We start from the raw sequence: 72,089 nt of genomic DNA on the forward strand, positions 1-72,089 counted from the left end.
TAAGGGCTGAGAGAATGGGTGTGAAAGAGAGAGAAGAAAGAGATAGAGAGAGAGCAGGTGAGAGAGTATGAGGACATGGGAAATAAGCGCTGAGAGAGAGAGAAAGAGAGAGGAAAAGAGGGAGAAGGAGAGAGACAAAAAAGAGATAGGGTGAAAAAGAGAGAGAGAGAGAAAGATTGTGCGGACGTGGCAAAGGAAATGAGGGATGAGAGAGAAAGACAGAGGTGCTGCCTGTTCCGAGCTGTGCCGTAGAGAGAGGTGGGGGGGGGGACAATGAGGAGGAGTGAATGATCCTCATTTGGAGCGAGCCTTGTAATCACCCGCTCGCCATTTGCACCGAATGACAATCCCTCCGTCGTCATTGGGAGCGCGCTAACAGACACACGCCGCGCAGACGCCCAGAGACGCCCAGAGACGCCCCAATCGCCAGCTTATCCGCCGCTGCGTCACACTAAATATATGTACGACCGTAAATAATCTTTAGCAAATGCTTTACCAAACACTCCAGCCCTCCCCGAGTCATAGCTCTGCTCCGTGGACCAATTTCCTCGTGCATCGATTGGTGGTCATTTCCAGCCAGAGAGAGAGGCAACTCTTCTTCTCTATGGATTTTTACGTCACGCCGATGACTGACTGCAAATAAGCGCTCGCCAATCATGTCACACTTTGGGAGTGACCTTTGCCGTACACTCACAGCGAAGAGGAGGAGGAAGAGGAGGAGGAATGTTATTTATGGCAGACGTAGGGTTTGGTCAATTAGGGGTTAATGTATAGACTAGTCAGCACGGGTAAAATAAAGAGGGCATCTACATCTGCACTGGCATAACTGTTTTCTGGACAAAGGTTAAAGGTTTGATTACGCAAAATTTACTCGAGAGATTTAAGCCATGTTATGATGTTGTTCACTCATCGTAATCAAACCTGACACATAAATTGGCAATTCCAGGGCTGAAATCATCCAAATGATTCTAGTGAAGGTGTATGGAGTTTAAAAACACAGTGTGGCACAGAGTATTTTCCGTCTGAAGAAAGAACTCCTAGCCTAAGCATAAATATGCAGTGTGTGAATGAAACAAAACACAACTCCAGGTCTGTTTGTGATGAGCAAACAACACATAACAGAAAATAGCTTAAAGAGACAGTCCGGAATTTTGGACTTAGGACTTCATTTCCTAGTGAGCCAGAGTGTTGGAGACATGTGGAGACACTTTTTAAAAATATTCCATTAAGTCCTTGTATTTGCAGAGGTCGCTGGAGCTAGGCTAGTGCATGTCAATGGCCATAGTTATCCTGCCACTAAAAACAGTCTTACCCACTCCGCAAAACACCCGAAGCAAATCTGTTATTACACCAGACTGTCAATGTAAATGTCTGTGTTGATAGAATAATGTTTGAAATAAAACCAACCTTGCATCACATGATTCGTCACATGTTGAGGGACTAATTTCTCATATATCAGTCCGCCGCTGTCAAGCTTTCTATCAGGAAGTACAACTCGCTGCTGCTCAGACATAAATCCTTCAGATGCAAGGTTGGTTTTACATCTAAAATTATTCTAGCAACACAGACATTTGCATTGACAGTCTGGTGTAATAATAGATTTGTTTCGGGTGTTTTGTGGAGTGGGTAAGACTGTTTTAAGTTGCAGGTTAACTATTATCATTGACATGCACTAGTCTAGCACCAGCGACCTCTGCAAATACAAGGACTGGATGGAATCTTTAAAAAACATGTCTCCACACGTCTCCAACACTCTGGCTCACTAGGAAATGAGGTCTTATGTGCAAAATTCTGGACTGTCCCTTTAATATGGGCCCTTTAAAAGAAAACATCAATATTTTTTTTCCATACATTTCTTGTGCATCAAAAGCCATTGTGTAGGAAAAAGACTGACCAAAAGTCGGTATCTAGAGTATACTTTTTTATGTTCATTTTGGCTTTTTTTTTTAAACCTAATGCCCTTCCTAAAGCACAATACTGATTTGCAATATGGTGGGATTGGACCAAATCTCTGCAGATGGCTATGACTGCATAATACATCGCAAAAATCAATATTGCAATATTGACTGATGCATTTATCAGTATCACAACTATCTAAATATATTGCAAAAACACCGATGTTCTCCGTTTGGCAAATGTTCTCTTTTTGTGAAAATTTATGTTTTTGAATGGAAAAAATATATATAATTAGTTCTGAAATAGCCTTGATTTAATCTTGATTTTATACACAGTAGTCCAGGGGTCTCCAACCTGTAGCCCGGGAGCAACCAATAACTCTCCACCTCCTTCCAAGTGGCTCGCCAAGGGATTTTTGAATTTTACATCTTGCACTGAATAAGTAAAATTTGATTGATTAAATGCCTATTTCCATTGTAAATGTAAAATATTGATGCTTAACTTTGTAAACTGATAACTGGATAATGGTTTATGTATTATAGGCCTCTAACTGTACCTTGTCTGAGGCTTACCATGGCTCTTATATTTCTTCTGTTCCTGGCATCCATTAAAAGTAGCTCTCTGGCATTTTCACTTTACAGAAAGTAGCTCACAGGAGGAAAATAGTTGGAGACCCATGTAGAAGCCTACATAAAAGTACATTTTTACTGCATCTGACGAGCAAATTAAGGCAGTTTAGTTTCAGTGTAATGTGGCAAGGTAGCTGATCATGTAGTCTCTGCCATTTGACACAGGTGTCACATGGCAGAGACTACAAAGGTCAGACGGGAACCAGGTGACTTCCTCTTCCTGAGCAGGCCTAACACACGGCTATTTCTGGTGAGCCAAACAAATGTAATGTTTGTACATTTTAATCTTGTTAGAAAACAAATTTGTAACTTTTGTAAACATTATTTTAAGGGTTTTAACAGTCCAGATCAGAGAGGTATGCTTTTAACTTCTATCTTATTGTTTAATTTTAATTGATGTATTTAATTGGCTGCACTGTGTTGCAGGCTCAGTGCTGGTTGCCGTTTTTGAGTTTTAGTTTTGATTGTTAATTCATTACAGCTTTGCAGTGGGTGTGGGCTGGAGGTAGCTGGGTGTGGAGGGGTCTCACATAGAGGGTGACCTTATTTATAGTTATTGGTGATGGTGGCACTTGTAACTGGGTGTTTTCAGTTGTGGTAACGGTTTTCTTTGTATTTATCTTGTTTGTTTTCTCACTTTATAGCATGTGCCTTCACCCCAGCTTTAGGGTGGAGCCGCACCCCTGCAGTAGTATCCTCACTTGTTAAAAGCACCTTTTTAATATTTTTTGTAAATAAAAGCTGCCGTAAGACCCATACACTGACTGGCTTGCTTTGTTATTAAAGCTACCTGTAAATTCCAAGTGTTACAGTAAGAAAGATGTATATAAGAAATTACTGTGTCAAAAAGCATATGATAAAAATAAAAAATAAAAAGATATTATTTGGAAGAGAGGGAGAGAACATGTGGATGTGGGAAAGAAAATAATGGATGAGAAAGAGAAAAACTGGAAAAAAGAGAGAGAGAAAATGCATCAAAAATAAAACTGATATCACAGCATTTAATAGCCGATACCATGCAGCCCTATATATATATATATATATATATATATATATATATATATATATATGACAGTGTGATATTTAACCCTGTGTTTGAAAATTCAATCATCACATTTCCGCTAACGGTAATGATCTCTGCATTTCAACCTATAAGATTACCTGCACACAGCAAGAATAAATCATAGCTTCTCTTCAGGTGGCAACATTCTACTGATTGCAATTTTTTATTTTTTTTCCCACTGAAATTGATTGTGCCCAAACCATCTCAATTCTCTCCATTTTCGCCCCCAACATGAACACGTGTAAATGACTCTCTGGCCTGTGCAAATGACACAGTAGTAATGTCTACAGTCAGATTCCATTAAATACACCACACCTATTCCCCTGTCTTATTAATGAATGAGAGGAGCAGGGCAGGTTAAAGATAGCACTGGGCTAATACGCTGTGTGCTCCATCATGATAGACACATGAGGAGAGGAGGAGGAGAGGAGGAGGGAGAGGAGGAGGGGGCCGGCTTTACCACATGTCACTGAGGTGAGTGAAGATGAGCTCCGTCTGTGACACCAGGGTCATGAGCGCATGGATGGTGAGCCACGCAACTGTGAACTTTAAAGTAACCAGAGGGGACTACAACAAATAGAGATGTTGTCCAGCCAAATAAAGAAAAGGTCAGCAGAAGAAAGCAGCGGGGTGGGGTTAAGATTGTTTTTTTCCATTTTGTTTTTGCTTGTAATATTGATAAGAAAAAGAGAGAAAAAAAAAGCTTTGTTCAAACTCGAGGGAACGTGCTTTATCAGCTCAGCCACAAACTGGATCGTGTCGAGTTTTGAGTTTTCAGACTCATGAGGATCCATCATGTATGGCTCCTGGTCATCCATTTGAGTCCACACAAAAATGTGTGTTTTTTCAGAGCAGAAAGCATTTGTTTCCCAACAAAAGAAGTTATAATACTTGCTAACAAGACAGCAAGCTTAAACAGTGGGAATGATGCTCTACAGTAATTTAGTCCAAAACTGTGGATATCAAAGTCAATTGGCTCCTGTTATTGGTGAAAACTCTTCATACTCTTCTTGAACTATATTTATGAAAGCCGTTCCAGACTGAATGCAATTTTGACTTGAAAATAAAATTGCCTTTTTTTTTTCTCAAACTATTTGGTTTTTGATTAAATTTTACATTTTTCCTCTTTACTAAAAATGTTCTGCAAACTACACAAAATGGTCAAAATGGAAAAGATTGTAGCAGTTTTCTTTCCAAACAAAGAGATTTGAACTTCAAATGAAATTTATCAATTTAAATTAATCTCTTTATCCAGGTCTAGAAGAACTCAGTTAACTGCTACACATATCAGCCTGGAGTTAGTCAGGTTATACACGTCTACTGACACTGAAAATAAATCATATGTATCACCAAAAAGAAGTTTCTTCTCACCTCCTGTGACACGCCACAGCCAGACCAGATCCCCCTCATCAAAAACACAAGGAGCTGATTTGATTTCACAGTACGTGGTGTGTCCCATACAGCGGCCATCAGTGCTTCATTTACAGAGCCCCCCAGTGTACGCACACACACATACACACACACGCACACACACCTCTGCCTAGTGAATATAAAACAGCCATACCCTATACCCTACACACTCACGCTGTATTGTGTCTGACTGCTCCCACACTGACTCCTGTGTTTGGCTGTTTGGCCTCTGAGCCTGTAGACAAAATCATAAAAGAAGACAGTCGCACATGATTAGACCGGCCGACAATGACAAATGACTGATATTATATGAAGCATACAACGGAAACTAAGCAAGGGCGTGTAATAAAACCGCTCGGAGTTCATTAAAATATACTTAGAAGAGATCCGAAGGCGTTTCAATCAAAGCTTAGAGGTATCACAAGTGACACAGAAGAGGAATTGGCTCTCTCATCCATTATTGTAGTGGGGTTTGATGGTAACGCCTCCCCCTGTTGGGCTGGGGTGAATTTGTCAAACAACCCGTGGAGTTAGCTGGTATAAAAGCGTCAGTCAGCCAAGGACTTAGAAGAAATATTGAAAGATTAATGAAAGAGGGAAGGTCTCATCACCGTGCGCCTGGGAAGAACTGGGGGCCTGACGTTGACGGTAACATCAAATGGTTTTATTAGCGCTGGCTCATTGTGAAACAACAGTTGGCGTGATATACCTGAAGAGAGACGCCATGTTTCCTTATTACTCAGCCAATTACTCCATGCTTTCTACTGAAGGATGCTGTTATGAAATTCAAACGCTCCTCCTTGCTTCCACTACCAGGGTTAATTCACAAGAAATTCAAGTGTAAAACTGTAAAAAGTAGAAAAACTGAAGTAGCAGTAGAAAAAAAAAAGTAGGAAAACAGGATTAGCATTAAAAGATGAGTAAAATGTTGGGATACATTAACTTTTTTAAGCTTTTTGAGATGTTGTTGTTTCTTTGACCAAACTGAGCACAGTGTAAAGCTTCATACATTACATTTGATTCATCATGCATGTTTAGTTCATCTCTCTTTCCTGACATGAAAACACTTAGCTCCAACCTTGTGATGTCATCAAGTGGTGAGCCAAGAAATGTTCCTTCATGATTTTATTTTTCACAGGTCTTCACCACACTCAATTTGATCATCTCTGCATTTAAAAGGGTGCTATATTATCCAAAACTGACTCTTGTGAGCTTGTAGCCATGTTATAATGTGGCATAATCAAAAACACATGGAGCTGCGTTTTGTTTCATTCACACATGTTTGAGTAATCATTTTATTCTCTGTTCCACCTTGTGATGTCAGGTAGTGGTAGTTTTCAAGTTAACCGCTACACTTTACCTTTAGTTATGTCAGTCCTTCTCAACTAGTGGGGCGATGCCAGTGAGGGGGTGCATGTAACTTCGGGGAACTTTTTTTTTTTTTTGCTGCAGTAGAATAAAGTGTAATTGCACATCCACTACAGTAGTTGGCAATGACACTCTCATTGTCAGACTGTGCACAGGGAGTATTAGCGCTATATTTAGCTTTATCTCCTCCTGGTTGGACTACTGTAACGCACTCCTCATCGGGATATCTGGCAGGAGTATCCAGAGACTGCAATACATCCAGATCTGCGCTGCCAGGATCCTGATGAGAGTGCGAAAATTTGACCACATCACCCCCATCCTGAAATCCCTTCACTGGCTCCCTATTACACTCAGGATTGAGTATAAGGTCTCCCTCCTCACTCACCAGTGCATCCACGGTCACTCCCCCCAGTACCTTAAGGAACTCCTCACTCCCCAGACCCCCTCACGCACCCTCCGCTCTGCAGCCACGAACACTCTCCAACCCCCCAGAACCAAACTTTGCACCATGGGTGATCGGGCCTTCTCCTCTGCTGCTCCAAGGCTTTGGAACACTCTCCCCGACCACTTGAGAGCCCCACAGTCTATTTCTGTTTTGAAACAAAATCTTAAAACGTACCTTTTTACTAAAGCCTTTTGTTAATTTAATTTTATTCTTGTTTTATCTTATTAATTCCTGCAATGGTTTTAGCTTGATCCACTGTTTACTGATGCACTTTTTTATTACTCATTGTTTTTACCTGTAGCACTTTGAGATTATTTTCTGTAAAGTGCAATATAAATTAAATGTATTATTATTATTATTATTATTATTATTATTATTATTAGTGTTGTTGTTTTTTTTGCACCAATATAGCAGAGGAGCTGATACTGCCGATCTATAACACGGACATCATCTTTAAGAACAAGGAGGACACAGAAGCAAACCGCCTCATGACACAGGTGAGCGGAGCGTGGAATACGGACGAACACATGCTGCGTGTGTCCCAGTAGTCGCTTTGGAGACGCGACTAAAACGTTTGCTCTCGTATGAGAGTAGAGATTGGCGATCCCAGGAAATCATCCAAATGAGTCTAGTGAAGGTGTATGGAGTTTAAAAACACAGTGGAGCACTTTCAGTATTGTCACATGACATCACAAGGTGGATCATAGTGTTCTGTTTTTGTTTGAGAGAACACCGCCTAAATCTGCAGAGTTGGTGTGCTAAACTTGTGTGAATGAAACAAAACACAACTCCAGGTTTGTTTTTGATGAGGAAATACCATCATAACAGATCAGAAAAAGGCGTAATATGGACTCTTTGCTTATGAATATTGCCCATGCTTTGAAACTAGGACCTCTTGTTTTTGTTCTTACTTAGACATCTTCACTCCTCAGTGTCCCAGCAGAGGGCGAGTCCTTGCGCCCCCTACTGTCACCATTTATATCTTTGCACTGTCTCTCCTTACACCCTCACCCTCTGTACAAAGCCTTTTTTTTTTATTCTTATTAAATCAAAAATAAAATTAACTTAAAATATTATTTATTTTTTACATCTATAAAACTTAAATTATTGTGAATTTTAGTATCTTTTTTTTTTTTTTTAGCTCACTGTTTGTGTATTGTAACATGGGAACTACTGTGTCTAGACTAATTCCCTTGAGGATCAATGTTTTTCTATAACAATTATAATTATTACTATTTTTTTTTTTTTTTTTTACTTATTCTAATTAGAAGTTAGTTAGACTTGTATTTTTACTTCACAAAACCAAATAAAAATTCTAGTTGAGCAGTAAACAGTCTATGAAAACATTCTAAACCACAAAGGTCCAATCTGAACATTTTCTTAGTCTTGTCTAATTATTGTTATTTCTCACACCAATCAATGCAAACACAAAGATCCTTGGCTCCGGTAACATCACAGAGCGCAGTGTGTGCTTAAACCTGCTCGCTTTTTCTTTTTTGTCCGATGAACTTTTTGTTTGAAACTGTAAATGCCAAGCTCAATGCTGCTCTGCTTTATGGTCCAGGTTAAAATACTGTTAGCTACTCTGGAATAGGTGCCATGGGTGGGCTCCTTCCATGACAGTTAAGGGCCTTGTGGAAATATAGCCGCACATGTTACAAGCTTTCGGGTGAAGTTATAATTTTTTATTCAGAGTGGAGTTCTGGGAAATTTGTGCAAGACAGCAAAATGAAAGATGCTAGCCGTGTTAATTAGCGTGCAGTGTTGTATAGCGACTCTTAAAAGCATGCAGAGAGGAGAGAAAAGCCCTTGATTCAATTACACGCGGTAGTTTTAATAAATCCAGCGCATTATTGCCTTTTTTGCTATAGCGTTTGTAGTGATTTAAACTTGTTAAGCTGCTATTTATCATTAAGACCCAAATGCAATATAGAAACAGACTTTTTACTCTACATCTCACAGACTGGGCCCACAGAGTTACATTAAAATTGCACTTTGTAGTTGTGCTTACTCAGTCATTGCGGGGTATAAAAATCTCCAAGTGCCAACATAAAAGATTAGAAGAAATTTTCCGTTGAGCGCAGCTGCATAGATACTGCCCCTGAAACTGATCATGCGTCCACAATTAAAGCATCAGGAAGTGCGCTATTACCATGCAAGGTGTTGTTAGCACTACTGTGACGACAAAGCTCCAACCTGACCTCATTGGAGTGAATAATTACGATGTTCGGAATGCATAAGGTAAGTGAGGAATAACTTAAGACCTCTGTAAACTATCTAAAATAAACAAGATCTATTTTTCACTTTTATAGGCATTAAAAATCTCCACTCCACCTCCACTCAATTGCATTTTTCTCCAGTGACTAAGTCAAGAATCAGAATACACTAGATGGTTCGCAAAAACCCTGGAAGTGCGAGATCGGGCACCAGCCAATCAGCGAAGAGCCATACATTCTGTGTTGTTAACCATTCCCGAGATCGAGGATTTAAAGCCGCAACAAAAAGAATGTTTGGTGAATTTTATCAAGGGGAAAGACGTTAATGCCCTTCTTCCTACAGGATTTGGGAAAAGCTTAATATACCAGTTAGCCCCGTTAGCGACGCATTTCATACGTCACGACCAAATAGCAGCGATTGTTTAAATGAAAAAGTATCTGCCTACCATCAAGCGAACGAATTCTAACACTGCGAGGTCAGACGGTTTCTACGAAGTAAAACTGGCTGATGAATAAGGCTATTAAAAATCAAAATGGGACAAAACACATAAACTCGTCCAAACACCACACTGCAAATAGACTCTATTCACGATTACCGGAAGACGTCTGGAAACATGCGGATGGCTGCTTCCCATGTAGTTATAGTTACAGACACTGGGCATGTGATAAAACAATGGATTCAGCAGCAGCGCTCCTTACAATCTGCCAAAGCTTTCCATGAGGGACTTATCTGTAATCTCATCGCAATTAGATCTTGATAATACACAATGATAATACACAAATTAATAGGCAATTTATAAGGAAAAAAGAAAGAATACATTGACATCTCGATGTAGAAAACTGGGCCATTGTCTCAGTTTTCCCAGATTTGGTGAGAGTTACTGCCATCAACAAAGCCCGCCGGAAGTCATCATGTTTCCAAACGTCTGCCAGTTTTGTGACGTGAGCGTGAATAGAGCCCATGGAGCTGCTGGGCAGGACCTGGAGGACTAAAGAAGAGAATGAATGGGAAGTGGGGCGGGGTCTGGGGGTATGGAGCACTGTGATTGGTTGAACGGGTATCTGCACTTCAAACTCCGCCCCTGCAGGTGTTTGTGGTCATAAGCAGCTGGCTGTGATCAAAGCCAAGGCACATGATGTCCACAGCACTTGAAATTGAAGTGGCCACTAAAAGCAGAACACACATTTTTACCAGAAAGCTGCAAATGCATCTAGTTTACTCTAAAATTGCTCTGCAAAAAAAATTGCTATGACAGTTGTGTTACGGCCCAGCTTGTGTAAGCATGATAAAGAAGGAGGAGGGCACGACTGTAACGCTTTATGTTCTTTGTTGGAGCTTTTTATACATTACAATAAATATGTGCAAATTTGTCATCTGAGAAATAGGAGGTGCACTGTTAGCATGCATGTTTTGTTGGCCTAACCGTGACGGCAAAACTCCAATCTGGCCTCTGAAAGTGTAAAACTTGTTTATTCTTAACTCATTGCAGTGAATAATTAGGATGCTCGGAATGCATAAAGTAAGTGAGGAATATCTTTGGACCTCTACAAACCATTTAAAATAAACTAGATCTAGTTTTTAATTCTAAGGTAATGTTAGAAAGACTGGGGGAACAAATGTTTTAGTTCCAAGTTTCCATTCGTGCCTAGATACTGTTGCTAAGTTTAATCCACTCCCTCCACTCCCTTTTTGGTGCGCGCTGTTGATTTAAAAAACACATTCATACATTCCTATTTTCTGCTGCCACAATTAAAGAACTGTCTCAGTTCATCCAGTCTCCTGATTCCCGGAATCAACTGCAAAACTGGCCACTCCCCTCAGCATTATTCTTATTAAGTTAATGTAGGCATCATTACAGGTACAATGTGTGTGGTGATCGCGATGGTGAGTCCAGGTGGAGCAGCCACAGGAGGTGGGGTCTTTTATTGTCGGCTGGATGTACTGAGTTCTAGTGCATCTGGGTCACCTCAAAATGGACAGAATTTTTATTACACAACAGGGGCTGTCAGAGTAGATAATGCTACTAAAGACTCATATACACAGTGGGCTCTGTTCACGCTTACGTCACAAAACCAGAAGACATTTGGAAACATACGGATGATGACTTCTGGCAGGTTCTATTGGCTACAGTAACTCTGACAAAATCTGAGAAAACTGAGAAGACTAGATGTCATTGTATTCTTTATTGTAGTTTCCTTTTATAACTTGCCTATTCATTTGTGTATAAAAATTTGCCTAACTTAATTAAAAAGAAATTTACAAAAGATGTCATAATAGTGTTCCATTATGTTTGGCAGATCAACAGCTGTCTCTAAGTGACATCAAAGACGTGATTAGAGTCACTTCCCCATGGAAATCTTTGGCAGATTGTGAAAACCATTGCTGCTGGAATTTACGAGCAGGAAGGGGTCTATAGCCCTGTCATGATAACAAATTTTGAAGTGTGATATATTTCTGAATAAAATAAATAGATGATAAATGATTATACTGAAATTATATTAAGCCACTGACCATAAAAGTGAGCAGGGGCGTGTTTCCAGCACCACAGTCTCGTGATCCAGTTCACTTTGTATTGAGAAAACGTCATCCCTCTCCCCATAACTGTTGTTGTCAGACTCATTTTGGTTTTAAAATGTTCACATTAACCTGCTCTACATGATCCTGGTGTTTTTATTTTGCAATTTGTCTGTAAATTAATTCCTAATATGGAACCTTGCTCCAAATTCACCCCATAACTGCCTCGGTGAGCTTCATTTGACCGAAGCTGAACGCTATGGGTGAGGTCACACTCACTTAGTCCACTTCTTTATACAGTCTCTGCCACTGATGCAGTAACTCTAAAGCAAGGTTTATGCCACATCATTAAAACCTGAACAGCAATAAAAAAAAATGCTAGAATCAAACAGTTCCTTTGTATCTATAATGACACATTGACATTATTTATTCAACTCTATACAGCTCAAATCTTATCGCAGAACAGAAAAATAACAACATGTCAACCATTAGAACAAAGAAATATTGACCCCAGCTGGCCTATATACAGGAAAAAAACAATACGAGCAAAATAATTGCACCTGTATAAAGGTGAAAGCATCAGTAATAATGTAACATGTTTTATAACACAGGTGTAGCAGGCCCTCGGCACACACGGAGATATTCTCCACCTCACCAAGGCATTCTTGTGGTAATTGTACCTGGAGCGATGCAGTGCTGGCCTCGTTATGGCATAATCAGGTGTTTCATTAGTAATTTGAGCCCTGCAGGACAAATGTGCCTATTATTTACATGTGCTGTGCTAAAGGTTAGGCCCTCCAGAGCTCATCCTTCTCATTATGTGTTGGCACAATGGGATGCTTTATCGGTCAGATAGTGGTGCACATGGCCAAACCTTCCCCACAACTGGCTAAGTATAAAACAGGAATGATGGTGGTGAGAATAACACTGACAAATGGACTACGAAGATTTTTTTTTAAATTGATTCTCAGAGAAAATGTTTTGCTCTTATTTGATCTAAAGCTGCACAATATATTACAATCACAATAACAATCTAAGTTCAACTTTCAAAAGGCAAAAATTGCAATTATTTAGATAATAGAAAGTAATTTTATAGAAACATGTGGTTGTAGACCTCTAGAAATATCTTCTGAAATACATCAGATTCTTGTATTAGTTTATCAGTTCATTTCACTGTCTTCTCGGGCGGCACAGCGGCAAGAAGGTTCCGGGTTGGATCCTCTGGTCTTTTTTCGCATCGGGGCGGCATTGGTGGGGAGGAGAGCTTGAGGGGACACTAGCCCCCCCAACAATGGCCAATGTTCCCCCATAGCCTACTTACACTTACACAGGGGTGCATTTACATCAATAAAAGGCTCTAAATTAACATTAAGTGAGCACCCTCATTGAAGAAATTAACCCCCAAAGGTCTTCCAACTAAAAATGTCTGGTGCTGCCCCTGCTCTGTCGAGTTTACATGTTCTCCCTGTGTCTGGGTGGGTTTCCTTCCAGGCACTCCGCTTTCCCCCATCAACCCAAACATGCATCACAGGTACAATCGTCTAGGGATATGGGTTGTAGTTCGATCTCTGAACAGAATCCAACTTCATGAGCATATACAGTAAATCTAATCACAATTATAATAAAATATTTGTCATTTGTGCAAAAATGGTGCAGCCCTAAGTTTGACCCCTTGTGTAATTCTACAGATTCACGAGGAGCTAGTGAGGCACAGCCCTCAGGAAGCCCTGTGATCCTGTGAGCAGTATCAACAACAGATCGTATTAATAATGGACTTCTGCAATAACAGCTACTGGGCTACTGGAGTAGTTTTGGTCACGTGCCAATAAAATATCATTTATTTTATTTTATTAATTTCATAAAAGGATGCTGCTCATTGATCAGCGTCTTGATACAATCGCTGGAGTGAAGTGAAGAAGGCAGGCTATGTAAATGAAAACAGGCAAAACTGCACATCGGAATTACAACACATAGAATAAAAGAATAAATAAAGCCCCAACATAATCTGTGGTATTCTCTGTTTGTCACTATTCACTGTGGATAGTTTTGATAAAGTTGTGTTATATTTTGGGGTCTGTCAGTTACATAACTACTTGTTTTTATTCGTGTGGCTGGCAGCTGTGGAGCTGGGGATTAGACTTCAGAACGTGTGAACAAATGAACAATGTGTGATTTCTGTGACTCAAGTCGAAAGAGAAAATGCCATTTGGTGTGAGGAAGAAATGCAAATGCAGATGTGTAAACCGCAGAGAAACGGATGTGCTGTTTCTGCCCTAAAATGCTTCTCTGTGTCAAGAAGTTTTTCCAACAATACAACATTAAAATTGTATTTTAATGTTGGTTTTGCTTGTTTGTTGTGTATAGAAGCCCATTCCCTCCATATTAAAGGGCAAATATTACACTATTTTGAGTCTATGTTATAATGTTTTTTCCTCAACAAAATCATAAATCATCTGTTCCACCTTGTGATGTCATGTTGTAATACAGGAAGCGCTTTACTGTGCTTTTTGACTTCATTCACCTTCAATAGAATCATTTGGATGATTTCAACCTTGGAATTCCCAAACTCTCCAAATAAAAAAAAAAAAGTACCTAGAAAATAGACAACTACAACTTCATCACAAAGTGGAATGGAGTATTTTGAGCTTGGGAGATGTAGTCAGACTGAGAGCCTGTTTCTACGAGAATGCTTGCAGGTAAAAACTACAAAATATTTGATCAGAAGTGCTTTTCGTTTAGACCAGCGGTGGGCAAACTACGGCCCGGAGGCCATATGCGGGCGGCCCTTTAATCTTTTTAATCTGGCCCACCAAATTTGAAGAATAACAATAATAATAATAATTTTCAGAGTTTTAAAAGTAATTTTTATAAATAATAAATACAGTGGGACTTGAAAGACAGATATTTTGTTGTAATGCTTTGTAATGATTTTCAGTTAAGGGATATTTCAATAACATGGGATATGTTTTCTGCATATCCCATTTAATTTTTTTCTCTTATGAGGTTTTACGAAAAAAAAAAAAAAAACCTCCATCCATCTGCTCGTGGTAAGGCCCTTCCATCAAATTTTAGAACTTTTTGTGGCCCACCATTCAAAAAGTTTTCCCACCCTTGGTTTAGACGGTGACAGCCTTTTGAGGCTTAAAAACGCAAAAATCTGAAACCACCCTCTAGAGTGGGAAAGTTGAATACGATAGCATTTCCGTCTCCACTGCCCAAGACACAAAACTCTGGTCAGATCTGCTCACGTCATGTACGCGTTTATGTCACATACTTACAGTACAGAAACCTGGCATGCATACCCAATCAAATTCCACACACTCTTGCATCACCATATGTACGCAGAGTTCCTCCCGAAAATGCTCGTCTAAGCACGGAAAAAAAAGTGAAGACGTGACTCCACTTTTGCGTCTTCTGTTCAGACAGTCATCATATAAACGTATCCTAATTGTAATGGATTACTTAAACGTGTGTGAATGAAACAAATGTGCACGTTTTGGATGAGGTAACAGCATTCTAACATGGCTAAAAGCTCACAAGAATCAATTTTGCGTAATATAGGACCTTTCAGTTCATTTTAATATAGAATACCCAGATTTTGTCTAACACTTCATCCTATTTGAATTATTTTCTTTTCAAGCTGCAGAAATGGGAATACATATGAGGCGTATTCATTATTTGACTGGGTGAAAAACAACACCATTTACTACAAGGGGATCAGTGACAAAGAAACACAGAAATCATTTTGGACCGTTATGAGATAGAACTGTCATGAAGCTGCATCCATCTAACATCAGAGTTTTCTTGATTTTTTATACAGTTTTTGCATTATTCATTCAGCCCTCAGTCATACACAGTAATGGTACACTTTATTTTCCCCATTAATACATTGGCCGCCATTTAGCACTTGCAAACGAGATGGATTAAATATCTCGCCCGAAGGACATAATAACATGCAATCCTGGTTGTGTGTGGGTTCGTAATTTAAAGCAGATCTATTCCTGGCATTTCCCCCATGATTCCCCCAGTTTTCTACAGTGTTGCTTCTTATTTGTTTGTGAAGCATCTTTGAGTGTCCAGGAAAGCGCTATATAAGGCTTTTACCCATGTTATAGTTGTTTCCTCTCACCATTCATTCACCTAAAGTTGTATTTTTGAGTGATTTGTGCGTGTTTGAGCGATTTTTTTGTTGCTTATTTTCAAGACACTATTTTACTGATCAAATCTGTGTGTCATTCATTTATTATTCAAAATAAACCCAAAAATAAGAAACAACAAAACAAAACAAAAAAATAACAATTTTCTTCATTGTTTTTCTCCAAAACCAAAATGAAAAAACTGATCTGGTCTGATCCTGGTCTCAGTCCTGGTCTGGTCCCCATCTTAGTCCTGGTCTGGTCTCGGTCTCAGTCCCGGTTTCAGCCCCGGTCTGGGGCCTGTCTGGTCCCGGTCTGATCCTCGTCTCAGTCCTGGTCTGGTCCCCATCTTACTCCTGGTTTGGTCTTGGTCTCAGTCCTGGTTTCAGTCCCGGTCTGGTCCTGGTCTCAGGCCTGATCACCCGACCTGTGCACCTCCGAGCCCGTACCAACACTCAGTCCTGGTTCAGTCCTGGTTTAGTCCTGGTTCAGTCCTGGTTTAGACCTGATTTAGTCCTGTTTTAGTCCTGTTTTAGTTCTGGTTCAGTCCTGGCTTAGACCTGGTTTAGTCCTATTTTAGTCCTGGTTCAGTCTTGGTTCAATCCTGGTTTTGACCTGGTTTAGTCCTATTTTAATCCTGGTTCAGTCATGGTTTAGTCCTGGTTCAGTCCTGGTTTAGTCCTGGTTCAGTCCTGGTTTAGTCCTGGTTCAGTCCTGGTTCAGTCCTGGTTCAGTCTGTATGCGGTGCAAAAGTCCAGCATCGCAGTTTAAGTCACGCAAATGGGAAACGGCTGTTATCTGTTTTTTCCATTATTCATTTAAACACAAAATAGAAAACTGAAAAAAAAAAAACAGTTTTGTTTTTGGAGACAGATAATGAAGAAAATATTTGCTTTTTCATTTTCTTATTTTATGTTTTACTTTAAAAACAAATGAACGAATGATACACAGATTTGATCACCCTCGGATTTCCCTGCCACCGGCATACTTTGATCTCCAATTGTGATTTAAAATGTGCAACTTATAACACAATGATCCAAAGATGTCAATGGAGTATAGCTATATAACAGGCCCAAGCACAATAGGTCTTTAAAACGGACTGATCTACTGCTGACTTACACCCTTCATCATTACAAGGACTTGGCTTGCATCAGAACTTGCGTTATAAAACATATAGTTCAGTCTACAGTGTGTGTGAGTTATACTGACGCCATCAAAGAGACTATTGTGTATAAAGGATGAAACTCAGTGCAACTAAGTTTACTATAAAAGAAATAGTCTGTTCTTTCTATTGAATTTCCTGGAACACCTACAACGCCTCAATACTTAATGGCTCGGCCCACTCAGGAGAACACGATGTTACGTCCCATTTGTGTAAAACCGTCCTAACCACATCCTGAGACATGAGTTTATGCTGAAGGCTGTTGGACCATGGGAGAATCAAGAAGCAGATTTAACCACGAACTCATGAAGTGCAGCACAACAATTTACAAAGACCAGTGGAGCTGCAAAATTCATCTTTGGGCCGACAAAGCGATCTCAAAGCAATTTATAATAGAATATCCCTAGAACAGACGTTTAGTTAACTTTGCTCTAATTTATCCCCATATGTGTTTTATGCACCGTTATAAGGCGTGCTTTGGTGAGGGCTAATAGGCTCTGTTGTCAGCCCACAGTGCCCCGGCTGCAGACAGAACGATGAGTTATTTCACACACACAGTCATCGCGTTTGCAAGTGGACCTCAGACAGACCCACACAGCACAGCACTGAGTCATCCCTCCGCAATGCTTTTCACTGCTTTCATTATTGTAGGAGAATTTCAACTACTATATGTGGCACGGCAATATGCTGTAGTGCGGTGACATTTAATAATATGTTTAAATCTTCACTGCTGTTTTTGATTGGAGCTTTGGCATTGATTCAAAGTACATTAGTAGACTGTGGTAGAAAATCTGACGCACAGTTTGGTCTGTCTCAGTTAAGGCCTGAACAAGGACACGACAGAATCCTGGGTGAAGATGGGACACATTTGATTAATCCACAATGATAGCTGCCTGTGTGTGTTTTTTATTTTATTTTTTTTAATACAGATCAATATCAGTCTGGTCCTCACATCCTCCACTGAATCTCAAGATCAGTCAAACGTAACCGTCCAATCAGATTTGTTTTTTTCAGTGATTCATTAGTGGGACATTAGTCAGATATCACTTGCAAATAAAGTCAATTTATCTCACCTCAGATTAGCAGAGTTTAGTGTTTTGCTCATTAATTCTGCACACATTTGACATGTTTTTCATATTTTTGTCCTTTATTTTTTCCAATAAGCCGACAATTCACACCAAAGCGTAACAGCGTGTAAGAGCAGCAGCACAGCACACGAGCAGCATACGGGCAGGTTTGGTTTTCCATTTTGACCGGTCAGACGATCTACTCCAGCAATGTCATACGCGCGTCCATAGGCCATCATGACGCAATGCGCTGCTCAAAATAGGTTGGAGTCCTAATTTTACAGCGTCAGTGGAGCGTCTCCAAGCTTTTCAGCAGGAGAAAGACAGGAAATTGGCATGCAGTATCAAAATAAACTTCTGATGCCCTTTCAAAATACATTCTCTAAAACCCCTACTGTCGCGTAAACGCCGTGTGTCACATCCAGGAGCTCGGGGAATGCCTTGTGATGGACTAAAGAAAGTTTACAGCCGTGGAGGACAAATATAAAACATTTTAAGACATCAGACAGCAACTTTACAAGAACAACTTCTGAAGGAAAAGGCATGTGGTGCAGACAACCAAAGTGAAATGTTGAGTAGTTTAATAAATGCAAGCACCACAGATACGGTGCGTTATCACTGCAAAGCATGGTGTTTCTTTTGTATTCTGATTTAAAACATAATTCATCCAATCAACAATGAATACTACATAAGCAATGTAAAAAGTTTAGTGTTTAAAAGTTAGAATACATAGAGACTCTGTTGCCTCTGGTGTAAATTAAAGCGTTTAAAAGTATGCCTGTATGCAGCTCTGCCAGCATTACATATACTGACGCTCCTGGTGTAATTTCCAGGTAAGGGTGGACCATGCTTGTCCCTGATTGGCAATCCATGTGTCAATCATGCCCATTTGAAAAGTGACAGTAGTGTTGAAGTGTGTATTTTGGATCCGAGGAGCATATATAATTAAAGGGGAAATGTGTCTGTAATAAATTGATTTTTCTAATTATGTAGTTAATTTTATGGTCATTCTAATTAACTTAGAGTTAGAGAAACTATTGATCCACAAGGGAAATTATTTGGACACAGTAGCTCACACATCACACTAAATATTCTAATGACAAGAGCAAAAATATAAATTGTAATAATAAATTCTAAATAAGCAGCAGAAATAGTGTGGGGAAGCTGGCCAAAGTGGTCGAAGAAGGAGGCAGACGGAAAAATGTCCCTTTACCAAAAAATGCTTATTTCATCCTTCACCAAGTTGTGGGCAAAATGAAAATACATATTTACAAAAATAACTGTGCTTAAATAAAGCAAAAGCAACAGAAATTAACAGAACAAAAGAAAATACCCCACGTGCACCCGGCTGCACTGATGGTGATTCCCCCGACTGGTTAAACTGCTTCCACTTTTATACTACCCAGAAAGGAAGTCCCTCCCCCTGGGTTTTCACCAACTCACAGGTTAGTTGGACTTCCCTGTCTTTTTGGTGTGCTGCATATGATTAGTGATGGCGAGATGAAGCCCCATGAAGCACTGAAGCGTTCCATCCATTTGCTCGACTCTTGAGCCGATGCTTCAAGGTGCTTCATTTGCTCCACTGCGCCATCAAGTGGCCAAAAAAAAAAGTATAACAGGCAGAGTGATAATCGAACAATCAACATGATCATTGTGGTTCTGATAGAAAGATTTATACTGAATAAATGAACGATTAAATATTTGAATGTTTGTGATTTCAACATACAAAGTGTGAATGTATTAACATAGAGTGTGTGTTCATGATATAAATGTCGGGTTAAAAGAAAAAGTAGGGACAAATTGGAGATAGGGATGTAATGTGACTGTGCTTGTGTTACTACTTTATGTCTGTGCTTATGCCACAATAAGGATGGCAAAATAGGGTCATTTTATTCATTTTTATTTAAAAATATCAATTTCTCCACAGTATTTATACTCAGACAGTTTCTTTTTTACAGAGAATTTCCCCTGCTTTAAAAAAAACAAAAAACAAACAGAATGTACCAAACTCGCAATAACCCAAAACTACAAAATATTTTGGGGGTATCCGTTGCGTTTCACTGGCCCTTATGTTTCGAATCGGGCCAAATCCACGAACCACTTCCCGAACCAGTCACGTGGTAGAGCCGGGCAGCGAGGCTTCGGATGTCATCATTTTTGGCTCCTGCCCCAAATGAAGCAAGCCTCGATACGCGCTTTGCGGAAACACCCCCTTCATCGCTCGACACACGCTTCGAACCCTCGGCACATCTTGTAACATCACTACATATGATTCTTGGCTGAGGGCCTAAATCCCCTTTAAATTGAACAGTGCTCCAAATAAACTAGAAACACGGAAACCAAAATCCTACAAACCAAATCCATAACAGAAAAGAACTGAATCTGAGGCTTCCCTCCACATGGTCTGGGCCAACACCTCCCCCGGAGCCTTTAAATATGGCCGACGATAGACACGCCTCCTCTTCTGTCTCCAGACCATGTGGAGTCACAGGTAAGGTGATAAGTTAATAAGCAAAATTAAGAGATATAACCAAATAAAATGAATTTAAAGTAACTGTGTGCATAGTGATTAATTTAACTAAAAAGACTAAATAAAACAAACCCGGGATGGTATTATTTAGCTGTTTAGTTGACTTGAGATAGATGTAAATGAAATAAAAAAGTGAAAAAAGAGGGACAAAGGCCCTCTTTGTCACAAATAGCAAGAGACTGTTGTCAAATAAAGCATAATTATATAAATGTGTATCTACAGGTAAAATATGCATACAAATACAAATATACCTCTTCGCTATATACTACAAGCGGCTGAAAAGAGAAATGGTGCAAAGAGGATGTGATGATTGACAGGACATAGGGTTATCCTTTAGAGTGAGTTGTTGTACAGTTGTATGGAGTATGGTCTGAATGTAGTCTTGTAAAACCACACTAATCACACTGGTAGTACTCACATCTTCACTTTCCAGTAATGTATTCTTTATTCATTTTAGTTTTAGTTTTTTTTTTTTTTAGTTTAGACCTAGTTTAGACACAGTTTGGTCATGATTTACTCCAGATGTAAGTCTATGTTAGTTTAGTTTAGGACCTTGTTTGCTCCTGATTTAATATTGGTCTAGTCCTGGTGGCACTTCCAGCATTAAATATTTTATGAGTTGGCACTTGGTGTGAAAAGTTTCAGAACCACTTCCCTTGTGACAGTGGCTATAGCATTATTTTTTCAGAAATAACTTGAGAAATTGGCCAAAAACTGTTTTACAATATGTTCACAGGCCAACAGTCTATATAGATTTTCATTTGTATGCCATTACTGAGGGACCTTTGCTAGCCTCCCTTTGATATTGTTTTACCATTGAAGATCTAAGCCTAATGAGCCTGAGATCTGTGCTAATGACGGCCTCCTTTCTGTGTCATTTCTGGATAAAACAAATCTGCTTGTTTGTCAGCGTTTGGCAAAAAGTGGAGTTTTGCGGCGCTGATGCCCAGAGCTTGTGTATTTTTGAAGCGTATTTGCCTCTTTGCTCTTGTAATTTAAACAACCACCATAAAAAAGAAACACATTTTCCATCTCATAAAACTGCCTTAGCTATTGATCCTCTACTACACTCCCCTTACGCATATACTTCCCATACTGCACTAGTTATTTTATTATTCTGTGTTCTCTTGTTTTACAGTCCGAGGAGTGGATGTTCCAGCAGTGAAATGCTTAAAGTGCACATGATTTTAAGATTGACATTGATTCTTTTTAAAGGTTTAAATGGACTGGTCCCACAATACATCTTGGACAAAATTTACACCTCACCTACAGCGACGGCCGCCACATCCCTACAGCCCCCACAGTGAAATGTTAAATCTCGTCTTAAGACCCACTTTTATTCTCTGGCTTTTAACACTGCATGAGTTGTCTGGTCCTCTGCGTCTTAATTTTTAGTTTATTTCATGTGCTGTTTTTTATGTATTCATTGCAATTTATGCTTTTGATCTTGATTTTAGACTTAGACTTAGACAAACTTTATTGATCCACAAGGGAAATTATTTGGACACAGTAGCTCACACATAAGTACAATAACAAAGAACAAAAATATAAATGGTAATGATAAATTCTAAATAAGTAGCAAGAAAGAAAGAAAGAGACAGGTGTCAAATAAGACATAATTATATAAATTTAAATGTACAAGTCAAAATAGAATAGATAAAGATAAGTAATAAAATATAAAATCACAGCTTTATACAAGAGGTCATAGGAAGACAGTGCAACAATGATATAATGTTTGACGGGACATAGGGTTATCTGTTACATAATATGTGTTGTTGTACAGTTGTAGGGAGTATTATAGTATGAATGTAGTCCTGTATCTCTTACTGTTTGACCGGAGCTGCAGGGGCGTGTTGGAGAATGAGCTCCTCTGTCCCTCTATAGTCTGGTGCAGTGGATGAGTTGTTGTACAGTTGTAGGGAGTATTATCTGTCCCTCTATAGTCTGGTGCAGTGGGTGAGTTGTTGTACAGTTGTAGGGAGTATTATCTGTCCCTCTATCGTCTGGTGCGGTGGGTGAGTTGTTGTACAGTTGTAGGGAGTATTATCTGTCCCTCTATAGTCTGGTGCGGTGGGTGAGTTGTTGTACAGTTGTAGGGAGTATTATCTGTCCCTCTATCGTCTGGTGCAGTGGGTGAGTTGTTGTACAGTTGTAGGGAGTATTATCTGTCCCTCTATAGTCTGGTGCAGTGGGTGAGTTGTTGTACAGTTGTAGGGAGTATTATTTGTCCCTCTATCATCTGGTGCAGTGGGTGAATTGTTGTACAGTTGTAGGGAGTATTATCTGTCCGTCTATAGTCTGGTGCGGTGGGTGAGTTGTTGTACAGTTGTAGGGAGTATTATCTGTCCGTCTATAGTCTGGTGCAGTGGATAAGCAGGAGTGTTCATGATGGAGAGCAGTTTGTCCAGTGTCGTCCTGTTTCTCACTCTGACAAATGTCTCCAGCTCACAGCCGATCATGTGACCACTTGATCAGTTTGTCAATCTGCCCAATGTCCTTTTTATATTATTAGAGTTGCTATGGATTGGATTGGAACTCATTTGACTAAAACATAGTTAACATAATCATATGTGCAATTCATGTCACATTTTAATTAACTGACCTCAATTTTGGGTCAAGTATAAATTTACTTCCTGGTTGCTATTCTTCCGTTTTTTTTTTTTTTGTTTGTTTGTTTTTTTTTTGTTTACATATACAGCAAACAGGCAAAGGTTGTGACAGATGCAGAGGTAATACTAGCCTCAACACTGTAAACAAGGTCAAATTTACATAATAGTTGGTAAAAAGTAATTGGTCACATTTTTATATAGCGCTTTACCACCTTCAATGGCACTAAAAATGCTTTACATCAAGGAACCACTCACCCATTCACACACATTCACATACCAGTGTACAAGGTGGGTCAAGTGCCTTGTCTAAGGACGCCGACCTGTGGGTCAGTAGATCTTATGTCGAAAGCAAGATTCAAACCTCAGACCTTTGGATCAGTGAACAAAGACTCAAAGATCGCCTGTGCTACTGTTGCTCCAAGTAGCTGTGATATTGAATGTTAAATGAATGTCAGAAAATGTGGCCTGTGTGTGACCTTTCCTTGTATGTTGGATGGAAATGTCTCTGTTGACGCCATAGGTCGACCTAGAGGAATTAGATTAGATTTATTAAAGACTGACTTGACAGGAGAAAACATTACAAACTAATCCTGAATTGTGTCATAACAGCGTCAATCAAAACAACAGATCACAACATCAGTTTCACCACTACATCCTGTATTTTTGTACTCAATATAATATAAAAATAGACTCTATAATACTATCTCACCAATAATCAATGAAAATAAGTACACGCTTTCTATAAGTTTCTTTATTGCACAAAATTGACTCTTGTGAGCTTTAAGCCATGTTATAATGTTGTTACCTCCTCAAAAACATTCCTGGAGTTGTGTTTTGTTTCATTCACACTTGTTTTTTTTTTTTTTATAATCCTTTATTAGTGTGTCTACGTCTCCAAATTCTCTGTTTCACCTCACCTTGCAAGGTCATGTAGTGGTAGTTTTTAACTTAATGGGACAGTCTGGAATTTTGGACATAGGGCCTCATTTCCTAGTGAGCCAGAGTGTTGGGGACGTGTGGAGACACTTTTTTAAATATTCCATCCAGTCCTTGTATTTGCAGAGGTCACTTGTGCCAGGCTAGTGCATGTCAATGGCCATACTTAGCCTGTCACTAAAAACAGACTTACCCTCTCCACAAAATGCCCAAAGCAAATCTATTATTACACCAGACTATCAATGTGAATGTCTGTGTCAGTATAATTTTAGAAATAAAACCAACCTCACATTTGAAGAATTTATGTCTGAGCAGCAGCAGCGAGTTGTACTTCCTGATAGAAAGTTTGGCAGTGGTGGACTGATATCACCTAGCACCTATCTTTCCAGCAAACTAAAATGCAACTGTTGCTGAGAAAATAGTCCCTCAACATGCGACAAATCATGTGATGCAAGGTTGGTTTTATTTCAAACATTATTCTGTCAACAGACATTTACATCGATGGTGTAATAATAGATTTGTTTCGGGTGTTTTGTGGAGTGGGTAAGACTGTTTTTAGTGGCAGGATAACTATGGCCATTGACATGCCCTAGTCTAGCACCACTGACCTCTGCAAATACAAGGACTGGATGGAATATTTCAAAAAGTGTCTCCACACGTCTCCAACACTCTGGCTCACTAGGAATGAGGTCCTATGTCCAAAATTCCAGATTGTCCCTTTAAACATCTACCTTTTACTTTTAGTTCAGTAGAGATGGGCAATTCCAGGGCTGAAATCATCCAAATGATTCTAGTGAAGGGGTTTAAAAACACAGTGGAGCACTTCCTGTATTGTATTGTAGTGTTTTCTGTCTGGGAGAAGAACTCAGCTTGCTCAGTTTGTGTGTTAAACATGTGTGAATGGAACCAAACACAACTCCAAGTATGTTTTGATGAGGAAACAACATTATAAGACACCAGAAAATCGTGTAATATGTAAACCCTTTAAACGTCTTGGCGAGAATTTACTGGGTTTTTATTTGCGCACAACAGCATACACTTGGCATACATACAAAATGGTGGCACTTGCTTTATGGTGGTTGTCTGTCATCTCTTGTCCTGGAGGCAGATTTTGAGCATGTCTCTGGACTTTAATGCTACTGTCTTCTCCCTGCTCTCTGGAGAGGTCTAGCTGAGCCTGTCTCCGTGCCATTACACTGCGCCTCCTTGGGCTTTCGGGCTTGTGTAGGCTTGTCTGATGGCTTTTCTTGGTTGCCGTGACACTTTTTTCAGTTTTTTTGCTTTGTTTTGGTGTCTGAGCGTCGTTTGTCTTGATATCGTGTCGAGTTGGCGTGTCTGTAATGTTTGTAGTCATCCCAGTCAGAAAACAAAAGCTCGCAGAGAGGGTTGCTGTGCCAGTGTGTGGACTGTGACATGAAGCTCTGCACCTGTCATTGTCCCACAATATCGAGTGCAAAAATACTGACACATGCCTGATAGAACTGAAATTATTAATACAGTTTTGTTACACGTCCTCCCTTAGTCTGTCTACATCTCAGCATCTCATCAAGTATTACTTCATTCCACTCTTTATCCAGCAGACTTTAGAGAGACTTTAGTTTTTGTTGTTTTTTTTTCTTATGTATGAAAACATGTCCTTGATCAGTGCTTGAAATAAACACATCATCATCAACATCATCATCTCCAAAGCTCAAAATGCTCTGTTCCACCTCAATTTAACAGCTGCCTTTTACCTTTGTTTAGAGATCAACAATTCCAGGGCTGAAATTATCCAAATGATTCTAATGAAGGTGTACGGAGTTTAACAACACAGTGGAGCACTTCCTGTATTACAACATGACATGGTGGCAAGGTGGAACAGAGTGTTTTGTCTTTGAGAGAATAATTCAGCCTACTTGTGCAGGGTTTGTGTGTTTAACATATGTGAATGAGACACAACACAACTCCAGGTCTGTTTTTTGACGAGGGAACAACATTATAAAGCTCAGAAAATAGCATAATATGGGCATTTTAAAAGTGCATTATGTCATTTTTCTGGTGGGGCGCCTGCCTCTTCCTTAGATATGTTAGATTGTACAATGAATTCTGCTTTCCCATCTACCTGTAATAACCATGCTCAATATGCTAACATAATGTGACTCTTAATGGTACAATACATTGAAGTCACTACCTGCTGCTGATTTATTCTGTCAAAAGCAACAATGTAAATCTAAATAAGCTACATATCAAAAGTCTACAGTACTTTTCCAGTAATATTTTACTTATTAATATATTTCATAATATTTAAAACCATATGTGTGCCTATCCTAGTGCATCCAACAGCAGCTTTGCCCTAATATTAACTATTTTGTGTTTCACCAAATCTTTGCACACCAAAGTAGGAGCAATACATCATATATCAGCAATATACTTTATACAAACACTTTTTTACTTAAAAAGCCCTCTGTTTTTATTAAGCATTATAAATTGCGCAGCTCCACAGTATACCTGCATACCGTGGTATTTTTTGTCACAGTTATCATACCGTGGAAATTTCACACCGCCCCATCCCTAGCTGCACTGTGCACTGTCATGATCCTACACACGTATATACACTGAAGCTATTTAATCTGTTCAAGATGTCGCACATTCCAGTCTTACTTTAAACAAATCTTTATTTATTCAATTACAAAAACCTGCAGAGGGAAGGTTGCCTCTCCACAGATCTGACTAATACTTACTTGGCTGGATGGTGTTCAGTCTGATTTTAGTTATTCTTGAATTAAGCAAATGTTTCACCAAGTTTGTAATCCTTTTGAGAGTAAACTGAAACAAACTATTTTGGGTTAGGGTTAGCATCTCAAAAGATTCATTTGTTTGAATGTGGAAATCAGATTCAGTCCCTATGTTTGATATGGTGATTGGTGGTTAGGTTCACAAATCTTGACTTACTAAATCCAGAGTGAATCCTGTTTAGCCTTTCAAAAATCTTGGGAGTCCACATTAAAACTTTCCAAGAAAGACACTAATATTGTGGAGATGTATGTGCATATACTTGGAAACATTTGTAATAGACCAGGCTGAATACGCATGAGCACATTATGCCTGTGGTGGAGTTGTGCGTGGCATTTTCAGTGTCCTGTGTTGATTGTCAAATGTTAACACAAATTCATATTGTAAGTTTCAAACACAATTCTTTTTTAAAGGTCCCATATTGTGCAAAATTGACTCTTAGCTTTAAGTCATGTTATAATGTTCTTACCTCATTAGCTGTGTTTTGTTTCATTCACATGTTTGAATAATGCTGCATTATTATTCTTTCTACATCTCCCACTCTCAAAATGCTCTGTTCCATCTGTTACATCATAAGGTGGCACAGAGTATTTTCTGTTCGAGATGAGAACTCAGAATAAATTTGCAGAGTTTGTGAGTTAAACATGTGTGAATGAAACAAAGCACAACTCCCAGGAAGTTTGAGATGAGACGACAACATTATAAGAAATAGCGTAAAATAGGTCTTTTAAGGCCTGGTGTGCGTTGGCCTTAAGTCCCCTTTTAAACTTCCTGAAGAGTTGAGTTTTTTCTTGTTAGTGTTAAATTGAGCTATCAGGTCTAAGCCTGTCATTGCCTCTATGTCTTCTCTCTAGAGACCAGTGCGCCCCAGGAGACCCAGTGACATTCACACCTGGGGGAAAAAAAAGAAGAAGATGAAATAGTAATAATAATAAATCCACATCCAGTCAAAGTTTGCTGTGTCTGCATAAAGCTGAAGCCAAACGGACAATATGAACGAAACTCCTTCTCAGTCTCAGTAAAAGTGTAATTTCCAAAAGTGGTGTATATATCAAATGTGGAGCACATGTGCATAAAGATGCAGCCAAACAAGACCGCGTAAAGTTCTCCATAATCCTCCACCTCTGTCCCAGTAACCATGTAATTAAAGAGCAAAATTATTTACAAAAACAAAAGCATGGGAAATGTCTTTGTGTCCATGGAGAAAACAAACATGAAGCTTAAACGTGTGTCAGTCCACGTGAGGATCAGCCGTGAGCTCTGGTTCATTTGTATGCACATTTGTTTTGAGTTATATTTGAACATTGATCAGTATGTTGCTCCTTTAGTTTAGCACTGATCTTTTGACAGCTGTCAGCAGCTTGTGGCACAGGCCTACGTCACGCTATTGGGTGTGTCTTGCTAGACCTGTGTAACGCCCAAAGCGGCCTGGGTCCATTGTAATGGAAATGCTGCCCGGGTGGGGGTGGTTCCCTCCTAACTGTTCAGCGCCAAGGCAGCCCCAAGCAACCGTGCCAGTGGAAATGAGGCTAATGTGGACCACAGTGTTTTCCACTTGGGAGAAGTACTCAGCTAAGTGTGCTGGGTTTTGGTGTTAAATATGTGTGAATGAAACAAAACACAACTCCAGGTTTGTGATGAGGAAACAACATTATTACAGATCAGAAAACAGCATAGTATGGGACCTTTAAGCTAAAATTTAAAAATATTTATTCTAAAAACATGTTATACAGCAATTTTGCTAATTTTACAGTGTACTTAGAAAAGTCACATGATGTTCACATATCAGCCATACTTTTGTAGCAAAAAACTCCTCATAAAACAAGAAATATACCAAAAATATGCATTGTGTAACTTTTCTGGTGAAGGATCTGTCTTAGGCTTTTCTCAGTGGAGATGTTATTTCTTTGACTGGAATGTTTCACAGTATGGTATAAAACCTTTTATCTTCATGGAGACCAAACCAGACCAAGTTACAGTTCAGATCTGTGGAAAGGCAACCCCGCTTACAGCCAGAGAGTCAATTTTTCTAGGTATTGTTGAACTGTAAAACCTCCTGCAAATAAACAAATGTAAGGTAGAGCTGTTTAATGTCATGCTGTGGAAACAGTATGACATAGAAACAAGCAGGTGGCAATTCCCTAAAGTTACACAGTGAATCTTTAAAAATAATTTGTTTGGCAAAATGTCCCAGATCTGGCTTCAGAGGACGGTCTCACAGCCCTTCATAACACTTTGCACATGACAGATGAGTGCAGAAACTTGTGCAGTACTCAGCAGCCAACTCCATTAGGTAAAAGTGCCAGTAACTCTAATGGGAGTGACTTTATGTGAGCCACTAGTAAACAATCATAAAAACAAAAGCTTACCCCCCTGCCTTAAATTCGATCTGATTTAATTAGCCCACGCTGAGTACCAGAGCACACAGTAATGTCATGTTGTAACCCCACTGAAGAAAGTAGTTTAGAATTAGAATTGTTCTGTGTCTTTCTGTGTTTTCGTCAAGGAAGGACTCTCTCATGTTTAAACAATAATGGGCTTGCTTTTTTGCCCTGTGTGTTTAACCCTGCCACAAAGCCAGTCTGTGTTAGTTTGAAATAGAAAACAAAACAGGGCAACTTCTTGTGAGGATGATAAGTTAGTTCTATTTTGGGCGCTGTGTTTGTGTGGATGGCAACGCGTTTCCTCAAAGGCTAAGGTGTGACCTGACAGATGTGTTGGGGCTGTGGGAGCTGCTCTGGGGTTAGAAATGGTCCACGCTTCAGTTTCAGTCAAATTATGTGTGAGAAAAGTGTTGGAGGAGTGACTTTTGTGTCCCAGTATTCTCAGATAGCCTTTGAGGAGGATTTTGAGGTGAGCTAACTACAAAATATTTTGTATAGTCAATTATTTGTTATATAAATGTATCTGGGTTGTTATTTTTGTCATACATTTTTTTTCAAACATATTTATTTCGAGTATATTTTTTCTGTCCTTTAGTTTATTTTCTGCAATATCAGCTTCATAAATAAAAGAAAGACATGTTAATTTTGTCTTCAGCTTTAAACTCTTTATGTCAGACAGGAGAGTTTGTTTACCTGTTTTACATGTTTCAGACACTTTCTGTAGAGTCACGTTATGGTGTAGGGACTAGAGATCGACCGATATATTTTTTTCATAACCAATGCCGATACAGATTGTTTAGAATCCAGAGAAGCCAATGGCTGATAAGCTCTGCTAATATTACGTCATTTTCTGATCTATGTTATAAAGTTGTTTCCTCATCACAAACATACCTCGATTTGTGGTTTGTTTCATTCTCACAAATCCTGCATATTTAAGCTGAGTTCTTCTCTCAAACAGAAGACACTTTGTTCCACCTTGTGATGACATGCTGGAATACAGGAAGTGCTCCATTGTGTTTGTAAACTCCATACACCTTCACTAGAATCATTTAGATAAAGGGTCCTCAACCCCTGGGCCGTGGACTGGTACCGGGCCATAGCTCCTTTGGTACCAGGCTGTGAAAGCGAGAACCCCCTTCCCATACTCCTCCCGTGTCTCCTCCCGCGTCTCCTCCCGCGTCTCCACCCGTGTGCCGCTTTGGCCGTGCCTCCTCCTGTGCGCAGTGTGGACTGTGCCTCCTCCCGTGACAGGCATGGACCACATCATCTAAAGTACGTTACATGGACTCCTCCCGTGTTTCCCGCACCTCTAACCCAGAACTAAAACCAGGTCTAAACCAGGTCTAAAACCAGGACTAAAACAGGATATAACCAGGACTAAACCATGCCGTGTGGTCCATGTCTCCTCCCGTACGGCATGTCTTCTTGCGTACACCTCCTCCTACACACTGCCAGCCCTTGAAAATATTGTCCCCCCCTGTACTAGAGAATTAAAGGTAAAAGGTGAACTTGAAAATTGCCATCACCAGGTGGAACAGAGCATCTTGAGCTTTGGATGAATAAACCAAAATTACAAAAGCATGTCTGAATGAAACAAAACATGTCTCAAGGTATGTTTTTGATGAGCTAACAACATTCTAACCTAAAGCTCCAAAAGATCTATTTTGTATAATATAGAACCTTTCAAAATAAATGTATTAAAAGTAAACATGTCACTACACTAACAGTTCAAAAATGACCATCTGTGTTACAATCTTTCTATGAATCGTAGTATTTTCCGTTGTGCTTACAGACCAGGACAGTCAATAACAAGAGGAAATGGCTTAATGTCAGCTGCAAATGCCATTTTGCCCTAAAGCCTGTAAAGTGACATGTAAAGGCCTGGCTAATAGCCCTATTTATTGTGCCTGTTAAAGGAAATGGCTAGCCACCGACAGAATGCTTTTAATAGCTTGTTATTAGCTCAGCATTATCAAGCACAAAAACAAGCTCGATTCCATTAAAGAGGCCTGAGTTTGTTTAGGGGCCCTCTTTAAGTGTGCTAACTTAATTAGGTTACTGATAGTACATTTAAAAGTGTGTAGTATCAGCACAGAATTACATTAAAATAACAAGGGAGAGTTCAAAGGTCAGCGGTGTCACCTATTAGCTTTTGGGCAGCAGCGTTGTCCAATGTTGTGGCAGGCGAGGAAGCAAGTAAAGGCAGTTAAAAACATCCACAGATAATGGATACTAAACCCACATAGAAAAAACTATGTAAAATATATTTCGACCTATAAGTCACACTTTTTTCATGGTTTGGGTGGTCCTTCAACTTATGGTCAGTGTGATTTATATATTCAAATTTTCACACTGACAGCCGTGAGAGGCTCTAAGCTTGTGTGCCAATATCTGCTGGTCCTGTTACTCCTGTTACTCCTGTACCATTGTCACTTCACTCTACTGCGTATGTCTCCTGCAGAAAGAGCTGCTGTCCTGTCTGGCACATGTCAGTCGCTCAGAAGTGACAAGGAGGATGAAGAATTCAATGCATTTAGTTAGTTTGGAATGAGGTACAAGGTAAACTTGTTCTGTTGTTTATGCTATAGTTATCTGAATGTTTGTTCCTCGACTCTGATTCTGAAAATTAATTTCCTCCAAAAAGTGCAATTTATATATGTTTTTTTCTTCTTCATTATGCATTTTTTGGCTGGTGCGACTTATACTCCAAAGAGACTTATAGTCCAAAAAATATGGTACTATTATTTTGTTATTTTGAATAAAGTGTCCAAGGCAAATTCCAAAAATAAAAGTCCTTTATTCTAACAAACAGGACACCAGTACATTTCAACCTATGAGGTCTTCTCACAGGAGGTCACATGATGCTAGAGCACACTAAAAACTGATATCAAAATACACATAGAAGAAAATATATAAGGTGGACAAGTTCCAGGTGAAAATTACATGCAGTTCTTAATATTTGAAAACTTTCACATGGATCAGAAGACAACATATGGCATCATTACATACCACAAATAATCAATGGTGATTATTTACAGAGGTAGAATAAGCAAGACAATGAAAAACAGACAACAAAAGACCAGTTCAAGTAGCTCTGTCTGTAAGTATGGATTGTTATAGGAAAACATTGCTTTTTCGGTTTACCTATAACCTTTTCTTCAGTATCAAAGTCAAGATGGAAATATTTTGTACAGTGACTTAAGTGCAAAGTATAACAAACTCTCAGACAATACGAGGCACACAAGGCACACAACGCACAGGCGGCATATACTACTGAACTTTCAATGCAATAAAGATGAAATTCTAACAAAAGCATATACTGCCCTGAATCCTTGAATCAACAGCAGACAATATTATAGTTCTACACATTTGTGGCTGTTCTGAACCATTCCCACACGGGTTCTTAAGGGGAATGAGCCCTGTTGCCTGCTGCTGGCCTCTCTCCTTCTGCCCAGGTTGTTGGGTTTCCCCGCCCTCCATCTTCATGTGTGTAAAAGCAGTGCACATAAAAGCGCTGCGTATAAAAGCGGTGCGTTGTTCGCACTCTCTCCTCACTCCCGCTGGACCTGTCATGACCTGCGCTGCCCCCTGCTGCCAACCTCCGCAACGCCCGTCTCATTCAACAACCTTTGAGTTTGCCTTTTAGTTTTACCCGTCTCTCATACGCACTAGCCCACATCTTAAATTTTATAAATATTAATCTTTGTGTACTTTATTTTATTGTAAATACATTCATTTTGAGCATGTTTACTCATCTCATTTATGCATCTTCCGTCTTTGTTGTGCGTCTGAGCCTGGCATTGCATAGCCCTTGAGTAGCTTTTAGAGACTCTTGACGTTTCGTAAATATTTTTTGTCCATAAAACCAGTGGTCTCTGTTTATTTAACCAGGAAAATCCCATTAAGACAGCAAAGCGTTAAGGATAATACTGCAGAATAATACGTAAAACAAACAAGCTCACCACCCGTAGCCCATCCCTTCCCCACAAACACATGAAAAAAACTAAACATGGCATAAGAAAGACCATAAAAACAAAAATAGAATGTAAATGTAAAAGAAAATTCAATAACAATAGCAGTGCAGCATAAAGCTTTTTTTTTTCCTTTAACTTTTTCGGAGACATGCTTAGTGTCATATTTTCAAAGTGTCTAATTATTCATTCATTTCTATTCTATGATTCAAATTTCCATGAACTCTTTACTGGGTTAATTTTCTTTTTTGTGTGCCTGTGTGTAGATAAAATTTTTTTTGTGTAAATACATAAACAGTTTTTTCAACTACACTCGCACTATATCAAACACTACTCAGGCTGAGTGCAACATCCAGGTTGTATTCCTGCGTTTTTCAAAAGTTGCTCCGTGTTACGTTAGATGTGCTCACAAAAACAAGTGTAAATGGTAAACACACACCCAGTGGCTCTTAGCATCGCTGTGCCACACAACTGTCAAGGTTGAAATTGTATTTTAGCAAAAACAACACCACGCGCCAAGGCCAAGACTGCTATTACCATGCTGGCTTTTAGAAAGTACGTACGCACCACAACAAAAAGTGATCTTTGTCTCTTGTTCCGCAGGATTCTCTTCACAACAATTTAGCAAGTAGTAGTTTTACACAGCACACTGTCTTACACTGGGAAACGCTAACCACCAAGTCACCCACTCCACATGTCCTCAGAAAACAGGGACGGCACCGGGTCTTCTGTTGTTTGTTTGTAAGGTTTAATGTGTAAAATCTTCTGAAAATACAATATTAATATGGTAAAGCAAGTTATGTGCCCAGCCCTACATCTATGTTTCCTAAATTTGAATGTGGTTTGTTATTGGTTTAAGTTCTAGGTGATGGTGTGAGAGGCTGGCAGAGACTGGCAGCTTGTCCTTGTTAGTTTACCTAGGGGCAGCTATGAAATTGGCGAAATTACAAAAATATGAGAAACAATTAATACATTTTTTTCCTTATATAGACTGATCTCAAATGCTACAATTGTATTTAGCCTTTACAGTCAAATATTTTGGACATAGGACCTCATATCCTAGTGAGCCAGAGTGTTGGAGACGTGTGGAGACACTTTTTAAAAATATTCCATCCAGTCCTTGTATTTGCAGAGGTTGCTGGTGCTAGACTAGTGCATGTCAATGGCCATAGTTATCCCGCCACTAAAAACAGTCTTACCCACTCCACTAAACACCCGAAACAAATCTATTATTACACCAGACTGTCGATGTAAAGTGTTGACAGATTAATGTTTGAAATAAAAATAACTTTGCATTGCATGAATTGTCGCATGTTGAGGGACTATTTTCTCAGCAGCAGTGGAATTTTACTTTGCCGGTAAAAGTGATATCAGTCCGCCACTGCCAAGCTTTCTATCAAGAAGTACAACTCGCTGCTACTGCTGCTCAGACATAAATCCTTCAAATGTAAGGTTAGTTTTACTTCTAAAATTATTCTATCAACACAGACATTCACATCGACAGTCTGGCGTAATAACAGATTTGCTTTGATTGCTTTGTGGACTGGGTAAGACTGTTTTTAGTGGCAAGCTAACTATGGCCATTGACAAGCACTAGCCTAGCACCAGCGACCTCTGCAAATACAAGGACTGAATATAATATTTTTTAAAAAGTGTCTCCACATGTCTCCAACACTCTGGCTCACTAGGATATGAGGCCCTATGTCCAAAATTCCAGACTGTCCCTTTAAGTAATATGAAAACGTCTCTTCGTATTGATTTCACGAACATAAAAAAAATAACTTAACCCATAAAATGATATCTTTTTCCTTGAGAGTTTCCTCATGCTTTTAACGAGGATTGGCTGTGGACATCTTGATTCAAAACCCTCAACCTTTTCACTGACAATTAGACACACTGCTTCATGATCTCTCAATCTTTTGATGACTTGCCCAGCCTTAGAATCATACAGTATCAAGACAGAGAAAAACCCCTTTCAAAAAAGTGATGTTTTTATTGCTTTTTTGCACTATTGGATTAAACTCTGCTCTTTTCATCAGACATGGTTTCAAGGCTTACACTGTAATAGACCAACTCTTCGGTACACTGTGCACATCACTTGATTCATTCATTCTATTTAATTTGCCCCAAATGAAATCCTGAGTCGAATCGGTGTAAGAATATGAAAAGGACTTTACTGCTCTGGCGATTTTACAGCCGTTTGGAGATAAACTTTACAGGTGCTAAAGTTCTCCGGCTTAAAGCTTGATTAACCGCTGGATAATTGTGCTGGATATACTAATCTGCTCAGATCCCCAGTCTACAGAGGAAATCCGTAAGCCTTGTGGTATAAACTTTGCTGACTATTCTGCGCCCGATCTGATCCGGCTTCTACTTCAGAGCCAGTGGGCTTTTCATCAGAGGAATTAGGCTGTCAGGGCTTAAAATAGATATTACCTTCAAATGGATAGCTTCAAATAAATCAGGACAACAGTGCAACGCCCAGGCAGCCTCGGTTAATATTAGCACAGGACGATATCAGAGCAAGTCAATATCGCAATTAATTTCTGGATGACCTCAATAAGTGAATAGAGGGGGAAGCTTTGTTACATGGGCAGAACACAGTGTAAATCTTATCTATGGGTGAAAAAGCTCAAAATGAGGTTGGGTTTACTCTTTTGGGATTATTCCAGAGACTTAAAGGGCCCATATTACACTATTTTCTGATCTGTGTTTCTTCATCACAAACATACCTAGAGTTGATTTTTGTTTCATTCACACATGTTTAACACACAAACCCTGCATATTTAGGAGATGAGTTCTTCTCTCAAACAGTGTAATCTTATAAATGGTAAATAGTCACATTTTTATAGAGTGCGTTTACATCTTCAAGGCACTCGCAACGCTTTACATCAAGGAACTATTCACCCATTCACCAGTGTACACAGACACTAGTGGGTTAAGTGTCTTAGCCAGGCTGGCGCCACTTAGTGCCTCCACTCAATTTCATTTCTCTCCAGCAGCTACGTCAGGAATCAAAATACAATAGACAGTTCGCAAAAAAACCCATAAGTGCAAGTTCGGGCACCAGCCAGTCAGCGAAGAGCCATATATTCAGTGTTGTCAACGATTCTTGAGATCGAGGATTTAAAGCCAGAATAAAGAGAATGTTTGGTGAATTTCATCAAGGGGAAAGATGTTATTGCCCTTCTTCCTACGAGATTTGGGAAAAGCAGTCAGCCTGTTAGCTGCGCATTACATACGTGGCTACCAAATAGCAGCGATTGGTTAAATAAAAAAAAGTACCCCCCAACCATCGAGCGAACGAGGTCAGATGGTTTCTACAAAGTTAAATGAAGTGAAACCGGCTGATGAATCAGGCTACAAGTGTCTTACCCAAAAACTTAATGTTACGGCTCACACCTCCAGCCCCCCCCCCCATTTGGATGATTTTAGTTTCGGAATTGCCAATCTCTAATGAATTAAAGGTCAAATGTAGCTGTTAAAAAAAAAAACAAAAAAAAAACACAATAACAAAGAGGAAGAGAACATTTGGAGCTTTAGAGATGTAGACAGACTAATAATAAAGGTTTACTCAGACATGTGTGAATGAAACAAAACACAAATCCAGGTTTGTTTTTCAGGAGGTAACATTGTTCTAATATGGTGTAAAGCTCACAAGAGTCAATTGTGTGTAATATAAGGCTTTTAAAGATTTAAATATGGTCATGATGATTTATCGAAAGGTGGAAAAAATGGGTCTTGATCCAAAAAAAAAAAAAAAAAAACACATCTAAATACTGTCTTATTAGTAAAGATTTGCATTGGATTATTTTGTGACGATGGGATTTCATGAGTTAAACCACATTCAACCACATCTCCAATCCTAGTCCTTTGATTGGCCCCGTGTGGCAAGATAATTCTCCAACAGGGGTTTAACAGTGGATTTACCGAGATTTTGAGATTAGCATCAATGGTTCAGGTACTATTGTCCCCGTAGGCAAATCAGTGCCACTGGGGCCACCTATCAGGAGCGACTGCAGGGACCCATCTCCAGATCTCAAGCTCGTTTTGGTCAGGACCTAGCTGAAGCGTTCAGCCTGGCAGGGTTTAGGTTAAAGGTCCTATATTACACAAAATTGACTCAAAATGCTCTGTTCCACCTTGAGATGCCATATAGTGGTAGCTTTCAAGTTAATAGCTACCTTTTTTTTCTTTTGTTCAGTAGAGATTGTCAAATCTAGGGCTGAAATAATCGAAAATGATTTTAGTGAAGGTGTATAGAGTCGAGCCCGACCGATATGGATTTTGTTGTGGCCGATATGAAACCGATATAATGGGAGTTGGAGCTGCCGATAGCCGATATAATCGCCGATATATTTAGAGATGTAAAAATTCACTGTAAATCTTGAATTGTTTAAAAAACTTAGGTTTGGCTCTAGTGGATTCTAAACTGGGTTTATTTAGGCAACATTTATTTTTATTCTGACTCTTTACGTCATATTTACATACAGTAGATTGGCCTAATGGCATTTTTGCATCACATTCTAGCTACTAGTGATGGGTATTCCAGTTTTTTATTTTTATTTTTTGGAGAACCGGCTCTTTTGGCTCGGCTCACTAAAGCAGCTGGCTTTTTCGGCTCCCAAGCGACTCTTGAGATTGTTTTGTTGCAAGCAGGACTAAACCAAAACTGAACCAGGACTGAAAAAGGACTAAACCAGGACTAAAACGGATTTAAACCATGTGTAAAACAGGACTAAACCAGAACTGAACCAGGACTGAGTGTCGGGACTCGGTTTCTATCTCTCTCCTTCACTCGAGCCCAAGATTAGTCCTGGTTTATTCATTTTATGCTGAACTGCAGCCAAATATACACTTTTTTTTTTTTTATCCTATGCACACGCAGATTTCTGAAAGTTTCGTTTTCAGCCGCTGCTGCTGTCAAACTACGGGTCTACAAGCAGCTTGAAGAGAAAAAGTGAGAAAAAGAGAAAACGTGGCTCCCAATAAGAAACATGCTCCCGTTGTTCGCTACAAAGAGTCGGCTCTAAGAGCCGCTTCGATTGTGACCGACCCATAACTCCTAGCTAGTAAAGAAACTACCACTATTAGCCTTTTGCCGTAAAAACGTGTAATTAATTAATTAATTCATTCATTCATTCATTCATTACGGTAATTAATTATATGCATAAATGTGGATCATTCACATTCATTTACATATCAATGCTGGTCCAGTAACAAATATACGGCCAATATAGTCACTTTACAATAGGCCAATAGAAAACAGCCTGTTTATGTGTCAGAGCTACAGCAGCTAATCGCTAATAACAAATAGCCAAAAGTAGCTTCAAAGTCGACATATTTCCAACACTCATCGCTCACACAGGCTCCTCCTCATATCACAAGTCTGCACTAATTAAAGTCCTTTTAATCCAGACTCAAACCGATTGTCCGTAAAAAGAATATAATGTCAGTGTTGCGCACCGCTGCGGGTGTAAACAACAGCATGTGAGTGAAGTGACGTGACTCTGGGGGTGTGTTCAGGAACAGTACGGACACAGACACAGACAAATTACACCGCAGATAAATACTGATGCGGAGCCACATATTAGGACATTTATCTGTCTGTAAATTGGATTAAATGAACATAATGTAGAGAGTCTAAGCTTTATAACGAGGTATAACATGCCCACGTGAAATATCGGCCCATATCGGCCGATAGCCGATATGTCTCCAGGCGCCCATATCGGCCAATAATATCCGCCAGCCAATATATCGGTCAGGCTCTAGCATAGAGTTCAAAAACACAGTGGAGCACAATGGAAACACAGAGACCTTGTTGCTGTGAGATGAGAATGCCCTGTGCAAACACTGAAAATACTATTGTTGCCCTCAGGGATTAAAGCAGTGATCCCCCATCCTGAAGGTCACGTATGAATGTGGTGGGTGGATGAGTGATGGTGGCAGATGGGGAGCCTCGCCTCAGTCGGTCTATCTCAGGTGTGGTACAATTTTATCTCACCAACACGGAGTACGGAGTGAATGAATAATGACCAGCACACTAGCAGTGTAGTTACCAGGGCAACCAGAACCGCACGCTGTGACCAAACTTTACAAAGACGAGTGGATCCGGTCTCCTTGATTTCAGAGGACGTGATTGACAGACAGATTAACCAATCAGAGAGACACACTGCAAAAATTCAAATCTCGCCAAGTTAAGATGACTTCAAATAGAAAGTTTTATCATGTTTGAGTAAATTTCACTTGAGAAGTAAAATGACCTACCAATGGAGCCAGACTTTTTGTACTTAAAATATGAAAATACATCTTGCTTCTTCAGAAAAACAGTACTCTTTGCATGAGTGAAGAATCCCTCAGTCGTCCAGGTAGAATCCATGGCAAAAGTTAGTTTGGTTGAATACATTTCGCAGCTCATCCAAGCTGCTTCTTCAGTTCTGGTCACATGCTGGTGGACACTTCCTTATATCTGTCTGCAGGGAGGACTCAGAGTACAGGAACTACTCTTTGTACTTAAAATAAGAAACAAAATCTAATGTTACTTGAATTAAGAAAAACACACTTATTCTGTTGGTAGATCATTTTACTTGTTCAACTGAATCTACCCCAAAATGTCCTTAATTTAAGTCATTTTAATTTAGCTACACATTTCTTTTTGCAATGCACATGCTCAAAATTAACAATAGAAGCAGCAAACTATTAGCCAGGCTGGTGCCACCTAGTGCCTCCGCTCAATTTCAATTCTCTCCAGTGACTCGGTCAGGAATCAGAATACACTAGTTTGCAAAAAAAAATAGACAGTTTGCAGAGAAGATCGAGGATTTAAAGCCAGAAAAAAGAGAAGGTTTGGTGAATTTTGTCAAGGAGAAGGACGTTATTGTCCTTCTTCCTACAGGATTTGGTGCATTACATACGTCATGATCACATAGCGATTGGTTAAATAAAAATAGTACCCGCCTACCGTCAAGCGAACAAATCCTAATGCTGCAGCAGTTTCCACGAAGTGAAGTGAAACCGGCTGATGAATCAGGCTAGCAAGCTATTACTTGAGTCAGGTAAAAGAAGTTATATATTTTGTTCTGAAGTTACTAGATTTTTCAAAAGGAGATGTCATCCACATTTGAGAGAAACATGATTCCAATTAGTGGCTGTGGTTTGACCATTTCAAGTTTGAACAGAGGTTTTTCACGCTTAATGGCCTGATTCCAGACCCTTCTTGATTCAAACAGAAGTGTAAAGCATTATTGAATCTCTTGAAACTCTTGCAATGCTAGTTTTAGTGTTGGTTACAGTATGGGTATAGATTATTTGACAACCCCAGTTTATCATAGGCTTAAAACAACCGCTGACAGACGCTGAGACAGTATCGTGCTTTCTGATGGTGCAAATTGCTGTCAGTTCTGGGAAGTGAACATTGTTTGATGCCGTTAATTGCGATTTCTTTCTCAACACCTCACACTCAGTAATAGGAATGAGGCCTCCCCCCTGTGCACTGCTGAATCCACTCTATTCAAATCCACCTCATTAAAGCTATCCAACTAGAAAAGTAATCCAGTCCCAGCTCCAAAATTCATTTATCTTGCATTCCCCAAACAATTTATCAAAAATCATCACTCTGCAGAAAGACTCATATTCTGTGCACAGTGCAGGGCTTCAGCGGTAGACTTCTCCTGGCACCATCACAGGTCTAACAGGTGTCTGTACCTTTAATGTATGGATATATGTTCCCAGCAGGTGCTTTAATTAAACCTTAATATTATTCTATAATGGCAAACCAACGGAAATATTAATTATTCAAAGTCGCTCAGTCAGAGAGAAGCAGCAGCACTAATGGTGCAAAAGGCCAGATTAATATACTGTAAGTATCACTGTTTTGTGCAAAGACATACATATATATAAACATATTTCTATAAATCTATCTCTATATTTATATCTATCTATCTACAGGGTCAGAATATGGAACGGAGAGCTCACAAAATGCCCAAATATGACACTGTTTAAAGAAATATATAAATGAATTATTATAACTAAGTTTGTAGGAGAAGTTAATGTGTCAGAATGTACAAAAACATTTCAGAAATGCAGTCATTTAATTTGTGTACCATACCATACCAACTTTATTTATAAAGCATGTCAAAAACTGTACAGCTGGCCAAAGTGCTGTGTATGTGCATGGATAAAGTAATTAACTAAGTGTACAGCAGAAGCATGATTATCGCTATTACGGCATGTGAAATCTGGAGTAGCTGCTCTACTGGAGTAGCCTGATTTACTGTATCTTCCACTGTGGGTCTCAGGACACTGCACATGTTCTCACTCTGAGTCTGTGCAGTAAATGAAGACACTGGTCTTGTCCAGGGGGATGCAGAGCTGGTCCCTCATTGGTTCCTGTCTCTCTCTCTCTGTCTCTCTCCTTTTTCTCTCTCTCCCTCTCTCTCTCCCTCCATACCTCTCTCCTCTCAGATCAATACGGAGCTCTTCATGTACAGGTGCCCTCTGGAGACAGGCGTGTTCAGAGCCTCTGCTGATGGGAGGGCAGAGGACAGGACACATGTTCACCCACTCTATTGTTACATGTGACATTTGAATTGGTCTGTCTACCGACCACACTGGAAATATTATACAAAAGAAAGCAATCTGGATCAAGCCCCTTACATGGAATTTTCTTTACAAGTTTAGTTATTAAAATACAGCATCATATTTGACTATGTGGACCAGGGCTGGAACAATGTGTCTAATAATTATCACTAGTCAACTATAAAAAAAAAAAAAATCTAAATGTAAATCAAAATGCATAAAGAGAATTAACAATTAAAACATTTTCATTAATAATACACTTTACACAAATGGAAAAATGAATCACTAACAAATCAACGACAATAACTGTTGCAGCCCTAATTTGGATATTATTTGATCATATTTTATTTGGTTATTTATTCTCATTCAGTAATAAAATTTTAATTCATTTCAAAAGCTGTGTTTCAGATGCAATATATGTGATCATCTCTTCTCGTTAGCTGCTGCAAATATCTCTCATATTTTTTCTTAATGAACGGCGAGTACAAGAGGATTTACGGTGTATTTTTCATATGACCGCAGAGCTGGATCTAAGCCTATAAAACCCCCGTGTGTTTGTAGAGGTTTAGTGATGTATGTATGAAAGTGTGACCTTCATCTTCATCATGTGTACTAACCTGAATGGACCCCCACAGCAGGAAGTCTTCTTCACATGGGCCCCTGCCGAGCCTGCTCCTGACAGGACCACATGCTCCTGCTATAGGCTTTTAGCAGGCTCTGTTTGACGGCAGGGGAGCAACATAAGCCAGCTTAAATCAAACTTTAACAATGGGTTTGTTGTGTGTTTCATTCCTTGTTTGTTTTGTTTTTCATTTCCTGGAAAAGTACAAGCCTGCCTCTTGTATGAAGGACATGACAACTGTTTTTTAAAGGGCCCATGTGGTGCTATTTTCTGAAGTTTCGTCATCAAAAACAGACCTGGACTTGTGTTTTGTTTCATTCATACATGTTTAACACACAAACCCTGCATATTTAGACTGAGTTCTTCTCTTAACTAGAAAACACTCCACTTTGTGATGTCATGTGGTAACACAGGAAGTGCTCCACTGTGTTTTTAAACTCCATACACCTTCATTAAATCATTTGGATCATTTCAGTCCTAGAACTGCCAGTCTTTACTTAACAAAAGGGTAAAAGGTAGCTGTTAACTTGAAAACTACCAGCACATGACATCACAAGGTGGAAGAGCATTTTGAGCTTTAGAAATGTAGGTAGACTAATAATAGAGGATTACTCAAACATGTGAGAATGAAACAAAAGACAACTCCAGGTCTGTTTTGTAACAACATGTCTTAAAGCTCACAATAGTCAATTTTGTTTAATATAAACCTTTATTATTTATAGTCTGTGCTATAAAAAGATCTTTAGAGTCTGTATACCAGACAATGTTTACGATTCTCAATGATTCTCAAGTATATTCATAGGACAGAAATGAACCATCCATGTATCATTCTTTTTTTTTTTTTTTTATAAAACCAAAGATAAGAAAATGGAAAAACAACTATTTTCTTCATAATTTGTCTCCAAAACCAAAATGAAAAAATGGATAATGATTCGTTTTTTCATTCAGTCTTTACTGAACAAAAGGGTAAACGGTAGGTGTTAAAACTCTTCTTGAAAACTACCACCAGATGACATCACAAATTGGATGAGCATTTTGAGCTTTGGAGATGGAGACAGAGTAATAATAGAGGGTTACTCAAACATGTGTGAATGAAACAAAAGACCACTCCAGGTCTGCTTTTGTAACAACATGTCTTAAAGCTCAGAAGAGTCAATTTTGCGTAATATAAACCTTTAAGTTTGCAACATATTTCAGAAGGACAGGTACTGATTAAAACACATTATTGGTCGTCCAACAAATCAAATTTAACCTTGACCTTAACAATTACTTCATATTCTATAAAACAAAATAAAAATGTGAGAGAATGTTTTACACTGACTACTAATAATAAAAATGTTTCAGATTAGGGCTGCAGTTATTTTAGAATAGTCGACTCATCCACAATTATTTTTTTTAATTAGAACAAGTCAAAGAAATTATATTATCAACCAAGTAATGATTTAAATGTGGTGACTGAATAGAGAATATAAAAAATGTGTATTACTGATGAAAAATCAGAATTTTTGATTTATTAATGCCACTGTCTGTGCTATAAAAAGATCTTTAGAGTCTGTATACCAGATAATGTTTACGATTCTCAAGTCTATTCATAGGACAGAAATGAACAATCCATGTATCATTAGTTTTTTAAAAATAAAACCAAAGATAAGAAAATGGAAAAACAACTATTTTCTTCATTATTTGTCTCCAAAACCAAAATTTAAAAATGGATAATGATTCGTTTTTTCAGTTTTCGATTTTGTGTTTAAATGAATGGAAAAAACAAAACAAAAAACAGATAACATCATTTTCGTGACTTAAACTGCAATACCAGACTTTTGAGCCACATGCAGACTGAACCAGGACTAAATCCAGACTAAACCAGGTCTAAACCAGGTCTAAACCAGGACTGAACCAGGACTGAACCAGGACTGAGTGTCAGTCCCAGACCAGGATTGAGACCGGTACTGAGAAATGCAGACCAGGACTGAGACCGGGACCAAACCGGGACAAGACCAGAACTGAGACCGGGACCAGACTGGGACCATACCAGGCCTGAGACTGGGACTGGGACCGGAACCATGCCGGGACTAAGACCGGGACTGTGACCGGGACCAGACCAGGACTGAGACGGGGACCAGACCGGGACTGAAACCAGGATTGAGACCAGCACTGAGATCGGGACCAGACTAACACTGAGATCGGGACCAGACTGGGACCGGACCGAGACTGAGACCAGAACTGAGACTGGGACCACACCAGGACCAGACTGGGACCATGCCGGGACTTAGACCGGGGCTGTGACCGGGACTGTGACCGGGACTGTGGCCGGGACTGTGGCCGGGACCAGACCAGGACTAAGACGGGGACCAGACCGGGACTGAAACCAGGACTTGGACCAGCACTGAGATCAGAACCAGACTAACACTGAGATCGGGACCAGACCGGGACCTGACCGAGACTGAGACCAGAACTAAGACTGAGACCATACCAGGACCAGACTGGGACCATACCGGAACCATTCCAGGACTGAGACCAGGACTGAGATTGGGACCAGACCAATGCTGAGACTGGGACTAGACCGGGAGACTGGGACCAGACCAGGACCTGAATAGTGTTCGAATTATCTTTGAGGTGTATCAAAACAAGAATAAGTCACAGGGAATATTTTACACACATGGGCCACTGTGGAACCCACCTGGATGACTGAGCGACTACACAGAGAAGGCCACACTGTAACTAAATATTTTCATCGCTGACTTGTTACGGTTAGTTTCAATAAATGAATAATGGAACACGTTTTATGATACTGTGCTTGGAGTTCCTCTGTTCATCAGATGTTTTATACTAATTAACTGTATATCATGTTGCCTATTTATGCACAGATCAGACTCAGGTCAAACAGCTTTGCACAGGCCTGACCCCGAGGTTGCGGCTCTCAGGATGGGACTCCTTCTTTCTGAATACTAATTACTGCATATATCAAGTGAAGCATGAAGTAACTTAAGTGTGCTGACAGCTCTCTCTGCCCCGCCAGCTAAATGTCAAGGGTCAGGGCTAATATTTTGGTTTGAACCCATATCTTTATAATTAATGTTTTCAGAGGCATGTCTTTTTGTGTATCAACAATTTATGCACCATTTGTCATGTTGTGATTTCTTATTTTTCTTGCAGACAAAAAATATTTATGGCTTCAGGTCAGTGTGGGGATTGTAGGAATAAATCATTGTAACCATCTCCTCTTGTGCTGCAGCGGTAAAACTGACAAATCTCTCTAAACCGTGAATGAAACTGATAATGAAAGGAAAATCCCGGGTTTATCACTGATCCTGACATTGTATTCAGAAGAGAAGAGGTGTAGAATCCTCATGAGATCCCTAATCAGCATTTGTTTGATTTGTCATAAAAATCCTCCTTTTAAATGTACATGGTTAATGTTCTCCATATATGCTGAGAGCAAAGGATCACAGATGACAGCTTTTCATGTTTCTGTCATTATTCCTTTGACGGGAGAGTACCTGGTGAGATATGTTACATAGTTTTACATCAGCTTTACATTTTGCAATAAAAACAGTTGAGAAGAAACTAAACTAAAATACTGGAAGTAGCGTGCGTTCTAAACAGAATACCTCTAAAATGCAAAGAAATTATGCTTAAGGAACACTTGGCTTTTGTTTTTCTCTTTTGATTGGGTTTTAAATCTTAATTTAAAGCAGACTTTTTGTGGCAAAGTGACTTTTCAGAGCTCTTAACCATGTTGTATTTGTTTCTCCTCCTCATTTACTCATCTGAAATTGTATTCTGAGTGATTAGTGTGTGTTTGAGTAATCTTTAATCACTTATTTTCAAGATGCCATATTGCAGATCCACCCCCATTTTCACTGACATATGCCCACTGCTCTGTACTTATTTACTTCTCCAATTTTATCTTCTCAAATAAACTTGGAAAAATTTATGAAAAATGAAAAAGTCAGCTGCTTGCTAGCATGATCTGCAACTATCTGTGGGAGATACAGACTCTTCACAGGTCAGCGTACTTGGTCAGCGGACTTGTTTCTTTTATTAAGTTGTTTTAGATGAATATTGTGATTTAAAATGTGTAAAAGTAACATAATGGCTCACTGGCATCATTATAACTATATAGCAGACACAATATACTATATGTCTTCTATAACAAAATAAAGACATTGTCATTTAATTAATTTACCCTATTTTTTAGACTATAAGTCACACTTTTTTTCATGGTTTGGGTGGTCCTGCGACTTAAACTCCGTTGCAACTTATGTATTAAAATTTTCACATTGACACTGGCACAAGAGGCTCTAGTCTTGTGTGCCAGTATCTTCTGCTCCTATTACTGCTGTACCACTGTCACTTTGCTCTACTGTGCATGTCTCCTGCAGAAAGAGCCACTGTCCTGCTGCAAGTAGTGAAATATTCAGCCAAAAATGGTAATCGAGCAGCAGAAAGAAAGTTTTGAGTTGAGCGAGAAACTTGTGGTGGACTGGCAGAAAGCAGGGATGGAGAACACAGCTTCACGGTAACCAGGAGGGTGCGCCATGTAACTTTCCTGGAAGTCATTGGATGGATCGACAAAGCCTGGACTTCAGTGACAACCAAAACCATCCTGTTGACACTCAGAAAGACCTGAATAATTCTACCTGGAACTGATCCTGAGTCTGATGACAGCTACACAGAAGAGGAAGTGGCGCTCCGTTTACCTCCAGAGGTTATTGGAGTGGCTCAGAAGTGACACCGAGGATGAAGAATTCAATGGATTTAGTGATTTGGAGTGAGATTGATAGTTTGGTAAACTTTATGCTATAGTTATCTGAATAACTGTTCATACGGCACATTAACAGTCTGTTGTTTTCTGTTCTATTGTTAGTATAACTTGCATTTCAAGATGAAATGTTGGTTCCTGGTTTCTGATTTTATAAAAATAAATTTCCTCACAAAGTGCGACTTATATATGTTTTTTTTCTTCTTCATTATGCAATTTTTGGCTGGTGCGACTTATACTCCAGAGCGACTTATTGTCTGAAAAATACAGTAATCAGAACTATCATCTAATTCAGCCAAAATTATACCAACATTTACTTTTTTGGCATTTTGGTGTTTTTCCCTCCATTTTTTTCTTGTTTTATTTTTGTCATTTCCCTGCATCAGTTTATTATTTTTCTTTTCTCTTTTGTTTTTCTTTTTTTTTTGACCTTTAAATTGAAAATGTCATTTCAAAACAAATCCAAGAGAAATTTCCTATGTTCATCTTAAAAGTATATTTCTTTAATGTCCCTTAGAAGTCTGAGGACAGGAGAAGGACTGTAGTCCCAGAGGTTTACAAGGGTCAGCCCCTCGTCCTACTGTCCATGTTTTATTTTATTTTATTTTATTTTTTTATTGGGGCCATATAGAAAATACACCTGCACCACACACACTGGGGCGGCAGTAGCTCAGTTGGTAGAGCATTTGCCCACTGATCTAAAGGTTGGTGGTTCAAATCCAGCTCTCAACATAAACATCACAGGTTGAGCAGTCAGATCCACTGACCCACAGGTTGGCTGGTGTGATTCCAGCTCCCACAGATGAATGCTGTCGTTGTGTCCTTGGGCAAGACACTTAACCCACCTTGCCCACAGTGTCTGCGTACACTGGTGTGTGAATATGTGTGTGAATGGGTGAGTGGTTCCTTGTTGTAAAGCGCTTTGAGTGCCTTGAAGGTGGAAAAGCGCTATAGAAAAATGTGACCATTTTTTCAAATTAAAGGTGCATTGCGCAACTTTTCTGCTTGTTCCCATGGTTATTGCTTACCCTGGAATGTCCCATGGTATGACTTTAAACATATCCATCTAGCATTTATTCATTACAGGTGTTTTTATCACTCAAAAATATAGTAATAGAGGCTTGTTTCCTGCTTGTGTCTATGGATACGCCATTGCTCTGCCTCAAATGTTCCACAGTATGACATTAAACACCTCTGCCTTACTTTTTTTTTTTTGTTACAGACACTTTTATAGTTCAAAAATAAAAAAAATAAAAAACAAAAAAACAGGCATTCTGAGAATGAGTGGGGTTCTACTCCACATTTGACGGACGCTCCACAAGAAAAGTTACACAATGCACATTTAATCTATACTGTGGAGCATTCTAGACAAAGCAATAACATTTGTCTTTTTTATGTTATTATAGAATTTGTAATTTATTGAGTTTGCAAGACTTCACAAGAGACTGAAAAACTCAGACAGCGTCCCAGACTCTATGTACAGCTTTGTGGAGCGGCGGGTTGCCAAGTCTTCAACTTTAAATAGACATTTTTGTGAATTGTTGGCCACACTATTTTCTCCCTTTTATGATGTTCAAACTCTTCTCTGACAGAGCCGGGACACTGTGTGAAATGCACATAAAACAAAAACACAGCAGCTTGCAAATACAACTAAAGATTTATAGGTTTCTTCACACAAGAACACAACCAGCACCTGGAAAACCAAGACTGAATGATTTGAAAAAAGAAATCTAATCACGATTTTCTGACAAGCATAACAGTTTAGGCCAAAATAATTGCAACTAACGGTTATATCACGATAATTATGTTAATAATAGTTGCTGACAGTTTAAAAATGTTTTGATTAAGTTCCATATTTAAAGGTGCAATGTGCAACTTTTCTGGTGAAGGGCCCATCAAATGCTTTTCTCCATAGAGATGTTTTTGCTTTGCCTGGAATGTTTCACATTATGGCATTAAGCATTCAAAACCAGATCAAGTTACAGGTCAGATCTGTGGAGAGCTGACCCCACTCACAGTCAGATTACCTGTGTTTAAAGGTATTTTTGAGCTATAAATCCATCTGTAATTGAATAAATGTAACATAAACCTGTTTAATGTCATACTGTGGAACATTCTTGGTAGAGCATTGACATATCCATAGCAACAACAAACCCAAAAAGTCACATAGTGCACCTTTAAACAATTGTTATAGTGTTGTACTTTGCTAGTGAACGTGAAAGCAACTATGATCTAGAAGAAAACATCATGGATCTCAGTCTTTTATCTTTTTTCTGCACATTCTGGTGTTTTATAGAGATTATACAATATAATCACCAACAAAAATAAAGTGTCCCACAAATGATCGCGATCACTACTAGGGGTGGGACCAGACACAATTTTTGCAAGATGACCACAAGATTGGGTCCACGAAAATGAATCAAGATGAGATTTTGACATAATTTATAATAAATAAGCAGTGCAATTCATTTCACAATTTTGGCTTGGCTATTTTTATTTATTTTATGTAATACTCTAGTGGTCATTGTAGTCCTGCTTTTTGCAACTACAGCTTTTCAAATTGTACAACTCCCCAGATCGTATCTTAACTTTTCAGAAAATGTACAGATTAAAAGAGGGTTAGCAGTTTTTTCGCAGAATAAGACAGAAGATATTTTGTTGTTTGTGAAGGAAATTATGGTACTTCAAAAATACTATATTGCGATTATGATTTGACTCGATTAATCCTGCAGCTTCACCTCTGATTATCCAAAGACATGCAAGGGGACTTTAAAATGATAGTCCAGATGATTATCCAGTGACCAGGCCTGATCACGATAACAAATTTTAAACCACCATATAGAGAAATACTGCGATTAAAACAGTACTATTAAAACTATGCCACTTACTCAAAGCAGGATCTATTTTTAAAAATACACTATCATTAGAAGAATTGAGCTGCAAAAAAATAAACAGGGGAATCGACAAGGGGGGCAAAGGGGTCTTCTGTCCGCAGGCCTAGGGTCTTAGGGGCCCAGAGTTGGACCTTCTTCCTATTAATTAATATTAGAGGGAGGCCAATGTGAGACTTCTTTCGCCGGGGCCCCAAATTTCTCTTGACAGGCCAGCAAATCAATAACAGAATGAACCAATAATTATCTACAGATGTTATTTATTCAACCCTCTACAGCGCAAATCTTATAGTAGTACAGAAAATAGCTGAAATCTTTCCACTATTGCTATGAAATTATACACATGATAAATGCTTAGCCCCAAAAACGATTGCTCCAGCTGTTCAGCAGTACCATATGACAGAATTGTTTGACCCTGACCACGCAGATTATGTTCTTTGAAAACCGGCACTCTTTCTTTACATATCAGACAAACTGCAGGGTCCTTACACTGAACAAAAAAATAATTGGTCATCCACTGTTCTTTGAAAACTCTGCACTCTCTGTCAAATGTTCATACTTTAAAACTAGTACATTACACAAAAGTAATTTTTCTGTCCTTAACTGCACTACAGAACTCTGCACGTGCGTTGACTGTCACTGTTTGATCTCGAGCTTGTCAGGTGATGAAAATTCAATGGCAAATGTAAAAACATTGTATAATTATTTAAATATAAATATAAATACATCATATAAATATATTTTTTAAATTGAAAATAATCAACAAAATGCAAGTGCTATTATTTGCCAAAAAGTAATAAAAAAAAATAGGCCATGACAACTTTTGAGGATTGCGGACCAGTTCAAGTGGTGGGGGCAGAGGGGCTGGGGGGACAGTGAAAGGGGCGTGGCAGACCAAAGTCAGGACCCTGGTGTATAGTGTATCTATTGCTGCTTTAAGGTTAGCTGGAAACAGTAAAGAAAAGGGAAAAGCTGAAAAAAAAAACAAAAAAAACTTGCAGCTAAGAGGAGAATATAGGCCGAGGACTGGGTCAGAAATATATCCAGTAACAATGGATCACCAGATGGTCGGAAGACAAATAGGTCTTTTATAGTCAGCTTTAATGGACTGCTACTCTTCCTATATTATCCCTGCTTGTATCACCAGCTACACACTCACACCATTTTCATACACAGGTAAGGGGGGAAGCGTCTTGCCAAAGAACACAACAGCAATTTGCACTGGTCAGAACAGGATTTGAACTGCTCACCTTCTGATCAGTGGGCAATGCTTTAATAGGGTAAGATAATTACTATATCTATGGCTCATTAAGTGTGCTATATTTGCAGCTCATGTTTTATTTACGAATTACGATATGGTTCATTTAGAAAAGTGTTTACTGTAATTATCGTGCTGCAGGGTTATTGTGTCAGTGCTGTACAGTGGTGCAGTGCAATATTTTCTTCAGCAATTCATCAGGCTCCAAAATTACTTAAAGGGCCCGTATAATGTTTTTTTTTCCTCATCACAAACATACCTGGAGTTGTGTTTTATGGAGCCTTTAATCTACACTATTCCTAGTAAATAAACCAAACTAGGGATGGGCATTCGATTAAGTTTTAGAGAATTAACGATCGATTATCAATTAATCATTAAGGTTTTTTATATTAAAATTTTAAATGTATCATTATTATATCTGCACTACTAAGCTCCATAAATAAATTCGACTTTATGGCATATAAACCGTAACCACTCTAGAGCCACATCAGCCCATTTGCGATTATAAGCTTTGTGCAACTCTCACAGAAACGAAACTTAAACTGCATGGCTAATTTACATAAACTAAGCGAAGGGGGAAAAAAAAAACGCGCTGATGCGATCAACTTCTGTCGGATTGAAGGACACGACTCAGTGGAATACAGGTTAGTGTGTCCATATTTGCATTTGTCAAAACCAGGACACTGTACGGGGGGTGGGAAGCGGGGACTCGTCATCAACATTGCGCTACTCTCACCTGGCAAAGCTTTTTAATGTTTTCGGTGTCCTGATGAGCTTTTTTTCCCACTGGACACCGAAACATATCTGCCTGCTTTGTACACTGTGCACATGACCTCACACTCGGAAAGCATGGAATTTTTTGTACAAGTCACCGTTAAATGTGCATTTGTGCTTCGGCACGTTTCAGACTGACCGACTGTTTGTATCTGCTCGCTCCTTCCGAGTGCAGAGAGCTACATGTACAGACCCCCATTTGGTCACGCTACGCACAGCGACCTACATTCAGTTTGTCGATGAAAATGAACGTAATCGATGAAATTCTTAATGATCAATTATCGATTAATCGACTAATCATGCCCATCCCTAAACCAAACACATACAAAAATAGCACGGCCTCGCTTGTCTTTGGTTTCTCCTCTTTAACACATTCTCCAGCTTCAGTCCCCAGTCCACGTGCGCAGACCTTTAGGCGCTCAGAAACTCACATGCTCTACTCCTCCGGTACTTCCACAGCGCAGCATGAAGCCCCTGCACTAAAAGGCTTATGATACACAGCACCCCCCGTTCAAAGGTGCTCTGCTCGGCATCTGTGCGTGGAGTAAAAAGAAGGGCCACCTAAGAAAATTGCCCACTATGCCTGAGCAGAAAAGTATATTGTGGGTCTATTCAGCTCATGCACTGAGCCTCTTCAGCTGTAACAGGATTCAACAGCAGAATACGCACAAGAGCACAAAGATGTATACAGCTCCTCTGACAAGCAATTTTATATACTCGACCTGCACTTCATGTCATGTTTCATCATAAAAAAGGCTCAATTACTTTAAATTTCAACAAAACCATCAAAGCTACTTACAGACAAGAGATACTGAGTAAAATAAGGTTAAGAAATATAACAAGTATTTGGAAATGTGGTTTGAGGGTATAGTAAGAGCACAGCAAAGGAAAAGGGCGGATATTACGCTATTTACTGATCTATGCTAAAATGTTTCCTCATCACAAACAGACCTGGAGTTGTGTTTTGTTTCATTCATACATATTTTACACAAAACCTTCATTCCTTCACTTGAGTCATTTGGAAGAGAACTGCCAATCACTACTGAACCAAAGTAAAAGGTAGCTGTTCACATGAAAACTACCACTTAGTGACATCACAAGGTGGAACAGAGCATTTTAAGCTTTGGGGATGTAGACAGGATTCATCTGTGGTCATTTGGACTCAATCAACTCCCACCCAGAAGCCATTTTCAATTGATAGAACTGGGATGAAACTCTGGGAATTTCTCCTACTCTGAGTACTTAAGTCCTAGCCTGATTTATCAACCAGTTTCACTTCGTGGACCTCGCAGCATTACGATACTTTTTTTTAATTTAACCAATAGCTATTTTTGGTCATGACGTACGTAATGCACCGCTAATGGGGTTAACTGGTACATTAAGCTTTCCCCAAATCCCGTAGGAATAACATCAAACATTCTCTTTGTTCTTTAAATCCTCGATCTCAGGTATCTCTTCGTCTACATCCATCTCGACCGCTTTGTTGACTGTTGTGTTGTATGTAGCACAAAAGAGACCCAGACAGGCGCTTGAGTTTGACGTCATGGCCTCCCAGCTCTTCACTGATTGGCTGGTGTCTGGACTGGCACTTCCAGGGTTCTTGCAAACCGTCTAGTGTATGCCGATTCCTGACCTAGTCGCTGGAGAGAAATGAAATGGAGCGGAGGCACTAGGTGGAGAGGAGTTTTAGAGTAAAAGTGACCTACACTTGTTTAGAGCTAACATCATTAATGGTAGTTATGTCCATATTCTTTTTGCTGTCTCACCTTCAGCATTGTTAAGTACCTGATTTACGTCTGACTGGCCAATTGTGGTCTAAGTCCATGGATTGAGAATTCTTCTGCAGACAGCTGCTAGATGAAACCTCAATCCATCATTTCTGTTCAAAGGGGGATTCTCTTTCTTCACAAAAATAGCTCCCTTTACTCCTTTAGCAAACCAATTTTTCTCTCTGCTTAAAATCTGTACCTCGCTGCCTTCAAATTAGTGATTTGTAGTTTTAAGGTGAAGGTGAATGACCAGTTAAGTAGAAAATAATAGTTTCATTGTTATATTATCTTTTAACACCCTGACATTTCCATAAGAGTTGAAATAATCTTCTCCTAACATTGTGTATTGGTGAAGGCCGGGGGGAGTCAGACCACTGCATCAGGTTGCTTTCTTTAGTTTGTGGACGGTGAAAAGTAACAGAGTTAGTGCGACCCACTTATGTGAAGTGGTCCAGTGCAGGCCAGACTGCAGAGCTGCACATGCTCTAACTGCCCCGGTGGCACCACAAAATGGATTAGTTTAATAGAGAAAATGGATTCTCTCCGCTGAGACAATAAAGTGTAATTTTCAATTAGAATGAAGATTTGTATGTTTTTAAACGACCCACTCAGCTCCAACCTTTTGAATGTGCTTTTAGATGATCTTTTAGCCTGATTGTATGTGTGTTGATTCATAGGACCCTACACACCATGATATTACCTTACATATATTATATTTAACTTGCACTGTAAAATTACAGACCCCAGCAACCTCCACCGGAAAGATTTCACTGAAAAACAATTTTTCAAAAGAGTCAAGAGTTAAAATGTATTTAAGTATTTATGTTTGATGATGATGACAACATATCACAGATTTATGGGTTCATCACTTTATCATTTATCATTTATTTAATCATTTATTTATGAAATCTTTGTAAGATAAAACACTGAGTCACAAAATACATGTCAGCTTCCTGTTGACATTTTTACAGGATTCATCCAAAAAAAAATAATAAAAAATAAAAATCTCCAATGTCAACCAGTTTTCACCGAATACAAAAACACCAGGTTTTTGCCCACTATCAGAGCAGATTTTTTATCAGTCAATTCAGTCATCAGCAAGTCCACAAAGACTGACCATGAATAAGGTTTTATTCTATCAAATAACCACCAAAAAACACCTTGTACTCAACATGTCACACAGTGTGCTCAGTCATTTTGCCTGAGTGGACCAAAAAAAAGAGAAAAATATTCTGCCCGTCAGATTTAATAATACAATTTGGACTTGGTCTGCGATGATTAATCGACTACAAAACATAATCAGTCTTATTTTGATAACCGTAATATGGACAATCAAGACATCAGAACACATAGAAAAAGACATTCATTAGTATTATTAATTAAATCGAAATTAGAGTAAGATTTTGGTCTATTTGGTTGATAAAGTATTTAAATGGAATCATTGTACAATAGAAATAATAATTTGATTGATCAACTACTCCAAAATTATACAAAAAAAAAAATGTTATGTGCATCCTTAATTTGCACAAAACAAACTGGTCGAGGGCTTTACTTTACACTTTATTAGAGGCTCTATATTTAAAGGTGCATTGGGTCACTTTTTTGATTCTGGCTCCTTAGTTGTGTTAATTCTATTGGACTTAAGTGGCACCTTTGACATGATTGACCATCAAATTCTCTAAAACGCCTGCAGGCTCAGTCCTAAAATGGTTCACTTCATATCTGACAGAAAGATCCTTCTCAGTCAAAGCAGGTGAGGGAGTGTCTGCCCCTGCTCCTGTCACGTTCAGCTTCCCTCGAGGGTCCATCCTAGCGCCTCTTATATTTTCTTTATACATCTTCCCCCTGGGTTTAATTCCAGAGAAACATCAGACTAAGTGCCACCTCTGTGCTGACGACATACAGCTTTATCTTCCTGTCTCCCCAAAAATGACTCATCCTTTTCCACTCTCCATGCCTGTCTTGCGGAAATAAAAAAACTGAATGTCCTTTAATTTTCTCCAGCTAAATGAAAACAAGACTGAAGTTATTCTATTTGGATCTCACACTGACACACTCACATCTGACCTTGAGCCTCTTGCTACAAATTTGCACAGTTCTGTAAAGAACCTTGGTGTTTTTATGGACTCTCTTTTAAACTTTGAGAAATAAATTTCAAATGTTGTTTAAATTTGTTTTTGTTTTTTTGTTGTTGTTTTTTTCAGACAAATCACTAAATTAAAACCAAACCTAACATGCAATAACTTTGAAACAATCATACACACCTTTGTAACTAATAGACTGGAGAATTGCAACACGCTCCCTCAACAGGTCACAGTTAGTCCAAAATTCTGCTGCCAGACTGCTCACCAGGGCCAAAAAGAGAGACCATATTATTCCCATCCCAGCCCAACTCCACCGGTTACCTGTTTAATACAGAATTGATTTTAAAATTGTATTATTTGTTTTCACTGTTGGGCAGGTTATTTCGAAACTGTAATGTGTTGTTTATTACTTGTTACTGTCATTACTGTCATCATTACTGTCAAGTAATTTGTTACATTACATTCATACTGCATTTAAAATAAATAAATATTCTCACAAAAATAACTGTCACTGATTGTCAAATAACAATCAGTGAGCAAAGATGCCAAACCTTTGCATCGTATATGGACTGAACCAGGACTGAACCAGAACTGAACCGAGGACTGAACCAGGACTAAACCATGACTGAACCGAGGACTGAACCAGGACTAAACCATGACTGAACCGAGGACTGAACCAGGACTGAACAGAGGACTGAACCAGGACTGAACCAGGACTAAACCAGGACTGAACCGAGGACTGAACCAGGACTAAACCAGGACTGAACCAGGACTGAACCGAGGACTGAACCAGGACTAAACGATGACTGAACCGAGGACTGAACCAGGACTGAACAGAGGACTGACCCAGGACTGAACCGAGGTCTGAACCAGGACTAAACCAGGACTAAACCAAGACTAAACCAGAGCTGAACCAGAACTGAAACAGGACTGAACCAGAACTAAGCCAGGAGGACAAAAACAGGACTGAACCAGGACTAAACCAGGTCTAAAGCAGGACTGAACCAGGCCCAAACCAGGACTGATCTTGGACTAGGATCTGAGAGAACCCAGAGCCTGTAGAGCAGGATGTCCGCAAAGCGCGATCGGGCATCATCTGCGATTAGCCCCATGGAGTTCTGCCCTGGTCCTTTACCCACAGTTACCTGACAGTCTACAAGGCGCACCTCGGGGCCCGTCCCAATATTCAGAACCTAACAATGGCATTTCTGCTGCTGATATCGTGGTGATTTTATTGAATTTGAATGAAGGAAAAATGAAAAACCCACTACTTCAATCCAGGTTAAAAATGCATTGTAACACACTTTATTGACAAAATACTACCATTTTTAAATATATATTTTTTTCCTGTGATCCCTCACATTACTGCGTTACAGCAAAAAGCAATGCATTACAGTAATTTGTTAATTTTATAACACATTCCTTTGTTTATAAATCAATCAACTCACTTACACCACACCACATCACTGATTTTTGAACTTAAATCTCCTGCACAGGTCAGTATTTTGTTTTGGTTGATTTACTGCTTAAATAATACACACAAAGCTTTATTTCGACATTTTTTATAGAAAAACTGCACAAAATTTGACTACACAGCTCTCTCTTAAAAGTTTGTGGTAAAAAGAGTCTTCCACTAGAAAGGTTCCGCAATGCACCTTTAAGTAAACTGATTTCCCAAAGCAGTGTAGAAGGATGTTACCTCTTGTACCCATTTGCCTTAAATGAACTTCTCAGGTCTGATCGTACCAACAACTACACAACTTTACTCTTATGCTGTGTGCTGTGTGCTGTTTGTCTCTCTCAGAAAGTTGAATGCGTGTTTTTGCGTCTCTGTGCCCTGTCATCCCCGCTTATGCATCTATCTGTCAACGTTTACATCAAAGCAGTTCTTCATAGTCTACCCCTCATAACAACAGGAGATGTTGGCTTATTAAAAAATCATACAACCTGTTTTATGAGGCAGAAAATGTCTGGAGAAACATCTGTGAAACAAGTTGCCTATTAAATATGCACAAGCTACATTCAGAATTCCTTTTTGCGCTGGGATGGCAACACTATAAAGAGAATCCGCAGTGCTGGCCCCCCAAGCTTGTTTAAGTCCCGCCATTCTCCCAGAAAGCTCACTCATGGCACCCTCCCCCACTCTCACCCAAAAAAAACTCACCCAAAAAGACTCCGGGGAGGCTAGAGTTGAAGTGTTTCTATCAATGCCAGAAATTAGTGACTGGTCTGTGATCGTTTGTGGAAAATCAAGAGGTATTTTGCGGTTTCCTGGAAGCAACTGTGGAGGCTAAAGAGTTCATTAATGCGGGTTTTGTTCTGAAGTGGATGCCCCAGGAGACAGGCGCACTCCCCAGGCTAGAGGAGCGGAGGGAGCGCGCGGGGGTGAGCTCTCAAGCAAAGAAACGCCAGCGAACAATGCTAGGAGATGTATTAAACACGACGCATTTCAAAGGATTCTGCATAGGCTTTTAATGCCATGTTACTTTAACCTTGAGAAGAAGTGCTTTGAACATTTATTTGAAAGATGCATAATCATGGTTTAATCAGTCTTGGCTGTGTTCTTGAAGATTGAGGAAAAAATATAAGGAAATGCTACAAAAGGAAGTTTGATTTTGACTGCAGCTGGAGCACATGCATCAAAGGCAGCGTCTGCACTGTGAGATCAGGCAGCGGTCCCAGAAATAAAGCACCAATGATATTCTGTACTTTTCTCAAATCTGCTTCCTTTATGACTCTTGGTGTATTTGTTTAGTCCATGATTATACCAAAAACTGTGGAATTTGTAAACAGTTTAAAGGTCCTATATTACGCAAAATTGACTCTTGTGATCCTTTAGCCATGTTAGAACGAACCCAGAGTTGTGTTTTGTTTCATTCACACATGTTTATTTCTCCAAAGTCCAAAATGCCCTTTTTCACCTTGTCATGAAGCAGTAATTTTCAAGGTAACAGCTGCCTTTTACCTTTTATTTAGTAGAAATTGTGAATTCTGGGGGTGAAATCATCCAGTTGATTGTAGGTGTGTAGAGTTTAAAAATTCTTCCTGTATTACCACATGACATCACAAGGTGGAGTGTTTTGTGTTTGGAAATTTGAAAGAGCTCAGCGTAACTATGCAGGGTTTGTGTCTAAAAAAAATATGTGAATGAAACAAAACACAACTCCGGGTATGTTTTTGATGAAGAAACTGCATTATAACATAGATCAGAAAATGTTGTAATATGAACCCTTTAAAACAAAGTAAAGGATACGTAAGTAAAACTGACTTTTTTTGACTGGGTTAGAGGCTTAAGAGCGCGCCCTATAGTACGGAAAATATGGTATGTCTTCTACGAGCATTCAAAACCCTCTTTTTCGTAAGTTATTAAATTCACAAAATTCAATAATTTATTAAATTTTTTCACATGTAAAAATTTGGACTTCTGCTACACGCATTTCTTAAGCCCATAAACCAACTCCTGACTCCTTCAGGGATCAAATTGGGTTCAGAAAAGTGTATGGCTCTATTTGCACTGAACTGAGCTGTAGTTTATAAAGTGCTCTGTAGATGTTATTTTAAGTTAGAAAATATGAAATCCTTATGGTGAGCAAAAACACAGTTTAAGAGAAATTAAAGCCTCAAGAAGGCATATGTGTTCTTAAAAAAGTGAGAGGCAAACATCAGCTTACATAACAACCTGGGCTGAAATATACCTAAAAACCTTGTCCATAATGAGTCAGAAATTAGAAGTGTCTAAGTGGATACCAGATGCATTCATTTACTAGTGAAATTTAATCTGGCCAGTAAAGCTTCTCATTTCCACATTTTATCTTCATATTCTAGAGTTTTCTCCTCCAGACTCGCCACCAATTCTAATAAACTCCAATAAACTTCATTATTTTGTGGAACAGACGATTCTGGCCTGGGGCAAGTATACGGAGTAAATACCCAGGATAACTACATTTGAATAGATTACACAATCATCTGTAATGGGAGTTTGGGACACTGCTATGCTAAGGACACCTCCAGCTCAGTCTTTGTCGACATTGTTTGTGCAAAGCTTTGTCACTAAAGTGTATAACACTCCCTACAATAGACATATGACCATGGATTGAAAGGACAATACCATCCAATGTATTGAGTGTTTATGTCTCGTCGTCTAACACTGATCATAAATACATTTCTCCATGGTTAGACGTCTTGAGTCCTGCTTCTCTACTTCAAACCACAACAGTAACAATCTAAAATGTCCAAATGACATAATGATCCACCGCCAGTGTATTAGATTATAGTTATACAACACACACAAGCACAATAGGTCTTTTTAATGCTCCTGGAAATGTTGCAATGTGGACAGAATCCTTTTTAAAACTTGAAATCGCAAATCTTATCACAATCATGATACTGTCCAAAACTGTGCAGCCCAAGTGTTCAGACCTACTTTTCATTTTGCCTAAAAGCTGTACAGTTTCAGTGATAAAATACATTCTTCTTAATTAAAGGGCTCATATTACGCTATTCTCTGATCTATGTTATAATGTGGTTTCCTCATCAAAACACACCTGGAGTTTTTCATTCACATGTTAAACACACAAACTCTGCACATTTAGAAAACACTCAGTTCTACCTTGTGATGTCATGTGGTAATACAGAAGGTGCTCCACTGTGTTTTTGCTGTACTGTACCTCTGAAAATAAGAAGAACCACATAAGTGATTACATGCTGCTTCTCTCATGCAGAAATGTAATACAATCAAATATAAACAGTATCAACAGTATTTTACTTGTGGCTCATAAGCTTGATGGCGGAGTACAAGTCCTCAATGTAAAAAAAAACAACAGCAGGTCTTATTTCCTAGCCTCAATTCAACATGTTATTCCAACAGATAATTGTTTTAACAATGTACATATAACAGGTGTAAAACATTTGGTAAACCACATCTGAAAATAAGAAGAACCGCAGGAGTGATTTCGTGCTGCTTCTCTCACGCAGAAGTTTAATGCAATGAGGAGAAAGAGCACGAAATCTGCCAAAACAAAGGATCCCAGGCTCAGCAGTCGATCACGGATATGATTACAGTTTCCTTGCACGAAATGACATGTTACTGAAAAATAAAGTAGAATAAACATTTTAGTGAACATTTAACTGTTTTTAAGGCTTATGTAAATTTGTATTTCTTGCAAAACTGTTTTTACTGTTTTACTCTTAACCAGTGTTGGGGAGTAACAGATTACATGTACCGGAGTTACATAATCAGAGTACAAATTATGAGTAACTGTATTCGGTTTTTCGGCTATTCCCTTTTTTTTTTTTTTTTGGACTAAAAATCAGGTCTAAACTAGGTCTAAACCAGGACTAAACCAGGACTAAAGCAGGACTAAAACCAGGTCTAAACCAGGACTAAACCAGGACTAAACTAGGACTAAACCAGGTCTAAACCATGCTGCGCAGACCGTGTCTCCTCCTCTTCTATCAATAATATTTTTAATATGGTTAAGTAAAGTCTGGGCTTTTCATTTTCTTTTAGCAGACAAAACATCTTATGTGAAGATATTCTGGTCTTTGCTTCTCTACAGCAAATCGAGTAATCCAAAGTATTCAGATTACGTTACTCACGTTAAGTAATTTAATGGATTATGTTACAAACTACATTTTGGGGTATGTAATCTGTAAACAGTAAGGGAATACATTTTAAAAGTAACCTTCCCAACACTGTTCTTAACATGAAATCACATTATGAACCATGTCACTGCAAACAGGCACAGAGCAAAGTACTATGGGGCATACAGCATCATTCTAACCTAAACACATCATTGGGATACTTTCAGCCATGGAGCCATTGTTAACTTCAAAACTTTCGCTTCATGACATCACAAGGTGGAAGCGCATTTTAAACTTTGAGATTGTAGACAGACTCAAAGTTCAATCCAGTATCCAGTATTACTCAAACTTGTGTGAATGAACCAAAAAACTACTCCAGGTTTGTATTTGATGAGATAACAGTATTCTAACATGGCTGACAGATCACAAGAGTCGATTTTGTGTAATATACTAGTAGAACCTTTAAAAAAAACATTACATTATCATATTGTCATTTCAACCACTCAACCATATCACCACAGATAACACTGTCGGTTGTTGAAGCTAAAATCTCAGAAGCCAGGTGCAGAGTGAGAGTGAAGGTAATACAATGATGTGATCGGATGAGGAAAGCCTCTTTGCTGCCATAAGCACAGATCAGTGAGCGCTCTGCACCAGTGCTCAGGTCACTATCTGTTGACTGCATCACTATAATCCTCATAGCTCACGTTCACCTGACACACCGCCTGCTCTTATGGGGTTTAACGTTTAATGATCCGATCTTATGAATAAGTCACTTGTCATCAATAAAAGATCCCAAAGCCTAAAAGCAAGTCGGTGTTTGAGCGTCTTTTGCTAATGTTGCTAAATGAGCTGTAAATATGTAGCCCGCACCGCCAGATGTGAGTTCTGTGGGGAGCGTACACGTGTTCTCACAGCAAGGTTTTGTTTTCTCACATTTAAAGGTCCCAACTTATGCTACATGGACTCTTGAGAGCTGTAAGCCGTCGTAGAATGTTGTTACCTGATCAAAAACATACCTGGAGTTGTGTTTTGTTTCATTCATACATGTTTGAGTAATCCTGTATTATTAGTAGCTCAAATTGCTCCATTTTCCACTTTGTGATGTTATGTAGCTGTAGTTTTAAAGCCCACAGCGTTTACCTTTTGTTCAGTAGAGACTGGCAATTCCAGGGCTGAAATTATCCAAATGATTCCAGTGAAGGTGTATGGAGTCGACGTGCAATGATATCCAAGTCTCATGATACGATATCTTCTATCTATATATCTATCATGGGAAAGCTCATAATATGGTGGGGAGGCTCACGATTAGGAATGTGACAATATCCAAATCTCACGGTACGATATTTATTGCGGTATTTTGTGAAGCCTAACAAAATTGTTAATATGCAACTTTTTCCTCTTAAAATGCCTTGACAAGACTTAATCCAAATAACTAAGACTTAAAAGTGCTTAGAACTGTTATTTCTTCTTGTAGTCTGCACTGAAATTGAGCAAAGGATCATGGTCTATGTAGTTCCCTCTGTCTTTTTTTTAGCTATTGTTGCACCATAACTCTTCATTTAAGCAAAGAAACTTGAAATTCGATATATTGTGATGGTCCACGATGATACAATATTACGATATTTTGGTTATTGTTACATCCTTAGTATGCAGTTTAAAAACACGATGGAGCACTTCCTGTATTACCACATGACATTGGTGGAAGAGTGTTTACTTGCCTAAATATGCATTTGTGTGTGTGTGGGGTGTGTGTGAATGAAACAAAACAGAATTCCAGATATGTTCTGATTGGGAAACAACATTATAATATAGATCAGAAGCTGAGTAACATGGGCGCATTAAAATATATTTTAACCTTTCCCCTGACCATAACTTTTAACCAGAATCTCAAAACCAGGCCCAAGAGCTGTGTGAACTAGGAATGTAACAATAACTGAAATATTGCGATATTGTTACTAGTGCTGTCATGCGATTAAAAAAATTTAGAGATTAATTAATTATGATCTGTAATTAATTAATCAATCTAATTAATCTCATTTTAATCTCACCTAAAAATTGCTGAGAAAAGCCTTCAATTTGAGGTATTTTCATTTAAATTCATTATTACATTATTGTGGCAGATCAAAAGATTAATATAGAACAAAAAAAAGTGACTTTAAAAAGTCATTTATTGTTTAACAAATCTCCTCAAATTGGCTGTTGAGCCCAAGTCTCCATGAATAAGAAACTGTTTGCTGTAAAGCAGCAAAGACGAGGAAATCTGAACATAATAACTTTTGTCTACTTAAAGACAATAAAAAGTCCAGTCTTTCCTTAACCATATTAAAAATATTATTGATAGAGAAATGCTTTATATATGAGATCACTGGTTTTAGTCCTGGTTTAGTCCTGGTTTAGACCTGCTTTAGTCCTACTTTAGTCCTAGTTTAGTCCTGGTGTTAGTTCTGGTTTGGTCCTGGTTTAGTCCTGGTTTAGACCTGGTTTAGACCTGGTTTTAGTTCTGGTTTTAGTTCTGGTTTAGTCCTGGTTTAGTCCTGGTTTAGTCCTGGTTTAGTCTTGGTTTTAGTTCTGGTTTTAGTTCTGGTTTTAGTTCTGGTTTAGTCCTGGTTTAGACCTGGTTTTAGTTCTGGTTTTAGTTCTGGTTTAGTCCTGGTTTAGACCTGGTTTTAGTTCTGGTTTTAGTTCTGGTTTTAGTTCTGGTTTTAGTTCTGGTTTAGACCTGGTTTTAGTTCTGGTTTTAGTTCTGGTTTAGTCCTGGTTTAGTCCTGGTTTAGACCTGGTTTAGACCTGGTTTAGTCCTGGACTGGATAAATCCTGGTTTTAGTCTTGGTGTTAGTTCTGGATTAGAGGCGCACAGGAGGAAGCGCGGTTTACGCCGCGTACGCGAGAAAACACGATCCACACACGGCTCATGGGAGCACATCGGTGTTCGCGCAGTGTCTACGGAAGGAAACGTGGTCCGCGCGTTCTCAGGTTAATGACGATGATGAAGGTGTGTGTTTGTGTGTGTTTGTGTGTGTATAGGACAGTAGTGCAGACATCATGAGCCTATGCAGGTTGTTTTCACCATTGACATTTAAGTTGTAGGCGATATTATATTTGTTATTTTCTTTTATATTTCACGTCGGGAGAATAATTTCCAAGACACGAATGCGTTTTTACCTGTGCACTGCTGACTCTGTTCTACCGGCTCTACAACCTCGTCCATTGTGCGACTGACGCCGCCAACGTTAACATGACGTTTACATCGCTCTTACTGCGTTTTGTGTGGGTTTCCGGCAATGAGTGGAATTACCGAAATAAAAAAATGTATAAATGTGTTTGTGTGTGTGTGTGTGTTGTTGTCCCAACAACACATAAAAACAGGTTTTATAATAAAGCAACTCGCATACAGAAACACTAAAGTTAGAGATTAAAAATGAGATTAACGCGATTAAAAAACATAATGCGCTAAATATGACTGTAATTAATTAATCGCAATTAACGCGATAATTTGACACCCCTAATTATTACGTTAGGTTAGATTGCTTTATTCGTACCTGTAGGTAAATTTGCTTTGCAGATTTGAGAAGCAGGTTCCACATTTCACATTTCATTCATCCACAAAACACGTATAAAGAAACAATTACAAAATAAAGTGTTACAGTGCTCCAGTGCAGAATGGTTTGTTCTATAAACAATTAGTTAAATTCATCCATCAGGCTTGGCTAAAATCACAATAAATATTAAATATGTTACAAACACACAATCTTAGATAAATAGATTACAATTTATTCATAAGTACGATAGCGACTGGAATGAAGCTCCTTTTAAAACGAGTCGTTCTAGTATCTTCAAAGTTCAAAGACTTGTATCGTCAAAGTTCTCACAATAATATCACGAACCATCAAAATATATCGAATTACAAGTCTCTTTGTTTAAATTAAGAGTTATGGTGCAGCGATGGTTTAAAAAAGACAAAGGGAACAGACAAAGGGAACTACATAGACCATGATCCTTTGCGCCATTTCTTAGTTCTTTGGATTAAGTCTTGTCAAGGCATTTTAAGAGGAAAAAGCAGCATATTAACATACCGTGACGATATTGTACCGTGAGTCTTGAATATCCTTACACCCCTAATGCAAACATAGAGCTGACCAACTCCTAGGTTGTGCATAGATGAAGAGGGGGAAAATGTATAGATCACAATTGTTATGGAGAAAATTATCTATATCAAATATGTTTTCTATGTTTAAAAACTGCTACAAAAAAAAGACAAGAGCCCGCAGCGTAATCTTCCAGTTGATATTTCTGGCCTTTGTAGTCGTCCATTCACGTTTTGTGTCATACTAACCTGATGCACTGTCATAATATTGTGTGAATATCAAACACAAAACTCTGTGTCAATCTACATTATCACCTCTAACCAAGCACATGAGTTTGTCTATCAGGTTTGTGTATCACAGTGAAGAATTCCTCTCAATTACATTAAAAGCAACCAGATGCAATTTCTGCTACAAAGGATTCATTATTTAATCAAACTATTTGTGTCTTCTGAGGTCGTGTGCATTGTCTGATTGGATCTCCAAATGTAAAACTAGATTTAGCATGCAACTGATTATGTATCAATGGGAAGGCACAGTCCAAGAAGAAAGTCAAAAAAAAAAAAAAAAAAAAAGTAAAAACAAATGTTATTACTGCATCAAAAACATACCCTGAGTTGTGTTTTGTTTCATTCAGACATGTTTGAGTAATCCTGAGTAATTATTCTAGATCCCAAAAGCTCAAAATGTTCTCTTCCAGCTTGTTGTGCTGTTATGAAGCTGTTGTTTTCAAGTTAAAAGCTCCTTTTACCCTTAGTTGAGAAGAGATGGGCAATTCCAGGGCTGAAATTATCCAAATGATTCTACTGAAGGTGTGTGTAGTTTAAAAATACTGTGACGCATTTCCTTAATGGTGGAGTGTTTTCTGTGTGAGAGATGAAATCAACCTAAACATGTAGCATGTGGGTGTTAAACATGTGCGACTAAAACGAAATATGTATGTTTGTTCAGATCAGAAAATAGAATAATATGGGTCCTTTAAAACTTGTGTCAAAATATTGATATGAAATATAAAAAAAAAAAAAAAAAAAGTGGTTCCATGTGGCGAAAGTGAGAATACGCTGTGGATTACAAGTCTTGTTCTGAGCAGTTCGTCCTCCGCTCACTTGTTCTTTCTGAGGAAAGCTCAAAGGAGAATATTTTAATTCCAAACTATTTAATTCTGAACAATTAATTCGGAATTAAAAAACAGCATGTAAACGTAGCCAAAGACATTCTAGTACAGGGGTGTCAAACTCATTTTGGTCTGGGGGCCGTATCCAACCTGCTTTGATCCCAAAGGGGCCGGATCAGAAATATACCCCAAAAATAACAATAAGTTCAAATATTTGTACAGAGAAACACAAATCTATTACAGAAATCTTTTTAATTGATGAACTCTTTCTTTTACAAAATATTATAATATTATGAACAACCTGAAACTTTAAGAAAAATGCAATTTCAACACAATGTTTTAACATGAACTTGTATGCAAATAGGAATAAGTCAATTTTTCTTGGAAAATCCTGCACTCGGCGTCCACTTTTCTCATTTTTGACATTTTGTTGATGAGGGTGTCACGGTCAACAGTCAAAACGATCGTCCTTTAAGAGCGTTTGAAAAGAGGCAAGTCTTCATTCGTACTGCTCTGGTGGGAGGGGCTACGCACAGAGGCGCTGGAGACGCTGCTATGCTAAGCGGTGCAGAAAATTACCAATATTTTAATAGAAAATATAATTAAAATATTTTAGTAGAAAATCAGCCAAGGACCAGATTAAAGGTCTTGGAGGGCCGGATTCGGCCCTCGGGCCTTATGTTTGACACCACTGTTCTAGTATCAAAAACAGTATTGAGTAAAGACTATTCCTTAGCACCAAAATGGTGAAAGTTTACACCAGTGCAGTCTGTTTAACAGGATGGTTAACATACCGTATCTAAGAAAGCATTTGTTTTTGAGTTTTACAAGATGGAACATGTCTCTGTGGAATTCAAAGGACTGGAGTTGCCATACAGCTCGTTCTTTATGATTAGACCACATTTAGCAAATACACAGTCCATCAATATAGCTGAGGCCAATCACAGTGAAAGCAGCACAATGGCACCGCACAGATTTAGCTGCTAACTAGAAACGTACAGCTTCTTGAAAACATTTAGCATGGAACTCAGCAGGGAGCCGGTTCTTTATTTGTCCGAGATGAAAGACGGCCTAATGTATTCACTGTATATGCACAGACTATCAACAATGTTTGGGAGCACCATATTGCCTTTTTATTTAATTCCCCAGGTCTAACCACAACGCTACAAGACGGATTTTGTTTTCTCATTTTGTGTGCAAATTGCATTCTAAACTGAACGTGTTTGGATATTCAATACGCACCTTTGCATATGAGGACTTCAACAATTTAACATTAACTGCAGTCCTCACAGTTTAAGCGTGACATTTAGTACTTCGCAAAGACTGCAATCATTTAGGTCAAAATAACCTTTCTCCATGGGAACAAACAGTATTACTTGGTTTAATTGCCTAGTATGAATATGGCGTGTATGCTGATGGTGGGAGGGGCTGATGACTCAGATTGGCAGCCTCGTGTTTGTCAGTCTGTTCCAGGGCAATTATGGCTACAATAGAACCTCATCACCGTCAGTATGGAGTGAATGAATAATGCACCAAATTGTAAAGTGTCAAGAAAAACTATTGCATTATTATTAAAACATGATCCTCCACAAACATACTTTCAAATAAATACAGTATGATTCTTGTTTTAGTGAGAAGTTCATATTGCAGTCTTCTTGATCTAGGATGTATTTTTTAAAAGGGCTTGGTAAAGTAGGGCACTGTGATATGGCCCAAAATATTTATCACAATAAAAAATTTGAGCATTTGTGATAATAACAATATAATGTCAAATGCTTACCAGTGGCTTTTGTAATATTTTTGAATACTTGTTTTGGGGAATTAAATACATATACCTAGAATGCTTCCCCATAAAAATCTTGATGCATTAAGAGCAATGTGATATAATGTCCTAGCCTTAGTAAACTGTTCTTTTTTTTAAAAGGTCCCATATTACACAAAATTGACTCTTGTAGCTTTACAAAAGAGGTGAGACCAAGTCATCGTTTTGCAATGTTTAAGTAAGTCTCAAGTCTTTGACCTCAAGTCCGAGTCAAGTCCCAAGTCAAAGACAGGCAAGTCCAAGTCGAGTCTCGAGACACTGGCCCATAAGTCCAAGTCAAGTCCAAGTTGTCTACTTTGAGCTTCAAGTCAATTCAAGTTTTTTTTTAAAAAGTACCAAATATAGCTTAGATTTTTGCAATTTATATGACTTTTAAGATAAATTGTACTTATAAAGTCATAGTATATATTATGTATATTTGAGTTGAGTAGACATGCAAATTTGTTCCTTTTTAAATGTCTTGACGAGATCTTAGAGTGAATCATTACGGTCTGAATGAATTCAGATTTAAAAGTGCTTCTCAAGTCTTCTCAAGTCAAAGGCGTCAAGTCAGAGTCAAGTCCCAAGTCACTGACCTTCAAGTCCTTGTTGAGTCCCAAGTCTTAGTCCATTTTATCAAGTCAAGTCTCAAGTCCTAAAAATAGTGACTCAAGTCTGACTCGAGTCCAAGTCATGACTTGCAAGTCCCCACCTCTGCCATTTACACCATGTTAGAACATTGTTACCTCATTTAAAACATACCTGGAGTTGTTTTGTTTCATTCACATGTCACATGTCAGTAGCTATCTTTTATTAGCAATTCCAGGGTTGAAATTGTCCAAATTACTATAGTGAAGGTATCTAGAGTTTAAACACAGTGGAGCACTTCCTGTATTACCACATGACATCATAAGGTGGAACAGTATTTTCAGTTTGAGAGAAGAACTCAGTCTAAATATACAGACCTTGTGTGTTAAATGTGTGAATGAAACAAAACACAACTCCAGGTATGTTTTTGATGAGGAAATATTTTAACATAAACCAGGAAATAGTGTAATATGAGCCTTTTAATAATACTACTACAAAATAATAATCACATTATGGATCGTATGTATATTAATAAAGACTCATTTGAGGCACTGACCTGGATTTTTACGCTCTGCCATGTGGCTGCACTCTGCTGCTCTACAGACTGTCTTTGTGCCTTTGAGCCTGTGAATGATCTGTCTGGGTGACCACAGGCCTGAGGAGAGCATCCATTCTGACGCGGCGAGAGCTGTTTTAGCTTATATTCCAGCCACTGTCAGAAACACTGGAGCACATAGTGTGAAGAGCCCAGTGCCAGCCGGTGCCTGTTAACACATGAAAAGAGTGCTCTCCAAAACAGCGGGCATCAGCCAGTGTGGCATTGTGGGACGCGTTGTGCTCCGGTCTCTCTGTGGATCACACCGACTCTGAGTAAACACAAGCAGAAAGCATTTGTTCAGGTAGAAATCAGGTTTGAAATTGATCCTGGGAAAATCTAGCTTTCACATGTTTCATTTGTTGTAAAAAATCAAATAAAATAAATCAAAATAAATCATTATCATCCACCTAAACTCCACCCAGCCACGGTTCAGCTGTTAAATCTGGCAGTGCATGGAGGATTAAAGGACTTTGGGAGGGACTGGGAGATTTTGCCAAAAAAATAAGATTGACGGTTTTAATCTAAAAATTCAATTTTCAATTTGATTTCACCTTCTCCAGTAAAAATGTTCCACGAAATAAGAAATAAAATCCAACTTTCAACTCAGACTTCAACACAAACTCAAAAAGGTTAGACATCAAGTTTACATCACAGTGGCAGGAGACACGTCTAAAGTTTTATTTTACCCTGATGGTTCTGCTTTGCAAATTAAATATATTCATACCAAAGTTCAGCTTTATAATTCATGAGGTAACCTTAAATACATCTTCACAAAAGTTATTTTTTGTAAGCAATTTGCCAAGAAGAAGCAACACATCCACTCACATGACCTCCTATCACAACAGTTTTTTGTTTTTTTTTATACTTTGTTCTAATGTTATACAGAATAAATCTATTTTATTGTCATGTTGTATGTGTATTGATATATTACTGAGGAAAACAGATGATTGTGCTGTCCTCATGACATGTGACTGTGAAGATAGACAGCTAGAGGACTGATAAAGAAAACTCTGTACACAAGGTGAATGTTTCTTGCTTTTATGAAGGTCTCTGATATGTATAAAGTTACTGAAATATACAGAAAAAAGAAGGCATATTACTAGAGATGTAACAATATCCAAATATCACGGTACAATATTATCACAATATGAATCTCACAGTACGATATTTATTGCGATATTTTGAAGAGGCTTATATAATTGTAGATAGGACACTTTTTTGCTTTTAAAATGTCTTGAGAAGATTTTGTGGTGTGAATAATTACCATTAGAATCCCAAGAATTCAAGTAAAAATCATATCTCTTCATGTTGCCTGCACTGAAATGAATCATGGGAAATGTAGTTCCCGATGTTTATAAGTAGTTGCTACTGTAAAACCATGCATTTAAGCAAAGAAACTTGTGATTCGATATATTGTGACAGCCCACGATATTATTGTAAGACTTTTGATGATACAATATCACAATATTTTGGTTATTGTTACATCCCTACATATTACTAACTACACAACACATTTAGTGTACAAAATATAAGTAGCTAGCTTGTGCACATGTAATATGGCAGCAGTTAGCTCCGTGAAACAACCACAAGTTCACGTTTTACATGCTCAAAATAAAATACAATATGCGAGTTTCAGACTTCATTTGCCGTAAAACTACGAGTCAGGAGCGCTCACTCTGTACTGAAAATAAACTAATCCTTAAAGCTGAAGATATCTGTGATGGTTTTACCCAAATCTTTTTAACAGTTCACAAATATGAAATTACCATATTTAATTGCCAAGAATAAACTTATTGAAAACTTTTAACTAACTTATTAACCTTATGAAATATGTATGTCTTTTAACCCAAATACATGACAATGATCAAGGGTAATGTGGAAACTAATTTATCCCACTGACATAATGTTTAAAAAGCCGGATTATATTAAAATAAATATTAGCTGCAAAAAAATAAATAGCAGCTTGAAATACTTAGTTTGGATACGTCTATAATGAGTCATAGAAGTTATTTATTCATTCCGCAGCTCAAACCTAATCATAGTACAGAAAAAGAAAATCTCCCCACCCACGATAAACACATATTTTTCTGACTTTCATATACTGAATGACAAGTCAGTATAGTTATTATAGTGACAGGTTTAGAGAAGAGTGTGTGGTCACAGGCCTTGTGAAATGTATTGGCCACAGGAGGTAGCACACTTTGACAGTTTTATACCACACAGATGCAGATTAAATTTAAGCAAGGGACAGTAAAGTTATTTAAACACAACGTGCACAGTTTAGAAGCAAAAGTAAGCCTACATGTTGTGTCCTACTTTAAGAGAACCACCTCAAAAGTCTGAAATTTGGAGTTGAAACGTTACAACAAATGGACAGAACTTTTCAATAACGCGACAAATGTTTTATTCTTGTCTCTGGAATATTATAAACCAGCTCACTATCATAGTACAAATAGAGAATCTGTAACCAA

The sequence above is a fragment of the Boleophthalmus pectinirostris genome, unplaced genomic scaffold, assembly GCF_026225935.1.
Source record: "Boleophthalmus pectinirostris isolate CB_2022bp ecotype Guang Dong unplaced genomic scaffold, ASM2622593v1 HiC_scaffold_22, whole genome shotgun sequence".
NCBI classification, from domain to species: Eukaryota; Metazoa; Chordata; class Actinopteri; order Gobiiformes; family Gobiidae; genus Boleophthalmus; species Boleophthalmus pectinirostris.